The sequence below is a fragment of the Lampris incognitus genome, chromosome 16 (genome assembly GCF_029633865.1).
Source record: "Lampris incognitus isolate fLamInc1 chromosome 16, fLamInc1.hap2, whole genome shotgun sequence".
NCBI classification, from domain to species: domain Eukaryota; kingdom Metazoa; phylum Chordata; class Actinopteri; order Lampriformes; family Lampridae; genus Lampris; species Lampris incognitus.
This window is the reverse complement of record NC_079226.1, coordinates 32,943-105,031: the sequence shown is the minus strand read 5'-3', so window position 1 is coordinate 105,031 and position 72,089 is coordinate 32,943. Positions and strand designations below refer to the sequence as shown.

At 44.2% G+C, this 72,089-nt stretch overlaps 1 protein-coding gene, 4 non-coding genes and 2 pseudogenes across 5 annotated transcripts in view; all 7 read left to right on the top strand.

Annotated features, from left to right (window-relative positions):
- Positions 1-17,877, top strand: part of LOC130126670 (zinc finger protein 2-like) — a 20,609-nt gene extending 2,732 nt beyond the window's left edge. The window contains exon 2 of the mRNA XM_056296281.1: positions 15,223-17,877. Coding sequence (XP_056152256.1) covers positions 15,223-16,088 — 866 coding nt within the window. The 3' untranslated portion in view covers positions 16,089-17,877. The remainder of the gene's footprint in view (positions 1-15,222) is intronic.
- Positions 17,878-40,331: 22,454 nt separating this feature from the next.
- On the top strand, positions 40,332-40,541 carry LOC130126902 (small nucleolar RNA U3). The gene has a single exon (XR_008811754.1). It is a non-coding gene; the product is annotated as a small nucleolar RNA U3 (small nucleolar RNA).
- A 2,854-nt stretch (positions 40,542-43,395) lies between these two features.
- Positions 43,396-43,617, top strand: LOC130126900 (small nucleolar RNA U3). Its single transcript, XR_008811752.1, has one exon. It is a non-coding gene; the product is annotated as a small nucleolar RNA U3 (small nucleolar RNA).
- Positions 43,618-44,638: 1,021 nt separating this feature from the next.
- LOC130126903 (small nucleolar RNA U3) lies at positions 44,639-44,816 on the top strand (annotated as a pseudogene).
- A 4,816-nt stretch (positions 44,817-49,632) lies between these two features.
- On the top strand, positions 49,633-49,847 carry LOC130126901 (small nucleolar RNA U3). Its single transcript, XR_008811753.1, has one exon. It is a non-coding gene; the product is annotated as a small nucleolar RNA U3 (small nucleolar RNA).
- Positions 49,848-51,211: 1,364 nt separating this feature from the next.
- Positions 51,212-51,386, top strand: LOC130126904 (small nucleolar RNA U3; annotated as a pseudogene).
- Positions 51,387-54,125: 2,739 nt separating this feature from the next.
- On the top strand, positions 54,126-54,336 carry LOC130126898 (small nucleolar RNA U3). Its single transcript, XR_008811751.1, has one exon. It is a non-coding gene; the product is annotated as a small nucleolar RNA U3 (small nucleolar RNA).
- Positions 54,337-72,089: the final 17,753 nt, after the last annotated feature.

Below are 72,089 nucleotides of genomic sequence, written 5' to 3'. Positions count from 1 at the left end.
CAGTCCAGAAGATCGCCCTACTCAGAACAGCCCACATATTATGACGAGTACTGTCAATCAAGTGACATCTGCTCTATAGTTCCTCAGGTCCATAGTTTGGACCTGGCTCTACAGGATGTAAAACAGGAAACATGAAAGAAAGAATAATAATGATAATAATAGTAATAATAATTTAATGAATGTGGGGAATGAAAACCACAACAGTACCAGTAGTGATAGGAGCTCTGGGACTTCTAAACAAAGAGATGGAGAAATACACCCAACTGATCTTGCCGGGTAACATCAAAATACAAGAACTACAGAAAATCGCACTACTTGGAACATCTCATATCCTAAGAAAGGCACTATCCATCCAATAGACTTCTACCTCATTCTAACCCTAGGCCCAAGGAATGGGCCCGCCCGCTTATTATTTTGTAATATGGCATGAAGTTAAAGGACATTTGTATAACAGTAATAATAATAATAATGGTAATATAACAATAATGATGGTCTGGCGGCCTGTCCAGGGTGTCTCCCCGCCGGATGCCCACTGACTGCTGGGATAGGCTCCAGCATCCCGCGACCCTGAGAGCAGGATAAGCAGTTTGGGTAATGGATGGATGGCTGGATAATGATAATAATAATAACAATTATAATAATAATAATAATAACAATGATAATAATAATATCCATCCATCAATTATCCGAACAGCTTAGCCTGCTCTCAGGATCGCAGGGATGCTGGAGCCTATCTCAGCAGTCATTGGGCAGCAGGCGGGGAGACACCCTGGGCAGGCCGCCAGGCCATCACAGGGCATTAATGATAATAGTTATAATGATAATACTAATAATGATAATAATAGTAATAATAATAATAATAATGATAATAATAGTAATAATAAAGAAAGCCTAAATAAAGAGAGCATGCTAGAGAGCATGAAAAACAAAACAAAAAGTACCCCGTAGCTAACCAAGCTGCAATGTTCAGAAGAGAGCTCCACCTCCGTGAAACACCGCAACTTCCGTGGTGTTTTTCCAAATGCGTAGTTAAGTTTGTAGTGTTAAACCGACCAATGGCGCTGCCACCCCTCCAAACATTTGCATTGCAAATTTTGCATTTGGCTGTTGGATGTTTTTCCTCTTTAAGGTTGAAATACTTCCACACCACTAACATGACTATTCCACAGGTAGTTAACGCTCACACACATGTGACTAATTCTACTGCTGTTGTTATCACGTGACACGCTGCGCCGCTGCAGGTGTCCCCACCCTTATAAACAATACAGTGGCATAACCGCCCACACCAACGACCAGTTTCATGTGCACATATGTGTGTGACATTAACTAGAGTTACGGTGGCCATGTGTAATGTTTGCAATCACAGCATTGGAAGATGGTGGCACATATACGGATTGCTGTGACTTACAGTGCCTTGCAAAAGTATTCAACCCCCTTGACAGTCATCACTAACTTCCGGATTATAAAAGATACTCACACAGCTGTTCCTGAACAATATTATTTTTGTGAACCAATAACCTCTAACGGCATGTTCCCAAAACCAAAATAAGTTATGTTTCACTGACTTTTTTTTTCTTGACCCCCCCCCCCTCTTTTCTCTCAAATTGTACATGGCCAATTACCCCACTCTTCCAGCCATCCCGGTTGCTGCTCCACCCCTTCTGCTGATCCGGGGAGCGCTGCAGACTACCACATGCCTCCTCCGATACATGTGGAGTCACCAGCTGCTTCTTTTCACATGACAATGAGGAGTTTCACCAGGGGGACATAGCACGTGGGAGGATCACACTGTTCCCCCCCCAGTTCCCCCTTCCCCCTGAACAGGCGCCCCGACCGACCAGAGGAGGCGCTAGTGCAGTAACCAGGACACATACCCGCATCTGGCTACCCACCTGCAGACACGACCAACTGTGTCTGTAGGGACGCCCAACCAAGCCTGAGGTAACACGGGGATTTGAACCGGAGTTATCAGTGTTGGTAGGCAACAGAATAGACTGCTACTTTACCCGGTCACCCTCTTCTGGAGTAAGTTTTGCCCGTTCTTCTTGGCAGAATTTGTGCAGGTCTTGCAGGTTGGTGGGATGGCGCCTCTGGACTGTGATTTTCAGTCTGTGCCACAGATTTTCAATGGGGTTGAGATCTGGAGTTTGACTTGGCCACTTCAAAATGTTCACCTCTTTGTTGCTGAGCCATGCCATTGCTGCTTTAGCCTTGTGCTTAGGATCATTGTCCTGCTGGAAGGTGAACCTTCTCCCAAGCTTCAGTTTTATGGCAGACTGCGACAGGTTTTCTTCCAGTATTTCCTGTATTTAGCTCCATCCATTCTTCCCTCAATTTGAACAAGGTTCCCAGTGCCTGCAGAGGAAAAGCAACCCCATAGCAGTATGCTGCCACCACCGTGCTTCACTGTAGGGAGGGTGTTTTTTAGGACATGAGCAGAGTTAGGTTTACACCACACATAACGCTTTGAGTTTGGTCCAAAAAGCTCAACTTTCATCTCATCTGACTGCAAAACCTTTACCCACATCCTAGCTGGGTCTCTCTCATACTTGGTAGCAAACTCCAACCATGCTTGTATGTGCATAGTTTTGAGCAACGGCTTCTTTCTTGCCACCCTCCCATACAGGCCAGATTTATGGAGAGCCATGATATGGTTGACTCATGCACATTTACTCCAGTTTCAGCCACTGACTTCTGGAGCTCCTTCAGAGTGACTGCAGGATCATCTGTGGCTTTCCTCAGCAGCCCACGTCTTGCTCGGACACTTAGCTTTGAGGGACGGCCTGTCCTACAAAGTGTCTGGGTGGTGTGATGCAGCTTCCACTTTCTGACAATGGATTCAACAGTGTTCCGTGGGACATCCAAACACTTTGTTGGATATTGTTTTATGTCCCTTTCTCTCCTTCTGCATTTTAATCACTTTGTCTATTTCTTCAGTATTCTGCTCCTCTGTCTTCATTTTCTGATGGAGTTCACACCTGGCTAATGAACTTTACACAGAGTGCTTTTATACCCATAAACCAGACTGTTACTTTAATGTCTTACAGGTGCACACTAGTTATATCCAACTGTGTACCTGAGTTTGTTGTAGGAATAATTTTTCATTTGTGTAAACTTGGAGTTTTCAGTGCACAAGGGGTTGAATACTTATGCAAACACTATATTCATCATTCATCCATTATCCAAACTGTTTATCCTTACTCAGGGTCACTGGGATGCTGGGCCTATCCCAGCAGTCATTGGGAGCAGGTGGGAAGACACCCTGGACAGGCCTACAGAGCATCACAGGGCCCACACACACACACACATTCACACCTAGGGACAATTTATTAAGGCCGATTCACCTGACCTGCATGTCTGTGCGCTGTGGGAGGAAACCGGAGCTGCAAGCACTATATTTTAGTTTTTATTTTATTAATAACAAGTCAGCGAAACATAACTTATTTTATCTTTGGGAAAATGCTGTTAGAGCTTATGAGTTCACAAAAATAATATTGTTCAGGAACAGATGTGTGAGCATCTTTTATAATCCAGACATTACTGATGACTGTTAAGGGGGTTGAATATTTTTGCAATGCATTGTAACCATTGGGGAAACTAAACAGACGCTGGCCAAGCGGATGGCACAACACAGGAGAGCTAACATGTCAGGCCAGGACTCCACAGTCTACACCATCTACAGGCCAGTGGCCAAGCTTACAGGGATGAGGATGTGCTGTGCACATCCTCATCCCTGTAGGGAGGAACACTGGTTTGAACGAGGAGTCAAAAGTCTAAATCACACTGGCCAAAAAACCCTGCTAACATCCGCCTTTTACATTGACCAAAGGCGGACATTAGCGTGTTTTTTGGCCAGTGTGAAAGGGGTGAAAGAGGCCATCTGTGTGAAAAATGAACAGCCATCCCTGAACAGAGGGGGGGGGGTGTACATCTGTCACCATCTTACAATGCTGTGATTGCAACATTCCCAAACCCTCTGTGAATAGTACACATGGCCATTGTAACTCTAGTTAATGGTCACACCCATATGTGCACCTGAAACTGGTTGTTGGGTGTGGGTAGTTATGCCACTGTAATGTTTGTAAGGGTGGGGACACCTGCAGTCACTGTATTGTTTATAAGGGTGGGGACACCTGCAGTCACTGTATTGTTATAAGGGTGGGGATACCCACAGTCACTGTATTGTTTATAAGGGTGGGACACCTGCAGTCACTGTATTGTTTATAAGGGTGGGGACACCTGCAGTCACTGTATTGTTTATAAGGGTGGGGATACCTGCAGTCACTCTATTGTTTATAGGGGTGGGGGGTACCTGCAGTCACTCTATTGTTTATAAGGGTGGGGGTACCTGCAGTCAGTTTAGACTGAAGAGGTCACTTACAGTTAAGGTCAACATTATTAGGCCCCTTTATGAAATCAAACAAAACCCTTAACTTTTCCATGGAAATTACCATAACCAAAAGTGTTTATAGTTTAACTGCTTCCAAAAGAACAAAGACAAAATCTCCACTAAGCTTGATTAAGATATTTTACTGATGTGTTGAACTGAAACAAGAAAAAACAAAAATGACAAGGCCAAAATTATTAGCCCTCTGACAGTTAATAGTCAATAGTGTAACCTTTCTGACTCACAACTGACAACAACCTCATATGGTAGTTCCTGACTAGGTTGGCACATGTCTCTTGAGGGATCTTAGCCCATTCTTCCATGGCAGATTGTTCGAGCTCATCCAAATGGCGTGGTTTTCCAGCATGGCCATTAACCTTGAGCTCCTGCCACAGATTCTCAATAGGATTGAGATCTGGGCTCTGAGAGGGCCACTCCAGAACCTTGATTTTGGTGTCCTTCAAAAAGTTTTGGACCAACTTGAATGTATGCTTTGGGTCATTGTCTTGCTGGAAGACCCAGCAGCAACCTAAAGCTAAACTGGCAGCAGATTTCTTTACATCAGGGGTCTCAAGCTCAACTTACCTGGGGGCCGTTGGAGGTAGAGTTTGGGTGAGGCTGGGCCGCAAGTATTCCAAAAAAAAAGAAAAAGAAAGTACAACCGATCCAATGTTCTCAATCTTTTTTTTCTTATATATATATATATATATATATATATATATATATATATACACACAGGTGATCAAAACAAGACAGGTAACAGTACAAGTGCAGGAACAAAAACGAACAGTGTGAGACAAAAAGGGGACACCAGGTTCTGTTATGACAAGATGGAATACTAATAAGCTAATAAGCTAAAAAAAACAAAAAAAAAACAACAAAAACAAACAATCTATCACATAAGCTCATTGACCTGCACTGCAGGTCATTGAGCTCCATTTGAAGCACAGGAGGGGCATCTTGCACATCAAAGGAGAAGGGGTCAGCAAAAATTTGAAAAGTGGCTCTGTGTGTCTTGAACTCTGCAAACCTGTGATCAAATTGCTCCGGTAGCTTCACAATGGCATCAGCATACTTCTCACCACTGAATGGTGTGCCTGCATCCATGAGTGCCTTGCATGCTGGGAAATGGCAGAGGTTTGTCTGAGAGAGCTGGGCTTTCCATAACACAAGTTTTGTGGAGAATGATCTCACGTTGTCATAGGCAGCACTGACAAGCTGCCCCTGGTTTTGTAATTTCTTGTTCAGTACATTCAGCTCATGTGTGATGTCAACAAGGAAAGCTAAGTCCATGAGCCATTTGGGATCACTTAGCACAGGAACAGCCATCCCAGCCTTCTCCATGAAGGCTTTCACTTCTGCTCTCAACTCAAAAAACCTCTTCAAGACATTTCCCCTGCTGAGCCAACGTACCTCAGTGAAGTAGAGCACATCCTCATATGCTGACTCTATTTCCTCCAAAAAGGCGCGGAACTCCCGGTGCTTTAAACCCCTGGATCTAATATGGTTGATGCATTTCACAACGACAGACATCACATTGTCAGACTTCAGGCATTTGCTGCAAAGGGCCTGCTGATGGATAATGCAGTGCAGAGCAATGGGCTCCTCCACACCCTCCTCTTCCAGTATTTTTTTAACAAGTGCCACCACTCCATTTCTCCTCCCTGTCATTGATGGCGCTCCGTCAGTTGTTATTCCAGCAAACCTCTTCCATGGCAAACCCGCATCCACAATGGCATCACACAGCTGGCGGAATATCTCCTGAGAGGTGGTCTGGCCATGCATTGGAATCACTGTAAGCAACTCCTCCATCACTTCAAAACTGTCGTCAACACCACGGACATAGATTGCGAGCTGCGCAGTGTCAATGATGTCTGTGCCCTCATCAAGAGCGACTGAGTATGCACAGAAACGTTTGGCTTTCTCACACAGTTGATCATATATGTTAGCTGACAGGTGAGAAATGCGCTCTGCCACTGTATTGGCTGAAAGGCTGATGTTGCTAAACTGACCCTTCTTTTCCGGACAGACTATACTTGCAGCCTGTAACATGCACTTTTTAACAAACTCCCCTTCTTTGAATGGCTTTCCCCGACTTAGCAATCATCTCACTCACCACGTAGCTAGCTTCGACTGCTGCATCATTATCTTTGCTAGCTTTCTTGAAGAAATATTGTCACTTCAGTAAACATGTTTTAAGATTGGCGACCCGTTTCTCTCTCTCATCTCCCTGGTATTTTGTATACTCCTCAGCATGTCTAGTCGAGTAATGACGTCTGATGTTGTATTTCTTGTGCACCGTAACTTTCTCGGTGCATATAAGACACGTCGGGCTGCCTCTGTGCGCAACAAAAAAACATGCCGTCTCCCACTTTTCCTGAAATTGTCTGTGCTCGTCACCAACTTTTCTCTTCACGGCAGGTTTTGAGAAAGACATAACTGGGGCTTGCTGACAGGATATATTTTCTTTCCACTTGGTGTCGCTTCGGAATCAAGTTTCAACCAAGTTTCAACAGTTGCTAATTCACGCTGCCCATTATGGTGCGTTCAAGTTGTGCTCGGAAGTCGGACTTTCTGAGCTCCGAGTTGGACATTTCAACTGGAATTCTGAAATCCGAGTCGTTCCAATTTACAACTTCCAACGTAACGGGAACGCACCATGACTTGACAACAAATGCGACACCGGAGGCTGTCATGAGCCTACGCTATGGTAGCTCATAAGTGAAAAATAAAAGCCCAGGGCAAGCGCGGGCCGCACTAACACTAAACTTTGATGTCAAGTAGGGGGCCACAAAATAACGTCCCGCGAGTTTGAGACCCATGCTTTACATTATACTTCAAAATGTCAACATAATGATCCCATAATGTCAACATAATGATCCCATAATGATCCCATGCACCCAAACAAGGTTCCCTGTGCCTGAAGCAGCAAAACAGACCTACAGCATTATGCTCCCAGCTCCATGTTTAACTGTGACAACTGTGTTTTTAGGGTTGAAGGCCTCTCCCTTCCTTCGCCAAACAAAAGCAACATCCATGTGCCCAAACAGCTCAAGTTTAGTCTCATCGGACAAAAGAACAGACTTCCAAAACTCATGTCCATGTTACAAATGTTCATGGGGAAACTTCAGTCAGGCTTTGATGTGCCGCTGTCTGGGCAATGGAGTTTTTCTTGGACGAGGACTTTGAAGCCCACCACGATGAAGAGCCCTCACAACAGTCTTCCTTGAAACATCAAGCCCAGAAGAGGCCAGTTCAGCAACAGTCTTCTGGGCAGAGAGCCGGGGATTGTTGTTGACACCTCTGACTATTTTCCTCTCCAAAGTTTTTGAAATCTTGCACTTTCAACCAGGCCCGGGTTTGTCTTTAACAGAATTTGTCTCCTTGTGCTTTTCAATGATGCAACGCACAGCTGTTCTAGACACTGTGAAATGCTTGGAAATGGTAGCATAGCCTTCCCCCTTAAGATTAGCATCCACTATCTTCTTTCTGAGTTCCAGACTGGTTTCTTTACTTTTTGGCATGATGAAATTACTTCTTCCTAGAATTGAAGAGTAGTCCCTCTCAATCAAGTGTTCAAGTGCCACTAGCCCTGTTCATTGGAGTCCCTTAAGTAAAGTTCAATGCTGATTGATCGCTCAGGTGTGGTTTGAAAGCAAAAACATCACATGGGGGCTAATAATTTTGACCACCTCAATTTTCACTACATTTGGTATAAAGCAAACCTGAAGATTTATTTTACATTCCAAACTGTACTAAATAGGGGCCTTAACATTGATGAATGTTTTACTATGTAAAGTTTTATGAATGATGCAAACATTGGGCAGAATTTTAGGGAAATGTTCCATAATTCCTTGGGGGGGGGTTAATAATTTTGACCTTAATTGTAGATGAGTGATGAAACGTACCTGTCGATAAACGTTGTGTCCAGATGAACTGATTCAACTTTTTGTGGTCTTTGCTAGAAGTTCTGCCTTTTCTACATTGCTGGTTGCAGTTATGTTACTGCTGTGCAGTGCTGGTATTTCAAAGTTGTTTGTTTCTTGCCATTAATTTTCCTAATCATTCCCCGTACATCTGAAAGCTCTTTCTCTCCCAGTTTTATTAGTATTGTCTCCAGTATGTACTTTTTGCTGATTTAAAAGTTTTTCGAACTGCTTTTTTTTGTGCTCTTTTGTAGTGGGCCGATGTATCAACACTTGGGTGAGCTTTTAACTGTCTAAATGCTGTATTTCTCCTTTTAATCGCTTTACTACAATTATCACTCCACCATGGCACACTCTTTGTACATTTGCCTCCTGCACTCTGAGTTTCTTCTGCTGTATGTATAATGGCTGGAACCAAGTTTTTATTACATTTCCTGCATATTTCTTATATTATTAGCTTTACATACCTAATTTCACTTAACACTTGCAATGCACCCAGTCAGCTTTATCCAGCTTCCATCTTGGTGTTCTCATCACCCTATCTTGTTGCATATCTATTCCAATTGTGATTACTATTGGATAGTGATTACTGCCTACTGTTGACAGCTTGGTCTGGCCCTTAACATAAAAAAGACCCAGATCCTCTACCAGCCACCACCCAACACAAATAACCGTGATCCACCCTTCAACTATCTATGTTGACAAAACTACATTGGAAAATGTGGACCACTTTACATACCTCGGAAGCCTCCTATCCTCCAAAGCTAATATTGATGAGGAAATACACCACCGCCTCAGCTGTGCCAGTGAGGTTTTCTCAAGACTGTGGAAAAGAGTCTTTGAAAACCGCAACCTCCAGGCCAGAACGAAAATTCTTGTCTACAAAGCGGTAGTGTTGCCCACTCTACTGTATGGATCAGAATCCTGGACCCCATACAGCAGGCACCTAGAGGCACATCATCAAAGGTGCCGCCGAAAAATCCTCAAGATCACCTGGAAAGATAGATGCACCGACACCAGCGTCCTGGAGGAGGCTAATATTCCCGCTATCACTGCCACCATCGCCCAACACCAGCTCAGATGGACTGGCCATGTCATCCATATGTCTGACTCTCGCCTTCCAAAACAAGTCCTATACTCTCAGCTTCTCACAGGACAACGTGCCCCGGGTGGTCAAAAGAAAAGGTATAAGGACAACATCCAAACGAACATCAAAAAATGCCACATAGACCCTAAGACCTGGGAGGACACAGCAACCAACAGGGCGACCTGGAGAAAACTTGTACGGGAAGGAGCTGCACTTTATAATAATGATCTCCGACGTGCTGCAGAAGACGAGCGCAGACTCAGAAAGGAGGGAGTTTCCACCAAAAAGGCCCAAACCAATCCCACGACTACCAGCGCCCAACCCTGCCCACACTGCACCAACATATGCTGCTCCAGGATCGGCCTCTTCGCCCACCTGAAGACCCACAAGGACCAAGAAGGGGGACAGTCATACTCAACCCCGAGTGACCGCTGATGATGATGACTGTTGACCAATTCAAAACTTCCCAAGTACCAATCCCTGCAAGTACACTGGATGCGAGTGTTAGATCAACTGCACTTACTGTGTTCTGTGTACTGTTATATCAGACATGTTGACACAATCACATCAAGTTTACACTATTTGTTTGCATTGGAGAATGCTGGTGTGTTTCTTAAGACACAGCAATGAACTTCACCAAGGGAATTATGCCACCAACACACGTCATACATACTGATATGATGCACACCATCACACGCAAATTACGAGACAGTCATGTTGACCGCTCCTGGTCTTTTAAGGTAGATCCATCCATCCATCCATCCATTATCCAAACCGCCCATTCTGGTCTCAGGGTCGCGGGAATGCTGATCTTATAACTTTTTTTGTGCAATTGATGTAAAACTCGCTTTAAATGCAAATATATGCAATTTGAGGAGCATTCAGGGAGTGGCATGTCTGTACCCCCCCCCCAAAAAAGTTATTAAACTTTGAAAATCCAAAACGGTCATAATGACCGGCTTGGAATGCGGTCTGCATTCTGAGATAGGCCTGTTTTTATTGAATATAGACTATTTATTTTAGATAATTTTTTCATGTACATGTTGATATATTGTGCAGCTGTATATTTTAAAACAGGGAAGGAAACCCTGTCTTTGCATTTCATTTTAATGTGTTGTAATAAAAGTGCTTGTGACATCTCACATGTGGCTTTGGCTTACAACTGACCAGTTAGCCCACGTCACAGAAAATACCCACATATACATCGTGTATCGCCATTACAGCAACACAACATCTCGACCTTAGACCTTCGGACCGGGTAAGGAACACCTCCCTAAAAAACCATTTAACAGGGAGAAAAATTGGTAGAAGCATCAGGGAGAGCAACAGAGGAGGATCTCTCTCCCAAGACGGACAGATGTGCAATGGATGTTGTGTACAGAATAAAACACAGTTTACACAACACAACGAAAGAGGACAACAGAATTATAATGAAATTATTAAATATATGAAGAATATGATGCACAGGATGCCAAGCAGTGTCCAGGCGCCACCGGAACAGCCCAGGACCTGAGCCACACGACCAGCACCACCACCGTGTAAAAATAATAATAATAATAATTACACATCTTAGTGAGAGAAGGATATAGCATTAAAACAGGATAACAAAACTATATGGATTTATAAGATTAAAAAGAAAATGTGATGCGGGGGATGCCAGTCAGTGTCTAGGTGGCGACCACTGTCACTGCCGAGACCTGGGAGGAGGACCGACTGCACATGCACACAAGGGAGATTCACATGACACCATTCACACACACAAGAAGAGAAAGGAGAAGACATCGTTCAGAGAGAGAGAAAAGACGTGAGAGAAGAGAACAGTTTGCAATAGTCATTAGTCATAATTACATCATCAATTGGTCATAATCTATACTCTATAATCTCGTTGGCAGAACAGTGCTTGGTAAAGTAATTGAGACAGAAACTGACCCGCCATGCAGTACTGACTCTGTGCAGTACCTTTTTTCCTAAATCTAAAAAAAGTCCACACAACCGACGTACTGTACCTCTTTGACACATAAAATCACCTTTTTAGTGTTTGGTTCTTCTGAGGCCATTTTCACAAGATAGTACAAACCCCAATTTCGATGAAGTTGGGACGTTGTGTAAAACGTAAATAAAAACAGAATACAATGATTTGCAAATCCTTTTCGACCTATATTCAATTGAATACACTACAAAGACGAAATATTTAATGTTCAAACTGATAAACTTTATTGTTTTTTTTCTAAATATTCACTCATTTTGAGTTTGATGCCTGCAACACATTCCAAAGAAGCTGGGACAGGGGCATGTTCACCACATCGGAGCACAGGAGAGCCACGCATATCAATAGCTCCGATAACGACGGGCGCGGCCAAACATCGGTACACAAAAGAGCCACTCATATCTATGGCTCTGTTAGCGACGGGCGTTGGTAAACATCGGGACACAAAGAGCCATGGACATCTATAGCTCTGACAACGACTCCTAGAGGATAAATTCTGAGTGTCATCACCAGCCAGTCAGACTAGCTTGGTCTAGTCAGAAATGCACGAACTGAGGAAGCCTCTTGGATGAGAGGCGAAACGTCTTCACGGATATATACCAAGTCCAGTTGCACTTGATTCAACTCTGGATAACCATGACCTGGATGAATGAGAACCTTCACAGACATGTTCACCACTGTGTTACTCCACCTTTCCTTTTAACAACACTCAATAAGTGTTTGGGAACTGAGGACACTACTTGTTGAAGCTTTGTAGGTGGAATTCTTTCCCATTCTTGCTTGATGTACGACTTCAGTTGCTCAACAGTCCAGGGTCTCCGTTGTCGTATTTTGCGCTTCATAATGCGCCACACATGTTCAATGGGAGACAGGTCTGGACTGCAGGCAGGCCAGTCTAGTACCCGCACTCTTTTACTACAAAGCCCCGCTGGTGTAACACGTGCAGAATGTGACTTGGCATTGTCTTGCTGAAATAAGCAGGGACGTCCCTGAAAAAGACGTCGCTTGGATGGCAGCATATGTTGCTCCAAAACCTGTATGGACCTTTCAGCATTAATGGTGCCTTCACAGATGTGCAAGTTACCCATGATGCCATGGGCACTAACACCCCCCCATACCATCACAGATGCTGGCTTTTGGACTTTGCTCTGATAACAATCTGGATGGTCCTTTTCCTCTAGCCCAGAGGACACGACGTCCATGATTTCCAAAAACAATGTGAAATGTGGACTCGTCAGACCACAGCACACTTGTCCACTTTGCGTCAGTCCATCTCAGATGAGCTCGGCCCAGAGAAGCCGGCGGTGTTTCTGGGTGGTGTTGATATCTGGCTTTGGCTTTGCATGGTAGAGTTTTAACTTGCACTTGTAGATGTAGCGACCAACTGTGTTAACTGATGATGGTTTTCCCAAGTGTTCCTGAGCCCACGTGGTCATATCCTTTACACAATGATGTCGGTTTTTAATTCAGTGCCGCCTGAGGGGTCGAAGGTCACGGGCATTCAATGTTGGTTTTGGGCCTTGCCGCTTACGTGCAGAGATTTCTCCGGATTCTCTGAAACTTGTGATGATATTATGGACTGGAGATGATGAAATCCCTAAATTCCTTGCAGTTGTACGTTGAGAAACGTTGTTGTTAAACTGTTGGACTATTTGCTCACGCAGTTGTTCACAAAGTGGTGAGCCTCGCCCAATCCTTGCTTGTGAACGGCTGAGCCTTTCGGGGATGCTGCTTTTATACCCAATCAGGACACTCACCTGTTTCCAGTTAACCTGTTCACCTGTGGAATGTTCCAAACAGGTGTTTTTTGAGCATTCCTCAACTTTCCCAGTCTTTTGTTGCCCCTGTCCCAGCTTCTTTGGAACGTGTTGCAGGCATCGCATTCAAAATGAGTGAATATTTGCAAAAAACAATGAAGTTTATCCGTTTGAATATTAAATATCTTGTCTTTGTAGTGTATTCAATTAAATAAAGGATGAAAAGGATTTACAAATAATTGTGTTCTGTTTTTATTTACGTTTTACACAATGTCCCAACTTCACTGGAATTGGGGTTTGTAACATAACTGCTAGAGTCAAAGCGTAGTGTGGCAAGTTGTTTTCTTCATTTACTTCTCTCACTCGCATGTCACGTGAGCGGAGGGTTGTGTGTGTGTGTATGTGACCCCCACATGGCCAGGTGTTCCCGATCCTCTGATTGGTTAGATTATGTAACATTAAAAAAAAGAAAACCGCAGCCTTTGCGATTTGAAAATTGCATTCTATTACATTGCAACTTCAGTTTGAATTCAATAAATTGTTCAGCCGTACCCAGTTAAGCACTGTTGCCTCACAGCAGGAGGGTCCTGGGTTCAAACCCCAGGCCGTCCCAGGTCCTTTCTGTGTGGAGTTTATATGTTCTCCCCATGTCTGTGTTGGTTTCCTCCGGGTGCTCCAGTTTCCTCCCACCATCAAAAAGACATGAATGTTAGGGTTAATACGCCAGTCTGCCCCTGAGCAAAGCAGTGGAAAGAAGAACTGGAGTTGGTCCCTGGGCGCTGCAGCTGCCCACTGCTCCTATACAATAGGATGGTTACATGCAGAGAACAAAGTCGTTGTAAGAATACAATGTCAAATAGTGACTTTCTTCTTCTTCTAAGATGTTTCACGAATACAGCCCCTGATCTGGGAAGCTGATCCTAAGGAATATTGACTGAGGAAAGTTTTATTGTATGGAGTTGTTGACTGTAGGATAGCTCATTGTTAACAGTCTGATAGCATCCAGCAGAGCAGAAAGTAAATTCTGTTTGAACGTTCCCACTTACAGTTCGAAAATAAAAATTGTAAATATAGTGCTATTACCTGTACAAGTAGAACTAATATGGGCGTTTGTCAAAGCCAGGAAGCCGCCCAAACAGTGCACCAGCCAATCGAAGAGAGAAGGACAACAGCTGCCTAAGCGTAATCCAGCGGGGATTCTGTATGTGGCGGGAGTGTCGGAAAAGCTGAGATGCGCATTTTCAAAACACTGCATCTCAGTTGCTTTCAAACCCCAAAACAGGCTGCGCCAGAAGTTGGTCCACCCCAAGGATCAGGTCCCCCGGCACAAATAGAGTGTACACTGTTAAGTGCCAGGAGGATTGCCATGAATTGTATGTTGGGGAAACCAAACAGATGCTGGCCAAGAGGATGGCACAACACAGGAGAGCTAACACATCAGGCCAGGACTCCACAGTCTACACCATCTACAGGCCAGGACTCCACAGTCTACACCATCTACAGGCCAGTGGCCACTCTTTCAAGGATGAGGATGTGCACATCCTTGATAGGGAGGAATGCTGGTTTGAACGGCGAGTCAAAGAGGCCATCTATGTGATGAGGGAACGACCACCCCTGAAGTGGGGTGGGGGGGTCTAAGAGTACGTCTGTCACCATCTTACAATGCTGTGATTGCAACTATTCCCTAATCCTCTGAAAGTACATATGGCCATCGAAACGCTAGTTAATGGGCACACCCATATTTGATCATGAAACTGGTCATTGGTTTTGGTCGTTATACATCTGTCGCCATCTTACAATGCTGTGATTGCAACAATCCCTAATCCTCTGTCAATAGTACACATGATCAATGGTCACACCCATATTTACATATGAAACTGGTCTTTCATTTTGGTCGGTAGGCACTGTATTGTACTGTGTTGTTTATAAGGGGTGGGGATACCTACAGTCAGTTTAGACTGAAGATGTCACTTAGTTGAGTGATGAAATGTATCTGTCAGTAAATGTGTCCAGATGAACTGATTCAACCTTGTTTGATAGAACTAATATTTTTCTTTGTTGTTTCCCCCTCTGGTTAGACCCTCAACAACTATTTGGCTATAAAGAGCAGGTTCCCTCTGAGCAACAGGAGTGGAGCCCCATTCTGGTCCAGGAGGAGCCAGAGCCCCCACACATTAAAGAGGAAGAGGAGGGCCTCTGGAACAGTCAGGAAGAAGAACGGCTTCTGGAGTTGGAGGAGGACGCTGATATCACCAAATTTTCATTCACTCCTGTTCCTGTGAAGAGTGAAAACAATGAAGAGGAAGCACAGTCCTCACAGCTTCACCAAAGCCAAACCGAGGAAAGCAGCAGCTCACCTGAAAAGATGAAAACAGAAGCTGATGGAGAGGACTGTAGCCTGCCGGAGCCAGCCAGGAACTTAGATCAAGATGGAGAATTACAATCACCCAGTGATGATGGTTGGAGTCAGATAAGGGAGGAACCACGGTCAAGTTTGGACACAAAAGAGAACAGTGAAATAAGTAATCACAGATCTGTTGTGAAGAAACTGTACAGTTGCTGTTTTTGTGGTAGAGAGTATTTTCAAAGAGGAGATATGCAGATACACATGAGAATACACACAGAAGAGAAACCTTTCATATGTTCAGTCTGTGGTAAAGGGTTTTCTCAAAGAGCACCTTTACGGAGACACATGAGAATACATACAGGAGAGAAACCTTTCATTTGTTCAGTCTGTGGTAAAGGGTTTGCTGAAAAAGGGGATATGCAGACACACATGAGAATACATACAGGAGGAAAACCATTTAGTTGCTCAGTCTGTAGTAAAGGGTTTTCTCAGAGAGGAAATATGCGGAGACACATGAAAATACATACAGGAGAAAAACCTTTAATTGCTCAGTCTGTGGTAAAGGGTTTACTCAATGAGGAAATACGAAACACATGAAAATATATGCAGGAGAGGGGCGTCTGGGTAGCGTAGCGGTCTATTCCATTGCCTACCAACATGGGGATCGCCAGTTCGAATCCCAGTGTTACCTCCGGCTTGGTCGGGCGTCCCTACAGACCCAATTGGCCGTGTCTGCGGGTGGGAAGCCGGATGTGGGTATGTGTCCTGGTCGCTGCACTAGCGCCTCCTTTGGTCGGTCAGGACGCCTGTTCGGGGGGGGGGGGGTAGCGTGATCCTCCCACATGCTACATTCCCCTGGTGAAACTCCTCACTGTCAGATGAAAAGAAGCGGCTGATGACTCCACATGTATCGGGGGAGGCAGTAGTCTACAGCCCTCCCCAGATCACCAGAGGGGGTGGAGCAACGACCAGGAAGGCTTGGAAGAGTGGTGTAATTGGCCAAGTACGATTGACAATTGGGGAGAAATAGAGGGGGGGAAAAGTGTGTGTGTGTGTGTGTGTGTGTGTGTGTGTGTGTATATATATACACACACAAACACACACCCACACACACATACACAGAGGAGAAAAGCCCTTTAGGCTACATTCACATTACAGGTGGAAGTGGCCCAAATCCATATTTTCTACTTACATGTGACACAGATCTGGGAAGGGTTCGTTCACATGCCATGATTAAATCAGACTGGGTCTGATGCACGGTGGCCCAGTGGTAAGCACTGTTGCCTCACAGTAAGAAGGGCCTGGGTTCGAACCCCAGGCCATCCCGGGTCCTTTCTGTGTGGAGTTTGCATGTTTTCCCCATGTCTGTGTTTCCTCCGGGTGCTCCATTTTCCTCCCACCATCAAAAAGACATGCATGTTAGGGTTAATACTCCTGCCCATGGCCCTGACCAAGGCAAAAGAAAGAAGAACTGGAGTTGGTCCCGGGCGCTGCAGCTGCCCACAGCTCCTATACAGTAGGATGGGTTAAATGCAGAGAACAAATTTCATTGTAACCTGTACAATGACGAAATAAAGTCACTTTCTTTCTTCTAGTTCTTTTAAACATGCTATTGTTCAGCCTCTGCTTAAAAAAAACAAAAACAAACCTTGATCCATCACTGCTGGAAAATTATTGGCCATTTTCCACGATGCCTTCCATATCAAACATCTTAGTAAAGGTGATGGTTAAGCACTTAAATAACATCCTTGATGCCCCCAACATACTTGAAAATTTTCAGTCTGGTTTCCGCAAAAAGCATTCCACTGAAACTGCCCTGCTTAGAGTTTGTAATAATATCATTTTATCTGATGATCCAGGTGAATGCTCTCTGTTACTGCTCAATCCCAGTGCAGCTTTCGATACTTGACCACCACATTATGATTGATAGGCTCAGGCAGTGGGTAGGCATCTCTGGGAGTGCCCTAGAGTGGTTCTCTTCTTCCCTGTCAGATGGGAGTTTTTCTGTGTCTGTAGGTCAGTTTGTGTCTGCTTCTTTTGCTGTTTGCTGTGGTGTTCCCAAAGTTCAGTCCTGGGTCCCATTTTATTTGCCCTATACATGCTTACCCTTGGGCATATTATTAGTAGTTTTGATGGCATCTCCTATCATTGCTAAGGTAAGATGTAGGTTATTGAGCCCCGTGGGAAAATAAATCCTCTGCATTTAACCCATCCCAACACACACTGTTGCAAGGACCAGTGGGTTGCCACTGTACAGTGCCCAGGGACCAACTCCAGTTCTTCTTGCAGTCAGGGGCACAGACAGAAGTATTAACCTATCCATGTTTTTTTATGGAAGGAGGAAACCGGAGCACCTGGAGAAACCCATGCAGACATGGAGATAACATGTAAACTCCACACAGAAAAGGCCTGGGATGGCCTAGGGTTAGAAACCAGGACCTTCTTGCTGTTATTTTGCCTGTATATAGTAAATTCTATCCTGAAGATTGTTGTGTTGCTATTATATGTTAAGTACACTGAGAGGGTCAAATTCCATATATATATAAGCCTACATGGCCAATAAACTGGACTCTGATTCTGATTCTTTGAGGCAATAGTGCTAACTACTGGGCCACTGTGCTGCCCTCTATGCAGATAATGTGCAACTGTATTTCTCATTCAACTCTCACAAGTGTGATAGACTGCTGATTCTTCATGATTGTTTGATGGCTATTAAGGACATGATGGCAAACAATTTTTACAGCTAAATACTGTCGAGACCAGTAATTTTTATCGCCCCAGATAGTGTGATTTCTAATGTCAGGCTTTGCTTGCATTCTCTTTCCTCTTCCATCCAGTCCAGTCTTAGTAACCTTGCTGTTGTGTTTGATCTCAGCATGTGCTTTACTTCGGATTTCAAGGTACTAACCCGTTCCTGCTTTCATCATTTGAGAAACATTGCTGGGCTTAGGCCTCTTGTATTGCGGGCTGAGATGGAAATCATTATTCATGCATTCATCTTTATACACCTAGACTATTGTGATTCAAATTTTACTTGCCTTAGCAAATCCTCTGGATCAGCTTCGAATGATTCAGAATGCTTCTGCAAGATTTCTAACTAAGACTCGCAATTCGCTCAAATTACTCCAATTCTGGCATCGTTACACTGGCTTACAGTTGAATATAGATTTAAATTTAATGTTTTAGTGATTATGAATAGAGCCTTGCATGGTCAGGCACCATCCTACATGGCCAATATATTTTGTCCCTACACAACATCCAGATCACTGAGGTCCTCTGATAAATGTGTATTGTCTGTACCTCGTACCATGCTCCATACAAAGAGGGACCAAGCTTTCACTGTAGTTGCCCCTGGTCTCTCCATGGTTTTGTGGTCTGTTGACAGTTTTCAAAAGCAGCTAAAAACTCATCTATTTATTCTGTTTTTTGTTAAGTCTGTTTAATTTGTGCATTTCTTGTTATTGTTTTGCTTTTTCAATCTGTTTATCTTTTATTTTATTTCATTGTGAAGAGCTTTGTGACTGTGAAAGGTACGATATAAATAAATTTAACTTTCTTACATGGTCATAATGTAAATCTTGGAAAATAAACATTTTATAAGTAATTAAGAGACGCCTTCTTCAAATTCATTGTGTGGTAGGAATGTTTGTACTTGACAGCAGACTTTTATGAGATGCCAATTTTAAAATTGAAGATCTACCGAATTTGTGTTTAAAAAAAACATTGTTTTTTTTTAAGTAAATGAAAGGTACTATATTCTCATAAAACCAATCTCACTTGTTAAAAGTCAAATCCAATACAAATGAATTGCATAGCTCCAGTGAGATTTTACCGTCCCCACGAATCTCTATCCATATGCATATTGTGAACATGATTTTCTTTTAGTTTTGTTTCCAGAAATTCATTATTGTGGATAAAATCTATAGCCACCTTGTATGATGTTGTCTATGAAATGGAGAAGCAACACTTAAACTATGTCCGTAAAACTGAATTTGTGACTTGCGATTAGAGCCCATTTTAATTGACTAGACAGTGTCTAGTCAATTAAAATGGGCGTTTCTAGCCCATTTTTGGGGGTGCTGCAGCACCCCTAAATTGAATCCCAGCACCCCTAAAATTTAAGAGATTTTTTTTATTTTTTACTGTATGTCCATGTTTAATAAGCTTAAGAAATGTCAAAACCATATCCAGTATATGGTTTAAACGTAATATTTTAACAACAAAAATAGAGCACCCCCCCATGCTTCGAAAATGGTTTGATCCACCCCACCCCTCCCACCTTTCCTTTTTTGCCGGCTCCGTCTAAGCGCTTCATCTGCAGAGAGCGATGCGCATGCACATGCGAGTATGAGGTGTAACACAGTAGAGAAATCTGCAGCAGATTCCCAGACGCAGCACAGATACCATTCAGACTAATTAAGCCAAAACAGCTCCGTGCTGTCATACATCCAATTTAAGAAACATCAAACATGTGCCTTTATTTAGCATGTCAAACTGGCTCGCCTTAGCGATGTATTTCTGGATATTAACTGCAAAATATGAATAGCTTAACTTAATGTTAGCGAAGTAACATTAAACAAAGTGGCTAGAAAGGTAGCTAACGCTAGGTGCCAGTGGGGATGTAACTTTGAGAGCATTTCCACAGAGAATCGTAACGGAACCGCTTTACTGACACGACTTCACATTCCCACAACCCTTGCCTTACCTGCTTCTGCGGAGCCTTGCCTTACCTGCTTCTGCGGAGCCTTACCTTACCTGCTGCTGCGAAGCCTTGCCTTACCTGCTTCTACGGAGCCTTGCCTTACCTGCTTCTACGGAGCCTTACCTTACCTGTGTAACCAGGTTAAAATTAATGTTTTTATTTTATTTTGTTTGAGTATGAAATATCACCAAATCCTGTCTGTGTGCTGTTATTTGTGTTTACTACATTTTATTTTATGTCATTATTTACTTTTATGTATGTTTTCCAACGACCGTCATATACATGTACTGTCGCTTTAAGAGAGAGGTCTTGTGGGTACTCGGAAGAGGGAACGCGGGAGAGGCCATTTTTGTTTTGTGGGAGGGGTCTCAAGCAGCGATCGAGCCGAGCGACGCGTGTTTCTGACCGGTAGGACAGTTTTGCTGGTTGAGGAGAACGTAACCTTGAGTATCCCTGTAAGAAGATACTGCAAGCTGTGGGATAAAATACTTGTTTATCCTTTCTTACATCGGAGTCCCGTGGACGGTTTCTCCTTCTAACGCACACGACTGAAGTCCGGGCAGTGGTTGAACTTCGACCCCCACGTCCGTAAGAAACACCGCTCCCGCTGGAGGACTGGACGTTTGTCGAAGGGTTTGAAACCAAAATAAATGGCAAGGTGAGCCAAATAGAGTCCTGTGTGTCCCCGCTCCTTCCTTGATCATGATGATGATGATGATGATGATGATGAGAGACTGAGGGCCCCCCACAACACCTGGGACCCCACCGAAAATAGAACACAACGCAGAGCTAATGATGGAAGTGACGGGCGTGCAGCAGGCTGACCAGCAAAGAACAACATAGAACTGCCGCCGTTACACCTGCTTCTGCGGAGCCTTGCCTTACCTGCTTCTGCGGAGCCTTACCTTACCTGCTTCTGCGGAGCCTTGCCTTACCTGCTTCTGCAGAGCCTTGCCTTACCTGCTTCTACGAAGCCTTGCCTTACCTGCTTCTACGAAGCCTTGCCTTACCTGCTTCTGCGGAGCCTTGCCTTACCTGTTTCTGCGGAGCCTTGCCTTACCTGCTTCTACGACGGCGCCTTGCCTTACCTGCTTCTACGGAGCCTTGCCTTACCTACTTCTGCGGAGCCTTGCCTTACCTGCTTCTGCGGAGCCTTGCCTTACCTGCTTCTGCGGAGCCTTGCCTTATCTGCTTCTACGACGGAGCCTTGCCTTACCTGCTTCTACGGAGCCTTACCTTACCTGCTTCTGCGGAGCCTTGCCTTACCTGCTTCTACAAAGCCTTGCCTTACCTGCTTCTGCGGAGCCTTGCTTTACCTGCTTCTACGGAGCCTTACCTTACCTGCTTCTGCGGAGCCTTGCCTTACCTGCTTCTACGAAGCCTTGCCTTACCTGCTTCTGCGGAGCCTTGCCTTACCTGCTTCTGCGGAGCCTTGCCTTACCTGCTTCTGCGGAGCCTTGCCTTACCTGCTTCTGCGGAGCCTTGCCTTACCTGCTTCTGCGACGGAGCCTTGCCTTACCTGCTTCTACGGAGCCTTACCTTACCTGCTTCTGCGGAGCCTTGCCTTACCTGCTTCTGCGGAGCCTTGCCTTACCTGCTTCTGCGGAGCCTTGCCTTACCTGCTTCTGCGGAGCCTTGCCTTACCTGCTTCTACGACGGAGCCTTGCCTTACCTGCTTCTACGGAGCCTTGCCTTACCTACTTCTGCGGAGCCTTGCCTTACCTGCTTCTATGGAGCCTTGCCTTACCTGCTTCTGCGGAGCCTTGCCTTACCTGCTTCTACGACGGAGCCTTGCCTTACCTGCTTCTACGGAGCCTTGCCTTACCTACTTCTGCGGAACCTTGCCTTACCTGCTTCTGCGGAGCCTTGCCTTACCTGCTTCTACGGAGCCTTGCCTTACCTGCTTATGCGGAGCCTTGCCTTACCTGCTTCTACGACGGAGCCTTGCCTTACCTGCTTCTACGGAGCCAATCCTGAAATGTATTCCGGCGGAAAGTGTCCGTGTTTACTGACATTCCACAAAGTATAATCCGCTGTGTGACATATTTACTAGAGTCCACATGTTGGAGGGAAAAGGTGGTAAAAAATGAACAGTGGTGAGGTTATTCCTTATGCATCTTATTTTAAGTGCTTGGTCTGATCCGGCCGTGTCCAACAGGCGTGTTCATACCACAGGCGTAGCTTTGAGCTTCACACGGCAAAGGTAGGTAGGGTGCATCTCTGAGGAACATAAGGGCTAACGTACAAAACACGATAAACTCACTTGTAATTGGCAGCCTCCATAAGTACCTGGCCTACACCAGGATATGTGACATATTTCTTTACTTCTACCACTCAATACCAACACATTATTATCATCAGCAGTCCTCATTTCTGCTACATTGAATCGTAGATCACTGTTTATGTTGTTAGCTAGGAGTTAGCTGACGTTCTCTTCTTGCTAGCAAACGTTACAGGTGATCAGTCAACCACTGTCCTCTGTTTGTATGATTAGCTAAGCTAACTGATGCCCAATTGTCCATTAACGTTATATAACTCCTACTGTGTGTGTGTGTGTGTGTGTGTGTGTGTGTGTGTGTGTATGTGCAGACAGACAGACAGCCTCATCATGGACATTACGTAACACATAAACAACGCAGCGCAGGAGTTAGCGGAAGTTAACACATCAACATAACGCGGCACAGGAGTTAGCGGAAGTTAACGTAACACATTAACAACGCGGCGCAGGAGTTAGCGGAAGTTAATACATTAACGTAACGCGGCACAGGAGTTAGCGGAAGATAACGTATTAACAACGCGGCGCAGGAGTTAGCGGAAGTTAACATATTAACAACGCGGCGCAGGAGTTAGCGGAAGATAACATTAACAACGCGGCGCAGGAGCTAGCGGAAGATAACGTAACACATTAACATAACGCGGCGCAGGTGTAAATGACCCATATAATTTTGTCATAATATTTTTTATTATTATTGAATTGTATTTGGTGCCTAAAGTACATTCCTGATTGATATTAACAGCGAATTACACTTCCTTTTGTTATGCGACCTTTATTTTGAAAAACTATGGTCTCCCATGATGCTGTGCGCCGCTGCGAGAAAACGGCAGAACAAAACCGAAAGTTGAACACGATGGTCATGTTCGCTATGCACAGAACGAATTCACAACTTATAATTCATTGATCGTCATCATTTATTTAGCACCTAGCTGGATGGCGAACAGCTCTTACGGTGGTTCTATGGTGTGTCTACGGTGTGACTAGTAAATGCTGCAATAAATGGTCTGATACCGCACCATGGACCCATCAGTTGTTATTGGAGTGCATCGTCTGAATAAAGTCCGGCTGGAATGCTACTGTAAGAGCTAGCCTCTTCATCAACCCCGCCACCACGCTGCCAGAGGAGGTCTATGAGGACGAGCTACGGAGCTAAGTTGCTACTAGTCTACAAGGGACAATTCATCGGGCGTCTTGGCGCCATTTCATCGGGCAACTCGGCGCCATTTTACGGGTCTTCTAGACAAAGGAACTCTATTCTCATCAGGCAGCTGGCTTGAAGGTTTGGTGTGACGGGCAGACTCTAAAGGTATGGAACATTTCATTGATTGATAAGGAACAATTCCTCTTCACTGAGAACATTGATAAACATATGGTTTGAGAAGAAAAGGTTTAAGAAGAAAAAGACATCAACAACAATGGACATTTATTGAATTTGATGTTTCTCAATGTGAAGCTGATGGGACTTTATACACTGCTCAAAAAAATAAAGGGAACACCTAAAAACACAATATAGACCTCGATGAATGAAATATTTCAGCTGAAAATCTTTATTTATTAGACAGAGGAATGTGTTTAGAGCAAAATAACCTAAGAATGATCAATGGAAATCAAAATCATTAGCCCATTAAGGTCTGGATTCAGAATCATACTCAAAATCAAAGTGGAAAATGAGAACATAGGCTGATCCAACTTCTGTGGAAATTCTTCAAGACGATTCAAAATGAGGCTCAGTAGTGTGTGTGGCCTCCACGTGCCTGTATGCACTCCCTACAACGTCTGGGCATGCTCCTGATGAGACGACGGATGGTCTCCTGAGGGATCTCCTCCCAGACCTGGATCAGGGCATCGGTCAACTCCTGGACAGTCTGTGGTGCGACATCGCGTTGGCGGATGGTACGAGACATGATGTCCCAGAGGTGCTCGATTGGATTCAGGTCTGGGGAACGTGCAGGCCAGTCCATAGCATCAATGCCCTCGACATACAGGAACCGCTGACACACTCTGGCCACATGAGGACGAGCATTGTCATGCATGAGCAGGAACCCAGGGCCCACTGCACCAGCATATGGTCTGACAATGGGTCTGAGGATCTCATCCCGGTACCTAATGGCAGTCATGGTACCTCTGGCTAGCACGTAGAGGTCTGTGCGGCCCTCCAAGGATATGCCTCCCCAGACCATCACTGACCCACCGCCAAACCGGTCATGCTGGAGGATGTTGCAGGCAGCAGAACATTCTCCACAGCGTCTCCAGACTCTCTCACGTCTGTCACATGTGTTCAGTGTGAACCTGCTCTCATCTATGAAGAGCACAGGGCGCCAATGGCGAATCTGCCAACCAAGATGTTCTCTGGCAAAGGTCAATTGGGCTGCACGGTGTTGGGCTGTGAGCACAGGCCCCAATTGTGGACGTCGGGCCCTCATACCATCCTCATGCATTCTGTTTCTCACTGTTTGAGCAGAAACCTGCACATTAGTGGCCTGTTGAAGGTCGTTTTGTAGGGCTCCGGCAGTGCTCCTCCTGTTCCTCCTTGCACAAAGGACCAGATAGCGGTCCTGCTGCGGGGTTGTTGTCCTCCTGCGGCCCCCTCCACGTCTCCTGGTGTACTGGCCTGTCTCCTGGTACCTCCTCCATGCTCTGGACACTGTGCTGGGAGACACATCAAATCTTCTTGCCACAGCACGCATTGATGTGCCATCCTGGATGAGCTGCACTACCTGAGCAACTTCTGTAGGTTGCAGATACCGCCTCATGCCACCTCTAGTGGTGAGGGCACTAGCAAAATGAAAAACTCACCAAAGATCGGCCAGAAAAGATGAGGACAGGCAAATGGTCTGTGGCCACCACCTGCAAATCCATTCCTTTTATAGGGGTTGTCTTGCAAATGGAAATTAGACAATTTACCAACAGGTGAAATTGATTCACAAATCAGTGTTGCTTCCTAACTGGACAGGTTGATATCTCAAAAGTGTGATTGACTTGGAGCTACATTGCATTGCTTATGTGTTCCCTTTATTTTTTTGAGCAGTGTAGTTTAATTAATGTTAGTCAGGGAATTTCTCATAGTGTAGATTATCAGCCTGATAGCTTGTTCTATAACATTGAGACTGTCTCCCTGCCCTGCTGTATTGCTCTTAAGCTCTCCTCTCCTAAATGTGTGAATCACAATAATCTAGTAATTATTCCTACCACTTGTAGTGGTGAGATGTGTGACAAAGTACCTAATAATCTACAAAAACAAACAGCTAACGTTATCAAGAATGTGACCACATATCGTCCAAAGCGTTGGTGGCCAAAACTCTCAACAAGGTGTCTAATTCCAATTAATCTTTCACCTATTGGTAGCTCTAAAGCTCTGCCTACTACTGATCACTTCCACAAGACGCTTAAATTTTTGTAAATATCAGATCACTGTCTACCAAAGCCTTACTAATAAATGATCTGATTCTTGAACATAGTTTTGATATGATTAGGTTATGTGAAACATGGCTGAAACCAAATGTTTTCCTTCCCTTAAATGAAGCTTCCCCACCTGACTATACTTATGCCCATGTAGCTCGGGCAAATAAACAAGGTGGGGGTGTTGCCTTAATATATAAATCTATTTTCAATCTGACTTCTAGACTTGAATCTAAATTCCAGTGTTATGAGTCTCTTGTTCTTGGTCCATCTCCCTCAGCCATGAATAGACTCGGCTCAGTCCAAATTGTGATACTCTACCGGCCTCCTGGCTGTTACTCGTTATTTCTTGAAGAATTTGGAGAATTTGTCTCAGGCCTTGTTACGCACTGTGATGAGATTCTAATTCTAGGTGATTTCAATATTCATCTGAATAAGGCTGCTGATCCTCTAAGTATAGCCTTTCTGGCACTAGTAGATACTTTTGGGTTCACTCAGTTTGTTCAAGTGTCGACTCAGTGCAGTGGTAACACCCTTGATTTGGTTTTATCTAAAGGAATAGCTGTTTCTGATCTGAATGTCTTACCAACCACATCTGCTGTCAGATCATTTTGTTGTGGTTACACCGCCCCGACCTGCCTCCCCGGCACGTTCAAGCCACTCCCCCAGCTCGGACGTGCCGGAAACATCCGAGCGCTCGGCTCGCGCTCTGAGGAGACGAGCGCTGCACTGCACCAGGTGTTTGCCATCATCCATCAGGCACACCTGTGGCAATCAGGCAGCCCTCTACAAGAAGTCTTCCAGAACACCACTCCGTGCTTCGACGTACTGAACCCTGCGGTAAAGTTCTGACAAGCCCTCCAGCGTTCCTTGCATTCTGTTTATTCCCCAGTGTTTTATCTTCGTGTCTCTGTTTCCTCCCAAGACTCTCCCTCCGCGACTTCCACGGCTCCCCGCGTCTCCCTCGTCCCCAGCGACCTTCGCGTTTCTCCCCGGACCTCTCCTGCGACCTCCCCCCTTGTCCCTCTATCTGGACCCCTCCTTTCGGACTCGACTTCCCGGATCTCGGACCTGGACTTTCTCGGACAACCCCTCTTGGATTACGGACTGGACTTTCTTGCCAGGTGCACGCACATTATTTCAACACCTCCTGGTCATTTACATACCGCACCACACATAGGCTAAAAACACTCACACATAGTTATACACGCAAACCACGGGACACCACACAGTTTATTCACACATCCCACTAACAGAACGTTTTTTTCACCATACATTCCCCTCCCACAATAAAACCCCCCTTTGTAGATTTTGAAGTCATCCGGTGTCTGTCTGTCTTGGGTTTCGCCACACGGGTCGGGTTCTGGTGCGCGAGCATAACAGAACGTCGAAGCCATTATGGACCCAGGCAAACCCAAGGAGCAGACGGTCCCCGTGACGCCCCTGAGCCCCGTCCCCCTAGCGGCAGTAGTAAGAAGTCACAGCTGCCAACTTGCCTCTCTCAACTCAGAGCTTACTACTGCCTTCACCCGTGTCACCGGAGAGATCAGCGATCTTCAGTCCGGCTCCCAGGCCGCGACGAGCGCGTTAGACGCCCTCACCGCGCAGATCGCTGCGCTCTCAACAGCGGTCTCCAGGATGAGCGACCACTCTGCCCTGGCCTCAGTCTCTGCCCCCAACTCGGCCTCCGGTTTCCCCGTTCCTGGTCCCGACGTTCCCGGTCCCGACGTTCCCCCCTCCTCTGAGTCAACCCCCACTGGACCCCCGGTGCGAGCCTAACCTCCCCTGCCCCAAGGCCTTCGGTGGGGAGTTCGAGCTGTGCAGGGGTTTCCTTGGTCAGTGTGAGCTCCTGTTCAAACACCAGCCAGGTATAGGACAGGAGAGACCAAGGTAGCCCTTGTCGTGTCCCTCCTTACCGGCAAAGCCCTCAGCTGGGCCATAGCGGCGGTTGGCCATACCGAGCGGCTCGCCTCGGACTATGGTGCCTTCCGCCGCGAGTTCAATCTGGTGTTCGACCACCCAGCTGACGGGCAGGACGCTGCCGGCCGCCTCCATTCCATCCAGCAGGGAGCCAGGCCGGTGGCAGATTATTCCTTGGAGGTAAGGATACTTGCATAAACAGCATGTTTATGTAGGCCTAAGTATTCCGATTTTAACAGCACAAAGTTTTCAAACAAATTACAGACTATACCTTCCAAAAAAAAATAAAATATATATATTGTAACGTGCATGGATAAGAAGACATCACTAACCGCTAGACTAAAGGGTCAGCGGTTAGTGATGTCTTCTTATCCATGCACGTTACAATATACACTCACTGGCCACTTTATTAGGTACACCTTGCTAGTACCGGGTTGGACCCCCTTTTACCTTCAGAACTGCTTTAATCCTTCGTGGCATAGATTCAACAAGGTACTGGAAACATTCCTCAGAGAGTTTGGTCCATATTGACATGATAGCATCACGCAGTTGCTGCAGATTTGTCGGCTGCACATCCATGATGCGAATCTCCCGGTCCACCACGTCCCAAAGGTGCTCTATTGGATTGAGATCTGGTAACTGTGGAGGCCATTTGAGTACAGTGAACTCATTGTCATGTTTAAGAAACCAGTCTGAGATGATTCGAGCTTTATGACATGGCGCGTTATCCTGCTGGAAGTAGCCATCAGAAGATGGGAACACTGTGGTCATAAAGAGATGGACATGGTCAGCAACAATACTCAGGTAGGCTGTGGCGTTGACACGATGCTCAATTGGTACTAAGGGGCCCAAAGTGTGCCAAGAAAATATCCCCCACACCCTTACACCACCACCACCAGCCTGAACCGTTGATGCAAGGCAGGATGGATCCATGCTTTCATGTTGTTGACGCCAAATTCTGACCCTACCATCCGAATGTCGCAGCAGAAATCGAGACTCATCAGACCAGGCAACGTTTTTCGAATCTTCTGTTGTCCAATTTTGGTGAGCCTGTGCGAATTGTAGCCTCAGTTTCCTGTTCTTAGCTGACAGGAGTGGCACCCGGTGTGGTCTTCTGCTGCTGTAGCCCATCTGCCTCAAGGTTCGACGTGTTGTGCGTTCAGAGATGCTCTTCTGCATACCTCGGTTGTAATGAGTGGTTATTTGAGTTACCGTTGCCTTTCTATCAGCTCGAACCAGTCTGGCCATTCTGCTCTGACCTCTGGCATCAACAAGGCATTTTCGCCCACAGAACTGTCGGTCACTGGATATTTTCTCTTTTTCGGACCATTCTCTGTAAACCCTAGAGATGGTTGCGCGTGAAAATCCCAGTAGATCAGCAGTTTCTGAAATACTCAGACCAGCCCGTCTGGCACCAACAACCATGCCACGTTCAAAGTCAGTTAAATCACCTTTCTTCCCCATTCTGATGCTCAGTTTGAACTGCAGCAGATCGTCTTGACCATGTCTCCATGCCTAAATACATTGAGTTGCTGCCATGTGATTGACTGATTAGAAATTTGCGTTAACGAGCAGTTGGACAGGTGTGCCTAATAAAGCGGCCGGTGAGTGTATATTGTAGCGAATTCGGTACAATATATATATATATATATATATATATATATATTAGTTATAAAAAAATGAATTGACAGGTCCTGTAAATATTGATTAAAACGACAAAACGCACACACAGGTTTCCCGGTTAAATAAATTATTACGTAAATTACGTGTTAGCATGTTTGTTTATTTTAAACTTGCAGCAACTTTGCTAGAAGTTTGACACAAGTGTTTGCCTGAAGGCACTTTTTGTAAGGGAATGCATTGTAATGTTTGTGTTACACATATTTCACAATTATTGTAGGGCAGAGGAAGAGTCAGAAGACGGGAAGAAATGGAAACGGATGATGCGCTGTGGTGACCCCTAATGGGAGCAGCCGTAAGTAGTCATAGTAGTAGTAGGTAGAACCCCCTTAAGGGTCAGATCCTCAACAAGCTGCTACTTCCATTCTCTCCCCCCAGAATAACGTTACTGAAGCTGATGATGCATCATCTTTCTAACCATTACTAGTCTGCTGTACATTATTGCGCCTATGAAAATAATGGCGGAAATAATAAAAATATGTTTTCAGTATATCTGTGGTGGTGATAGGATTACACTAATATATAGAGATAGGACAAGTAGTTGTTTTGATATATATGTATAATAGTGTAACGTACAGGATCGGACCCTTTAGTCGACTGGTTAACGTTGTCGCCCGCGATGCGGGAGATACGGGTTTACGTCCCGGCTGTAAACGATCCCACTTCTGACACCAATGCCGCGGGGTTCCGCTACAGCCGGGACGCGAACCCGCATCTCCCGCACCGCGGGAGACAACGTTAAGCAGTCGACTAAAGGGTCCGACCCGTTATCCAAGGGCTAACGTGTCTACTTACTCGTGTACGTTACAATATATTGACGTAATGGCGAAGATCGGTTATAACTTATGCTAGCTAACGTAGCTCACTAGCCAAGCATTGTCAGAGCAAGGAAGGAATCACGTGCTTTGAGGGGAGCAACGCGAACGTCAGATCGTTGACTTTTCAGCGGCCAATCAGGTAGCGCTTTATGAATATTAATTAGCCTTCCCCTTCCACCCTGCACTTCGGAAATTCGCACGCGGCGCAGCAGTTAGCGGAAGATAACGTTAACATAACGCGGCGCAGCAGTTAGCGGAAGATAACATTAACATAACGCGGCGCAGCAGTTAGCGGAAGTGGAGACGTAACAAGCGCATTTGATTTACACCACTGGTACATTACCTGTTTTAAAGCACCGCATTATAAATCCAAAGTTATCAAGCAGTACATGATCATTGTGGTCTACAACTGTCACAACACATCCAAAGCAACATTTCAGACCGCCATGACCCGCTCCACATCCTAGCTCATGTTTTATGAGTTTTTCATATTTCCCAGTGTTTCCTGTTTTATTGTGGTATTCACGTGTGTCTCGTTTTCAGATACCACTTCCTGTCAAGTTACCCTCCTGTGTGATGACCGGCCCCGCCCTAATGTGTTGCACCTGTGTGTCATCATCTCCCCCATGTGTGTATTTAAGCCACGTCTTTCTCCCTCATGTTGCCAGTTCGTCTTTACCCCGGAGAAGAGCCTGACGCCTCTGACTGGTGGCCGCGTACCGACCTTTTTGCTCGGTTAAACCTTTTTGGAGCTTTTGCTATCTGTGTCAGTCTGCTTTGTGGGTCCTTCGTCATTGTGAGCCTGCGAACTGGCCACAATATGGGTTCCGCAAACCACATCCCGGTTCGTACTGCTCTGCGAGCTAGGAGCGACCGCAATGCTAGAAGCGATGCATAAATCGGACGCTACATCGCCGTGTGACCCTGGTAAGTTTTCTTTTCCTGTCAAACCACGTTATTGATTGTCTTACACGTTTGGTAGTTAATGCTGTACAACAGAAACAATTTCACTTGCTGTTTTATTGCTTGTGCAGTACGAGTGTGAGTAGACTCGCTAGCTGGTGGTCGTATATATATATATATATATATATATATATATATATATATATATATATATATATATATATATATATATAAAAAATACAAAAACCTCCCACTAACACCTGCACATATTGCATTCTACCACACAGCAAACAACCACCACTCCCAAGAGACGCACCCGGGTCTTCTTAGTCCATGGGCCAGAGCCCAAAATTTCCTATTTCGGTACACTCAAGGTGGCAAAACTTACTTATAATTTTTGAAAGGATCCATGTCTGTAGATATTTTGGTATGATAACCATTCCTGAGTAGCAGCTGTATCACAGTTATCAGCTCATGAAGTTAACCACCCCCTAAAGTAAATTGCATTTTAGACACTGGTGCATATCCTGGTTTAGCCTCATGGTCAGGACATTTTTCAATGTTCTATAATATTGTCTTTGGTATCATTTTAAAGGGGACCTTCTTAGCTTTCATTCAAGCCCTGTTGTGGATATTTCTCACAAATATAGAGGTCACTTGAGCTCTTCAACCCGTCAATAACACACATCTTTCTGCAATGTTCGCCTAAACTATATACTTTCTTTTAGCCCTGTGGCATCTAGGAATATCAGGGACACAAAACACAAAAACTGGAATACTCACAGGACTGTAAAGATTCAGGAAATGTATAATATACCTATACTATTTCATTGTGTGAGGTGATTGTGAACCTTAAATTAGAAGGGCATTATTACTAAGAAACTAACTAGACCAAAGCCAGTTAGTCCATGGGTCAGACCAGATATCGATATCATCCAAGGTGACACAACGTCACTGGTGCCATTTTATTTGGTACACTAACAGAAGTAAAATAATACATGATAACCTTTCCAAATGAGCAGCTATTTCATTTTTCTTTCAGGAAACCTGTTTCTGTGCCTCTCACGATTGTGTATTTGCCCAGATTTTTACAAATATAGCATTTCAACACCCCTGGTACTGATTAGCCTAGCTTAAACTCTGGGACAGTTCTTAGTTGGCCAACAACCAAGGATAACCAGTACTGTGTACTTCCATTCATTGTGCTAAGCTAGGCTAACGTGCAGCCAGATAGCTTTATACTAAACGCATATAGAGGAAACTGGTATCTTATCTTCTTGTCTCACTCTGGAGACGATTGTAAGCTAATTTCCCATAATGTTAGCATGTTCTTTTAATGTATATGTTAATATGATTAGTTAAAGTGGCTACGAGGAACTTTCATCTTGTGTTGATTTTAGCGGCCTCATGTGGACAAAATACAGCTGTTGCATAGCAACTAGGTAATGTATCTATTTGTGGCTATGTAAGATAAATAATGGTAATATGACGCTGGTGAAGCAAAGTAAACTTTGTTTTAGTAGTGTTCATACACTTAAGTTACATGTATTTGTTTGTATGTGGCAGGTGAAAACTGACTGAATATGGCCACTGGTGAACAAGCAAGTTTTTACCCAATAACAAAGCGCCCACGGGTGGAGTGCATTATCCACTGTTCTGATGATACAGATAAGCTGGTTTCACTACAAAGTGTCGACTCATGGAGAACTCTGCTCAGGGCAGCTCAGATACGAAATCATGCACCAGTTTTGAAACTGGCAAAAGACATTCCTGAGGGACAGATTCCAGCAATCTACTACCACAGAAAGTGTCGCAGTATCTTCACTATGAAGCAAATTCTTGATGGCCTCCTTGCAAAAGAAAAGTTGTGTCTCTGCTGAGGAGAAACAATCTAAGAGAATAGCTCGACATGCTCCAAGTACATCTAGGACTTATGATGCAGAGTGCATATTTTGTCAGAAAAACAGCAAATATTCCAAGAGACAGAATACGAGAGAAGTACTGGTGCAGTGTCGAGAACTGCAAGCTGATGCAAAGATCAGGAGTGCAGCCACAAAGAAAAGGGACAGCAGAATCCTTGCCATTGTGAGTAGAGACCTTGTAGCAGCTGAAGGGCACTACCACAGGTCATGCTATAGACTTTACACCAAAGAAGAGGTTTCCAAAGGAGAGGTTGCCAGCAATGAAGATGATGATGCTGCAGCCCAGTATGAAGCTGCTGTGAATAAGGCATACAATGAGCTGTTCCTCTTCATCAGGATGGAGCTTTTTGGCAATCCTCAAGTGATGACAGTGACTGATCTCTCTTCTAGACTGGTAGCTTCAATGAACTCCCAAGGCATTGCCCAAGTCAAGGAATCAACCAAGAAGCACATAAGGCGAAACCTGGAGAGTGAGTTTGCTGGAGCCTTGCAGATATTCCCTGATGAGAAAGGAAAATTCCTCCTCTATCCCGATAACTTGTCCATGAGGGAACTTGCCAAAGAAAATCAGTCTCTCAAAAGGGAGCTGCAGACCCTGAAAAGTGTCAGTGCACAAGATGTTATAGCCAAAGCAGCCATCAAATTGAGAGCAGACATTAAAAGTCAAGATGTTCCTCAAACCTGGCCGCCTGAAGTCAAACCAGCAGCAGAATGTCCTACCATTCCAGAGTCGCTCATTATCTTCCTGTACTCTCTACTCACAGGCTCAAATGATCCTGATCATGCATCCCAGAGAGTGCAGTGCCTTCTGCAGTCATTTGGCCATGACATAGTATATGCAGTGACATGTGGAAATACCAAGCCTTCCAAGCACATTGTTCTGCCATTCAGTGTCAAATCGTTGACAGGAAATGTAGAGTTGATAAACATCCTCAACCGACTTGGTCACTGTGTCCTATTCACAGATGGAAGAGATCAACACTGCCCTGTGTCTCCGGAAACTCTCATCATCAGGGAGTGGCATTGCCCTTCCAGCTAACATCCATCCTGGCATATTCACAACTTTAGCCTGGGACAATATCGACCGTCTTGAAGAAACTGTCAGTGGTGAGGGAACATCTCAGAGTCAATGGGATTGCTGTGCAAGCAAAGCCAGTGAACCCACTTCCTGTCCAACCCATGCCCACTGTTCCCAAAACAAAGAAGAGAAGCATTGATGGACCCCCACCAATGTTGCCAACTTACAATGCTGGACAACGGGTAGGGCCACCACAAAGCAAAAAGTCAGATGCCGATACTGCAGCCAATACTAAGCTTGCCAGAGAGAAAAACCTTCTTTGGGTCCTAGCACGCATGTCACAACAAGAACAGTCAGTCAGCAGCTGGACAGGCTTCAACATCCTGACTCGAGGAGAGATGACGGTCATCCCCGACAATATAGGCTATCTGCCTACCATCAATGCTCCAGCGACACAAATGTCTACTGTCAACGAGGTGCTTAACCAGTCACTGAGCATCATGCAGTGCTTAGGCCTGAGGAAGATTGTGTCTTTGACCAAGCCCTGTATGCGAAGGCTGTCGAGATCACATGGAAACACCATGACAAGTTCCATGATATCATCGTTAGGCTTGGGGTATTCCACACCATCTGCACACTGCTGGCAATAATAGGAAAGCGTTTCCAAGATGCTGGACTCAAAGACCTCTGCATTGAGTCTGGAATGATTGCAGAAGGCTCAATTGCTGGTGTTATGGATGGCCGCAAGTACAACAGGGCAGTGCGACTACACAAGCTCCTGTATGAGGCTCTCATGCGACTGACCTTGAATGGTTTCCTGTCCTGGTTGGAAGAAACTCACAGGAATGACATGGTTCACCTGAATGAGACACTGAAGACCATTGACAGCCTTGGGAAAGAAGTCTCACAACATGCTTTGAAGGAGGTCCTCGAGAACAGCTCTTGTACACGCATCATGGATCTATTTGAAGTCTACCGTGAGTTCCTTAGAGGTGGAAACGGCAGCCTCTCGAACTTCTGGATGTCCTATTTGGACATGGTTGAAATCTTGTTGGGGCTCATCCGAGCATCCAGAGAGGGAGACTGGATGCTACACTTGGCTAGCATTCGAGCAACGATCCCATGGTGCTTTGCTTATGACGGGATGAATTATGCACGCTACCTCCCCTACTACTACGCCCAGATGTCTGAGCTGCCCATCACACACCCAGATGTGTACACAGAATTCATGGAAGGAGGCTTCTCAGTCCAACTGGGCTCCACCAATCCCTTTGGCCGAATCCCTGTTGACCAAGCTATAGAAGAAACTGTGAACAAAGACACCCAAACAGCTGGAGGGACAAAGGGATTCAGCTTGAAGCCAGGAGCTGTGACCAAATATTATCTCACAGCTGAGTATAGAAGCATGTACCTCAGACAGCTGAGAGACCTGACAGGTCAAGGCAGGTGCAAATGGTCTCATCCAGATCTACAGAGTCCAAGGATCAAGAGAGATGAAGCAGATGTCCAGTCTCTCATGGACCTTATGGAGAATAACTGGCTCAATCCTATGTCCCCTGATGAGATTGATTTGGTTAGCCTCTCCACTGGCAACATGGCTCCACCTGATGTGACCATAGATCTCTTGAGAAAGGAGAAGAGGCCTACCAAGCATTCCAGCAAACGAGGTTAGATGCAGACCCACCACCTGTGAAATTCCACGACAAGATGACCAAGCAAAGTCTGAAACCATTCTCCAATGTCCGCACAAAACAAGCTCATGGAAAGAAAGCACAGGATGTGGTTCTGAAGGCAGATAGAAACCTTTTCAGTCACATGATCCTGGTGGCTGAAAGCAGGAAGGTGAATCTGAAGGATGTCCTTGCCTACCCATTGGGCCCACTACCATGGGCACTGGCAAATGCTGATGGGTCCTTACGAAAAACAAACAAGGCTGTACTTGCCAGAGAGCTTGAAAAGAATGTATCTCCTGCAGCAGACATCCCAATCCCATCTACTTCCATCATTGATGGGATGAGCCTGGTCCAAAAAATGAATGGCAACAACAAAACCTTTGCACAGGTGGCAGAGTCAGCCTTGACCCAGGTCCTCCATGAGGGAGCACAGAGTGGGAGGATTGATGTTGTTTTTGATGTCTATCACCAGACTTCGATCAAAGATGCTGAACGACTGAACCGGGGTGGAGACATCACTCTCCAGTACAAGAATCTTGCAGGGGGACACCACGTCCAGCAGTGGAGAAAATTTCTGTGCAGTTCCTCCAAGTCCAGTCTCATCAAGTTTCTGGTGAAAGAGTGGAAACTCCCACGATACAGAGCTATGCTGCATGGCAAGGTGTTGTACATGACCTGTGAGGAAACCTGCTACAAGTTGACAGAAGATGGGTGTGAGGAAGCAGCAGAACTGCACTCCACACATGAAGAAGCTGACACCCGTCTGCTCCTGCATGCATTGCATGCAGCAAATGCGGGCTCAAAGTCAGTTATCATCACAGCTGAGGACACTGATGTCATGGTGCTTTGTCTTGGCTTCCAGAAGGACATCACCTGTCCCATCTACCAGAAGTGTGGGACTCAGAACCGCACACGGTTTGTCGACATCACCAAACTGGCCAGTTCACTTGGAGACAGCATCTGTGACAGCCCAATTGGCTTATATGCCTTCACAGGCTGCGACACTGTCGGTGCATTCGCTGGTCGAGGGAAGCTGAATGCCCTGAAGATAGTGAGAAAGCACACTTCCTGCCAAGAGACTTTTAGTCAACTGGGACAGACATGGAATGTGAGTGATGAGCTGTTCCAGAAAATTGAGCAGTTCACCTGTCGGATGTATGTTGCTAATAGCAGCACTGCTGAGGTGAACAAACTGCGTTACCAGCTCTTCTGCACCAAAAGGGGAGAGGTTGAGTCCAGCCAGCTGCCACCATGTAGAGACTGTCTCTTTATGCATGTTCAACGAGCCAACTATCAGGCAGCAATATGGAAGTGCTGTCTGCAGGCTAACCCTGTGGTGCCAAGCCCTACTGAGTATGGATGGACAGACGATGAAGGCAAGCTGGCCATTTACTGGATGCGCTCCCCACCTGCACCAGATGTGGTCTTGGAAATGCTAACATGCAAGTGTGTGCATTCATGCAAAATGCCAAGCTGCATGTGCCTGTCAAATGGACTTCCATGCACAGACATGTGCAGGTTACAGACCTGCAGTAACCAAAAACAGCAGGATGGTCCAGAACTGGACTTTGAACTTGGGGAGTCAGATGATGAGAGAAACGAGCAGTTTGATGAATGACAGTGTGATGATTCTGATGGTATTACTGTGGTAGTAGTCTATTGATGCACAGGATGTTGATTCTGGACTTGGTTACCCAGAGCTTGATAACAATAATGTAACCATATTCACATATACCCACTAATGATATGAGATTACATGTATCATTGACTAAGTATATGTCAATGTTTAAAATAGTTCATTACCTCACTATGGTATTCCTTTTTATCATGTATTTTGATTGTGTATTTAAACAAATGTATAGAGACCAGTTTGTGACCTAACTGGCTTTGGTCTAGTTCTCATTTAAGGCTCACAATCACCTCACACAATGAAATAGTATGGGTATATTATACATTTTCTGAATCTTTACAGTCCTGTGAGTATTCCAGGTTTTGTGTCCCTGATATTCCTAGATGCCACAGGGCTAAAATAAAGTATATAGTTTAGGCGAAAATTGCAGAAAGATGTGTGTTATTGACGGGTTGAAGAGCTCATGTGACTTCTATATTTGTGAGAAATATCCACAACAGGGCTTGAATGAAAGCCAAGAAGGTCCCCTTTAAAATGATACCAAAGACAATATTATAGAACATTGAAAAATGTCCTGACCATGAGGCTAAACCAGGATATGCACCAGCGTCTAAAATGCAATTTAGTTTAGCGGGTGGTTAACTTCATGAGCTGATAACTGTGATACAGCTGCCACTCAGGAATGGTTATCATACCAAAATATCATCTACAGACATGGATCCTTTCAAAAATTATAAGTAAGTTTTGCCACCTTGAGTGTACCGAAATATCGTCTGGCCCATGGACTAACTCAGGGGCTTGGTACTTTCCATCAGAAATGTCATTGCCGTGGTTAGCTTGGCTACGACGAAGAGTCTGTTGCTGTTGTATTTCTGCGGGATTGTCCGACTGAACAGGTAAAACCCTTACCATAAGTGAAACATGTAGAAAGAGCCGTCCATTAATGTTATCTAAAACTTTCACTCCGAGAAGCTTGGTACTTTCCATCAGGAATGCCATTGCCGTAGTTAGCTTGGCTACTACAGTTTTTTTCTGTTGCTGCGGTATTTTCTGTGCGATTGACTGCTTGAGCTGATAAAACCCTTACAATTAAGCGAAACATGTAGACAGAGCCGTCCATTAATTTTATCCAAAACTATTACTCCAAGAAGCTTGGTACTTTCCATCAGAAATGCCATTGCCGTGGTTAGCTTGGCTACTGCGAAGAGTTAGTCTCTGTTGCTGAGGTATTCTGTGTGGGATTGTCTGCCTGAGCAGGTAAAAACCTTGCCCTATCCCAACCGAAACATGTAGAAAGAGCGATCCGTTAGTTTTATCTGAAACTATCTGTTCAGAAATGCTACTGCGAAGAGGTAGTCACTGTTGCTGTGGTATTGTCAGTATGACTTGTTTGCCTGAGCAGATAAAACTCTTAGCCAAACTCATCCCTAACCGAAAGATGTAGAAAGAGCAATCTGTTAATTTTATCCAAACCTTTCAGTTGGAAAAGCTCAGTACTTTCCATCAGAAATGACTTTGACATGGATAGCCTGGCTACTGCTAAGAGTTATTCTCTGTTGTGGTATTTTTTTGTGCGGTTGTCTGCCTGAGCTGATAAAACCCTTACCCTAAGCGAAAAGTGTAGAAAGAGCCGTCCAGTAATGTTATCCAAAACTTTCACTCCGAGAAGCTTGGTATTTTCCATCAGAAATGCCATTGCCGTGGTTAGCTTGGCTGCTGCGAAGAGTTGGATTCTGTTGCTGTGGTGTTGTCTGTGCGATTGTCTGCCTGAGCTGATAAAACCCTTACAACTAAGCGAAGCATGTAGAAAGAGCCGTCCATTAATTTTAAGCAAAACTTTTACTCCAAGAAGTTTGATACTTTCCATCAGAAATGCCATTGCCGTGGTTAGCTTGGCTACCACGAAGAGTTGGTCTCTGTTGCTATTGTATTTCTGCGGAGTGTGTGTGTGTGTGTGTGTGTGTGTACATACAGTGTTGTGATGCATCTAGTGCAGCAGTGTGTAGTTGGAGGGAAGGTGCACGTGTTCTTCCAACCCGCTTGTGTCCTTCCTGCCCTTAGCTTGCTGCCGCTGGCTAGCCTTTGTGGCGAATAGGGAAGCATCCTAGCGTGTAACCCTTTCCTTGCCAGTACATAGCCTCTCCTTCACCAAGACTCCTGCCAGGCCTCCCCGTGGCCACACATGGTAACTGGGGTCTTGCGGCCCCAGGCTAACTTGGCAGGGGATCTCAGAGCAGCAGTGGGCCCCAGAGATATGGTGTGCAGGCCCACCCTGGTGGACACATCCTGGCACCTATCAACCGCTGCCTTGTGGGTGAGTCTGGAAGACATAAGGCCAAGGAAGCTTACCCCAACAGAAAAGCAAGCTGTGGCGGCACGCTTCGAGGCGGTTTCCAAAAAACTGGATTTCCGGCAGTCCCCTGCAGTTGTCTGGAGGTGCCGGTCGTCTGGGGATCTCCCTTGCCATCGGAACCATCTTCTCTACAATCATGTGGCGTTGGGAGAAGCGCACCCCCATGCCACTTTAAAAACCATCTCTGCGCAGGTATCTTCTGCTGTCTGAGTCCTCAAAGGACCCACAAATAGAAGATGGTCATCATCGGGCACGATGGACAACCAGCAAGCAAGCAATTTCTGCGGGATTGTCCGACTGAACAGATAAAACCTTTACCATAAGTGAAACATGTAGAAAGTGCCGTCCATTAATGTTATCTAAAACTTTCACTCCGAGAAGCTTGGTACTTTCGATCAGGAATGCCATTGCCGTGGTTAGCTTGGCTACTGCGACGAGTTGGTGTCTTGCTGTGGTATTCTCTGTAGGATTGTGTGCCAGCGCAGATGAAACCCTTGCCCCAACCCTAACCGAAAGATATAGAGCCATCCGTTACGTTTAGCCAAACCTAATCCTACTTTCGGGGATAAGTTCTTTAGTTTTTATCGTGAGAAATGTTTTTCTAAAGTGAGTCCCGCCACCCATGATGAGCTGGGGTGCTTCTTCCTGAGCGCTAAGCGGGTACAGAGAAGTTGTTTAATCACAAGCTCTGTGCTTTAGATGACGTTTAACTTTCCTTTTATGGGAGCATCAAGAGAAGGGGCATGTTCTGAGTGGTAAAAAGGAAAAAAGTGCAGAAATGGATCAATTTGATCTAACCCTAAACCTTACTCTTAACTCTTAAAACATTAAATTGCAATTGCAGAAAAGTTCAATTTGAAAAAAACAAAACGAACTAACACTTGTATTGTTCCAAACCCCACCAACAACTTTTCAAGTTTAAAACGGGACAAAGTAATCAAGATATAAGACTGGGAGACCAGTTGTAATGAATAAACACCCAAATTGCCCCTAGACTTAACCAATCAAACTCTATCCATATCCCTAATCCTGGGGGAATTTCTAATCCAGCACTTGGGCATTGGCGGAGGTGCTCAGTTGACATGTGTTGGCTCTGGCATTCAACCCTAACCATAAAGTTAACCTAGTATGTTCAGTGTGAAATGCCGGAGCCGTGGTTAGCTTGGCTACCGCGAAGAGTTGGTCTCTTGCTGTGGGGTTTTCTGTGGGATTTGCTGCCTGAGCAGGTAAAACCTCTACCCCAACCCAAACGTGTTGAAAGAGCCGTCTGTTAATTTTATCCAAATTTTGCATACCGAGAAGCTCTGTACTTCCCATCAGAAATGCCACTGCAGTGGTTAGCTTGGCAACCGCCAAGACAGTCTCTGTTGCTATGGTATTATTTGTGGGATTAATTCTTGGCAGGAGCCAAGCTAACCACGGCAATGGTATTTGTGGTGGAAGATGGGGAGTGTTTCGGAGCTTGTGGTTCGGATATAATTAGCGGCTGGCTCTTTCTACACGTTTTTGTAAGGTTTGGGATAGGTTTAGTATAAGGGTTTTATCTGCTTAGGCAGACAGTCTCTGTTGCTGTTGTATTTCTGCGGGATTGTCCGCCTGAACAGATAAAACCCTTGCCATAAGTGAAACATGTAGAAAGAGGCGTCCATTAATGTTAACCAAAACTTTCACTCCGAGAAGCTTGGTACTTTCCATCAGAAATGCCATTGCGGTGGTTAGCTTGGCTACTGCGAAGAGTTAGTCTCTGTTGCTGTGGTATTCTCTGTGCGATTGTCTGACTGAACAAGTAAAACCCTTACATCTAAGCGAAACATTAATGTTTTCCAAAACTTTCACTCCGAGAAGCTCGGTACTTTCCATCAGGAATGCCATTGCCGTAGTTAGCTTGGCTACTACAAAGAGTTTTTCTCTGTTGCTGTGGTATTTTCTGTGCGATTGACTGCCTGAGCTGATAAAACCCTTACAATTAAGCGAAATATGTAGACGGAGCCGTCCATTAATTTCATCCAAAACTGTTACTCCGAGAGGTTTGGTACGTTCCATCAGAAATGCCATTGCCGTGGTTAGCTTGGCTACGACAAAGAGTCTGTTGCTGTTGTATTTCTGCGGGATTGTCCGACTGAACAGGTAAAACCCTTACCATAAGTGAAACATGTAGAAAGAGCCGTCCATTAATGTTATCTAAAATTTTGACTCCGACAAGTTTGGTCCTTTCCATCAGAAATGCCATTGCCGTGGTTAGCTTGGCTACCACGAAGAGTTGGTCTCTGTTGCTATTGTAATATCATCTGCGGGATTGTCCGCCTGAACAGATAAAATCCTTACGATAAATGAAACATTTAGAAAGAGCCGTCCATTAATGTTATCCAAAACTTTCACTCCGAGAAGCTTGGTAATTTCCATCAGTAATGCCATTGCCGTAGTTAGCTTGGCTACTACGAAGAGTTAGTCTCTGTTGCTGTGGTATTCTCTGTGCGATTGTCTGCCTGAGCTGATAAAACCCTTACTCTAATTGAAACATGTAGAAACAGCCTCCGTGAAATTTTTTTCCGAAATTGTCGCTCCGAAAGTCGGTACTTGAGAAGAGCAGTGCCATTGCTGTGTTTAGCTTGGCTACGACGAAGTTAGTCTGTTGCTGTGGGATTGTCTGCCTGAGCAGGTAAAACACTTACGCTAACCAAAACGAAACGTTGTAGAAAGAGCATACATCAATAAGATCCAAAACTGTAACTCCGAGAAGCTGGGTACTTTCCATCCGAAATGCCATTGCCGTGGTGAGCTTTGCTACTGTGAAGGCTTAGTCTCTGTTCCTGTGAGATAGTTTTCCTGAGCCGATAAAACCCTTAACCAAACCCTACCTCAACCAAAACATGAAGAAAGTCAGTTAGTTTGATCCAAAATTTCGAATACGAGAAAGTCGGTACTTTATTTCTGAATTTTCTTTGCTGTGTTTAGCTTGGCTACCGTGAAGTGTTGGTCTCTGTTGCTGTGTTATTTTGTGTGGGATTGTCTGCCTGAGCAGGTAAAACACTTACACTAAACCAACTGAAACATGTAGAAAGAGCCATCCGTTTATTTTAGCCAAAACTATCGCTGCGAGAAGCTTGCTACTCCATCAGAAATGTCATTGGCTACCACCAAGACTGTCTGTTGCTGTGGTATTTCTTTGGGATTATCTGGCTGAGCAGATAAAACTCTTATGTGAAACATGTAGAAAGAGTCGTCTGTTAATTTAATCCGGAACTATCACTCCGAGAAGCTCGGTACTTTCCATCAGAAATGACTTTGCTGTGGTTAGTTTGGCTACTATGAAGAGTTGGTCTCTGTTACTGTGGTGTTTTCTTTGGGATTGTGTGGCTGAGCAGATAAAACCCTTACCCTAACCCAAATTCTACCTCAAGCGAAACATGTAGAAAGCGCTGTCCGTTAATTTTATGCAAAGCTTTTACTCTGAGAAGCTCTCTACTTTCCATCAGAAATACCATTGCCGTGGTTAGCTTGGCTACTGCGACGAGTTGGTCTCTATTGCTGTGGTATTGTCTGCCAGAGCAGATAAAACTCTTAGCCCAACCATAACCAAAAGATATAGAGCCATCCATTGAGTTTATCAAAACCTAATACTTATTTCAGAGATAATTTCTTTAGTTTTTTATCTTGAGAAATGTTTTTCTAAAGTGCGAGTCCCGCCACCCACCATGATGAGCCTGGGGTGCTTCTCCCTGACCGCGAAGCAGGTACAGAGAAGTGGTTTAATCACTCACTCTGTGCTTTTGGTGACCGTTCAGTGTTGCTTTTATGGAGTTATCAAGAGGAAGGAGCATGTTCTGTGTGGTAAAAAGGAGGGGCAAAAAATGTAGAAATTCATCAATTTTATTTAAACCTACCCCTAAAACTTAGTCCAAACCCTAAAAACATGACGATTGTAGAAGTGCAATTCAATAAAAGAAACCCACTTGTATTGCTGCAAACCCCACCAACAACTTTTCAAGTTTAAAACGGGATAGACTAATCGAGAGGGAAGACAATGGGGGATCAAGTGTAAAGAATAAACAACCTCCAAATAGATCCTATACCCAATCCATCAAACTCTCTCCAAATTTGTAACCCTAAACCTGGGGGTATCTGTAAGCCAGTATTTGGGCATTGTTGAGGCGCCTGGTTGACATTTGTTGGCTCTGGCATTCAATTCTAACCCTTACCTTTCACTCGGAGAAGCCTAGTATCTCCCATCAAAAATGCCATTGCCATGGTTGGCGTGGCTAACATGAAGAGTTAATCTCTGTTGCTGTGGGATTTTCTGCCTGAGCAGGTAAAACCTTTACCTTAACACAAACCCTACCCTTACGTGTTGAAAGAGCCGTATGTTGATTTTTATCCAAACCTTTCACACCGAGAAGCTCTGTACTTTCCATCAGAAATGCCATTGCAATGGTTAGCTTGGCAACCGCCAAGACAGTCTCTGTTGCTATGGTATTCTTTGTGGGATTAATTCTTAGCAGAAGTCAAGCTAACCACGGCAATGGTATTTGACGGAAAATACTGTCACGGAGCTTAAGGTTTGGATATAATTAACGGATGGCTCTTTCTACATCTTTCTGTAAGGGTTGGGATAGGTTTAGTATAAGAGTTTTATCTGCTCAGGCAGACTGTCTGTTGCTGTGGTATTGTTTGTGGAACTACTTTTGAGTAGGAAAAACCCTCACTGTAACCCTACGCCAACCCTGGCCAAAAGATGTAGAAAGAGACATCCATTAATTTTATCCAAAACTTTCATTTCGAGAAGCTCGGGTACTTTCCATCAGAAATGCCATTTCCATCAAATTATGCAAACCTAATCCTAACCAAAAGATTCAGAAGACTACACTTTCAGCGGTCATATCTGTCGTTCTTGGTTTGAAAAATGTTTCCAAGTGTGAGTCCGCCACCCACGATGATGAGCTGCGGTGCTTCTTCCTGAGCATGAAGCAGGTACAGAGAAGTGATTTGATTACAAGCTCTGTGCTTTTGAGGCAAAGAGCGTGCTCTGAGTGGTAAAAGAAAAAAATTGAGAAAGCCATCAATTACTTTTATTTTAAACCTAACCCTAAAAACATTAAACTGCAATAGCAGTGAACTTCAATTAAAAAAAATCACTTATAATGCTCCAAACCCCACCAACAACTTTTCAAGTTTAAAACAGAATAAACGGTGGATAATCTCAAACTGTGTGCTTTTTCGTCAAGATGCATCCTCTGATTGGTAAAATGGAGAAATCTATCAATTTTATTGAAACATAACTCTAAAAACCGCCATAGCAAAGAACTTCAATTTTAAAAAAAAATGTATAATGCTCCAAACCTCACCAGCAACTTTTCAAGTTTAACACGGGATAAACTAATCAAGATACAGGACAGTGGCAGATCAGTTGTAAAGAAGAAAAAACATCCAAATTGAACCCATCAATCTCTCCATAACTCTCATATTGGGGTATCGCTAAGCCAGCGCTTGGGCACTGTCCGCCTGAGCAGAAAAACTTGACCCTAAACTCAAACACTACGTCAACCAAAACATGTAGCAAGGACCATCCGTTGATTTTTATCCAAAACGTTTACTACGAGAAGCTTGGTTCTTTCCTTCAGGAATGCAATTGGCGTGGTTAGCTTGGCTACTGCGAAGAGTTTGTCTCTATTGCTGTGATATTCTTTGTGCGATTGTCTGCCTGAGCTGATAAAACTCTTACCATAAGTGAAACATGTAGAAAGAGCCGTCCATTAATTTTATCCAAACTTTCACACCAAGAATCTTGGTACTTTCCATCAGAAATGCCATTGCCGTGGTTAGCTTGGCTACTGCGAAGAGTTAGTCTACGTTGCTCTGGTATTCTCTGTGCGATTGACTGCCTGAGCTGATAAAACCCTTATACTAAGTGAAATATGTTGAAAGAGCCGTTCGGTAAATTTATTCAAAATTTTTTACTACGAGTACCTCTACTTTCCATCATAAATGCCATTGCCGTGGTTAGCTTGGTTACAATGAAGAGTTAGTCTCTGTTGCTATGGTATTCTCTGTGCGATTATCTGCTTAAACACGTAACACACTTACCTTAACCCAACCAAAACATATAAGAAGAGCCATCCGTTAATGTTGTCCAAAACTTTCACTCCAAGGTGCTCGGTTTTTCCTTCAAAAATGCCATTGCCGTGGTTACCTTGGCTACCCCGAAGAGTTGGTCTCTGTCGCTGTTGTATTTCTGAGGGATTGTCCGCCTAAACACATAAAACCCTTACTGTAAGTGAAACATTTAGAAAGCACTCCGTTAATTTCGTCCAAAATTTTCAGTCCGAGAAGCTCGGTTTTTCCTTCAAAAATGCCATTGCCGTGGTTACCTTGGCTACCACGAAGAGTTGGTCTCTGTCGCTATTGTATTTCTGAGGGATTGTCCGCCTAAACACATAAAACCCTTACTGTAAGTGAAACATTTAGAAAGCACTCCGTTAATTTCATCCAAAATTTTCAGTCCGAGAAGCTCGGTTCTTTCCTTCAGAACTGCCGTTGTTAGCTTAGCTACTGCGAAGAGTTAGTCTCTGTTGCTGTGGTATTCTCTGTGCAATTGTCGGCCTGAGCAGATAATGCCCTTACAACTAAGCGAACTATATAGAAAAAGCCGTCCAGCGATTTTATCCAAAACTTTTACGAGTAGCTTGGTACTTTCCATCAGACATTCCATTTTCGTAGTTAGCTTGGCTACAATGAAGAGTTAGTCTCTGTTGCTGTTGTATTTCTGCGATTGTCTGCTTAAAAAGGTAACACACTTACCCTAACCCAACCAAAACATGTAGGAAGAGCCGTCTGTTAATTTTATCCAAAACTTTCACTCCAAGAAGCTCGGTTCTTTGCTTCAGAAATTCCATTGCCGTGGTTAGCTTGGCTACCTCGAAGAGTTGGTCTCTGTTGCTGTTGTATTTCTGAGGGATTGTCCGCCTAAACGGATAAAACCCTTACACTAAGCGAAATATGTAAAAAAGCCGGGCATTAATTTTATATCTTTTCCCCCAAAAAGCTTGGTACTTTCCATCAGAAATGCCATTGCCGTGGTTAGCTTGGCTACCACGAATAGTTAGTCTCTGTTGTTGTTGTATTTCTGTGGGTTTGTCCGCCTGGACAGATAAAACCCTTACCGTAAGTGAAACATGTAGAAAGAGCCGTCCATTAATGTTGTACAAAACTTTCACTTCGAGAAGCTTGGTACTTTCCATCAGGAATGCCATTGCTGCAGTTAGCTTGGCTACTACGAAGAGTCATTCTCTGTTGCTGTGGTGTTCTCTGTGCGATTGTTTGTCTGAGCTGATAAAACCCTTTCGCTTAGCGAAATATGTAGAAAGAGCTGTCCAGTAATTTTATCCAAAACTTTCACTCCGAGAAGCTTGGTACTTTCTTTCGGAAATGACTTTGCCATAGATAGCCTGGCTACTGGTAAGAATTATTCTCTGTTGTGGTATTTTTTTTGTGGGATTGTCTGACTGAGCTGATAAAACCCTTACAACTAAGCGAAATATGTAGAAAGAGCTGTTCAGCAATGTTATCCAAAACGTGCACTCCGAGAAGCTTGGTACTTTTCATCAGAAATGCCATTGCCGTAATGAGCTTGGCTACTGCAAAGAGTTAGTCTCTGTTGCTGTAGTAGTCTCTGTGCGATTGTCTGCCTGAGCTGATAAAACCCTTACCCTAAGTGAAACATGTAGAAATGGTCTCTGTCAATTTTTTGCCCCGAAAGTATCACTCAGAAGCTCGGTACTTGAGAAGAGCAGTGCCATTGCTGTGGTTAGCTTGTCTACGACGAAGTAATTCTCTGTTGCTGTGGGATTGTCTGCCTGAGCAGGTAAATCCCTTGCGCCAACCAAACCGAAACATTGTGCATATGTTAATAAGATCGAAAAACTGTCACTCCGAGAAGCTTGGTACTTTCCGTCAGAAATGTCATTGCCAGTGTGAGCTTTGCTACTGCGAAGAGTTAGCCTCTGTAGCTGTGAGATTGTCTGGCTGAGCAGGTAAAACCCTTACCCTATCCCAACCGAAACATGTAGAAAGAGCAATCCATTAGTTTTATCTGAAACTATCGTTCCGTGTTCAGAAATGCTACTGCGAAGAATTATTCTCTGTTGCTGTGGTATTGTGTGTTGGATTGTTTGCCCGAGCAGATAAAAATCTTAGCCTAACTCATCCCTAACCGAAAGATGTAGAAAGAGTCCTCCATTAATTTTATCCAAAACTTTCACTCTAAGAAGCTTGGTTCTTTCTTTCAGAAATGACTTTGCCATAGATAGCCTGGCTACTGCTAAGAGTTGTTCTCTGTTGTTGTGAGATGGTGTGACTGAGTAGATAAGCCCAAACCCTACCTCAAGCGAAACATGTAGAAAGCGCTGTCCGTTAATTTTATGCAAACCTTTTACTTTGAAAAGCTGGGTTCTTTCCTTCAGAAATGCCATTGCCGTAGTTGGCTTGGCTACCATGAAGAGTTAGACTCTGTTGCTGTGATGTTCTGTGTGATTGTCTGCCTGAGCTGATAAAACCCTTACACTAAGCGAAATATGTAGAAAGAGCTGTCCAGTAATTTTATCCAAAACTTGCACTCCGAGAAGCTTGGTACTTTCCATCAGAAATGCCATTGCCGTAGTTGGCTTGGCTACTGCGAAGAGTTAGTCTCTGTTGCTGTGGTATTCTGTGTGCGATTGTCTGTCTGAGCCGATAAAACCCTTAGATCTAAGCGAAACATGTAGAAAGAGCCGTCCATTAATTTTATCCAAAACTTTCACTCCGAGAATCTTGGTACTTTCCCTCAGTAATGACATTGCCCTGGTTTGCTTGGCTACCACGAAGAGTTAGTCTCTGTTGCTATTGTATTTCTGCGGGATTGTCCGACTGAACAGATAAACCCCTTACTATAAGTGAAATATGTAGAATAGCCGTCCATTAATTTTATCCAAAACTTTCACTGCAAGAAACTTGATACTTCCCATCAGGAATGCCATTGCCGTAGTTAGCTTGACTACTACGAATAGTTGGTCGCTGTTGCTGTGGTATTTTTTGTGCGATTGTCTGCCTGATAAAACCTTCACACTAAGCGAAATATGTAGAAAGAGCTGTCCAGTAATTTTTTCCAAAACTTTAACTCCGAGAAGCTTGGTACATTCCATCAGGAATGCCATTGCCATAGTTAGCTTGGCTACCACGAAGAGTCTGTTTCTGTTGTATTTTTGCGGGATTGTCTGACTGAACAGATGAAACCCTTACCATAAGTGAAACATGTAGACAGTGCCGTCCATTAATGTTATCCAAAACTTTTACTCCGAGAAGCTTGGTACTTTCCATCTGAAATGCCATTGCCGTGGTTAGCTTGGCTATTGCGAAGAGTTAGACTCTGTTGCTGTGGTATTATCTGTGCGATTGTCTGCCTGAGCTGATAAAACCCTTACAACTAAGACAAACATGTAGAAAGAGCCGTCCATTCATTTTAGCTAAAATTTGGTCCGGGAGGTTTGGTACTTTACATCAGAAATGCCATTGGCGTGGTTAGGCTTGGCTACTGCTAAGAGTTATTCTCTTTTGTTGTGGGATTGTCTGGCTGAGTAGATAAAACCCTTACCCTACCTCAAGCGAAACATGTAGATAGCGATGTCCGTTAATTTTACGCAAAAATTTTACTCTGAGAAGCTGTGTACTTTCCATCAGAAATACCATTACCGTGGTTAGCGTGGCTACCGCGACGAGTTAGTCTCTATTGCTGTAGGATTGTCTGCCAGAGCAGATAAAACCCTTAGCCCAACCGTAACTGAAAGATATTAAGCCATCAGTTGAGTTTATCCAAACCTAATCCTAATTTCGGGGATAATTTCTTTAGTTCTTATATTGAGAAATGTTTTTCTAAAGTGTGAGTCCCTTCACCCACGATGATGAGCCTGGGGTGCTTCTCCCTGAGCGCGAAGCAGGTACAGAGAAGTGGTTTAATCACTCACTATGTGCTTTTGGTGACCGTTCAGTGTTGCTTTTATGGGGTTATCAAGTGAAGGACCATGTTCTGTGTGGTAAAAAGGAGGGGAAAAAATGTAGAAATTCATCAATTTTATCCAAACCTATCCCTAAACCTTAGTCCTAACCCTAAAAACATTAAATTGCAGAAGTGCAATTCTATAAAAAAAACAAACACTTTGTATTGCTCAAAACACCACCAAGTTTTCAAGTTTAAAACGGGATAAACTAATCAAGAGAGAAGACCATGGGAGATCAATTGTAAAGAATAAACAACCTCCAAATTGACCCTATACCTAACCCTAAACCTGGGGGTATCTGTTATCCAGTGTTTGGGCATTTGGCTCTGGCATTCAACCATAATCCTTACCTTTCACTAGGAGAAGCCTAGTATTCCCCATCAAAAATGCCATGGTTGGCGTGGCTAACATGAAGACTTAGTCTCTGTTGCTGTGGTGTTTTCTGTGGGATTTTCTGCCTGAGCAGGTAAAACCTTTTACCCTAACACAAACCCTATCTTCACACCGAGAAACTCTGTATTTTCCATCAGAAATGCCATTGCAATGGTTAGCTTGGCAACCGCCAAGACGGTCTCTGTTGCTATGGCGTTCTTTGTGGGATTAATTCTTAGCAGGAGTCAAGCTAACCACCGCAATGATATTTCTGGTGGAAAATACTGACTGTCTCGGAGCCTTAGGTTTGGATATAATTAACGGATGGCTCTTTCTACATCTTTATGTACGGGTTGTGATAGGTTTAGTATGAGTTTTATCTGCTCAGGCAGACAGTCTCTGTTGCTGTGGTAATCTCAGTGGGACTACATTTGAGTAGGAAAAACCCTCACCGTAACCCTAATCCTACACTAACCCTTGCCGAAAGATGTAGAAAGAGACCTCCGTTAATTTCATCCAAAACTTTCATTTCAAGAAGCTCGGTACTTTCCAGCAGAAATGCCATTTCCATCGAAATCTTGCCTATCGCTATATTAGTCTCCTCTTGCTGTGGTATTGTTTGTGGGATTAAGCCTTGGCGGTAGCCAAGCTAACCACGGCAATGGCATTTCTGATATAAAGTACCGAGCTCCTTCGAGTGAAAGTTTTGGATAAACTTAACGGATGGCTCTTTCTACATCTTTCGGTTAAGGTTTTATCTGGTAAGGAAGACAATCCCAAAGAGAATACCTCAGCAACAGAGACTGTCTGCCTGTGCAGATAAAATCCTTATACTAAACCTATCCCAGGCCTTACTTTCCATCTGAAATGCCATTACTGTGGTTAGGTTGGCAACCGCCAAGACGGTCTCTGTTGCTATGGTATTCTCTGTGGGATTGTCTGCCTCAGCAGATAAAAACCGAATCCCAGCCTTAACTGAAAGACCCGTCTGTCAAGTTTATGCAAACTTAACCCTAACCAAAAGATTCAGAAGACGATACTTTGAGCGATAATTTCTGTCGTTCTTGTAAAATGTTTCAAAAGTGTCAGTTCTGCCACCCACGATGATGAGCTGCGGTGCTTCTTCCTGAGCATGAAGCAGGTACAGAGAAGTGGTTTAATCACAAGCGGTGTGCTTTTGAGGCAAGAAGCGTGCTTTGATCGGTAAACTGGAGAAAACTATCAATTTTATTTAAACCTAACCCTAAAAACAAACTGCCATAACAATTAACTTCAATTAAAGAAAATTGGTAACACTTTAGTATGGGGAACATATTCTAAGTAACAAAAACTTAATTTATAGTAATTTAACACTATTAATACTTGTACTTTAGTTATGTAAGAACAGACCATATTAAGTGTTAGTAAGGGAGAATAACTCTTCTTGTGGTACTACCACCTTATGAAGTCCATACTAAGCAGAGCATATGGAGGTGGTACTACTAATAAGCAGTAATTCTGAGGTTATAGAGGGAAAACTCATAGTTAATGGCTTACTGGTTGTATAATAAGGCCATGCAGAATAAGGCATTGAGTATGGAATAATGAGCAATTAAGAGCCAATATGTTGCTAATGTGCATGCAAATAAGCACCTAATTAATGGTGACTACGTTCCCCATACTAGTGTTACCAAATTTTTTTTTATAATGCTCCAAACCTCACCAACAATTTTTCAAGTTTAACATGGGATAAATTAATCAAGATGCAAGACAGTGGGAGATGAGTTGTAAAGAAGAAAAAACATTCAAATTGAACCCATCCTTAACCCATCAATCTCTCCATAACCCTAATATTGGGGGTATCTCCAAGCCAGCACTCGGGCACTGTCCGCTCGAGCAGATAAAACTTTACCCAAACTCTACCTCAACCGAAACATGTAGAAAGAACCATCCGTTGATTTGATCCAAAACTTTTACTACGAGACGCTCAGTACTCTTAATCAGAAATGAGAAGGCTGTGGTTAGTTTGGTGACCGTGCAGTCATTCTCTCTGCGATTGTTTGCCTGAGCAGATTAAACCCTTTCACTAACCCTAACCCTAACCGAAATACGTAGAAAGACACACCTGTTAATTTTATCAAAACTTTTCACTCGGAGAAACTCAGTTCTTTCCTTCAGAAATGCTATTGCTGTGGTTAGCTTGGCTACCAAAAAGTCAGTCTCTGTTGTTGTGGTACTGCTGCGGGGTTGTCTGCCTGAGCAGATAAAACCCATTACTCTTAAGTGATACATGTAGAAAGAGCCGTCCGTTAATTTTATCCGAAACTGTTCCTCCGAGAAGCTCGGTACTTTCCATCTGAAATGCCATTTACGTGGTTAGCTTGTCTAGCGAAGTTATTCTCTGTTGCAGTGGTATTCTCTGTAGGATTTTTGGCCTGAGCAGATAAAACCCATTACTCTTAAGTGAAACCTGTAGAAAGAGTTGTCCGTTAATTTTAACTGAAACTATCACTCCGAGAAGCTTGGTACTTTTCATCAGAAATGCCATTGCCGTGGTTAGCTTGGCTACCACGAAGAGTTGGTGTCTGTTGCTGTGGGATCGATTTGTCTGAGCTGATAAAACCCTTACCGTAACCCCAACCAAAAGATGTAGAAAGAGCCAACCCTTAATTTTATCCAAAAGTTTTACTCCGAGAAGCGCTGTACTTTTCCTCTGAAATGCCACTGCCATGGTTGGCTTATGTATGCGAAGGTATTCTCTCTTGCAGTGGTATTCTCTGTAGGATTTTCTGCCGGAACAGGTAAAACCCGTACCCTACCCCAACCCAAACATGTACCAAGAGCATATGTTAATTTTATCCGAAACTATCACTCTGAGAAGCTCGGTACCTTCCATCAGAAATGCCATTGCCGTGGTTAGCTTTGCTACCATGAAGAGTTAGTCTCTTTTGCTGTGGGATTTCCTGCCTGAGTAAGTAAAACCCTAACCAAACTGAAATGCGTAGAGAGCATACGTTAATGTTATCAGAAACTATCACTCCTAGAAGCTTGGCAGTTTTCTTCAGAAATGACATTGCTGTGCATAGCCTGGCTACTGCGAAGTTGGTCTCTGTGGTGTTCTGTGCGATTGTCTGCCTGAGCTGATAAAACACTTGCCCTAACCCAACCGAAACGTGTAGAAAGAGCCATCTGTTAATTTTATCCAAAACTATCACTCCATGAAGCTCTGTACTTTCCATCAGAAATGCCTTTGCCATGGTTACTTTGGCAACTGTGAAGAGGTAGTCGCTGTTGCTGAGGTATTGTCTGCCTGAGCAGATAAAACTCTTAGCCTAACTCATCCCTAACCGAAAGATGTAGAAAGAGCCATCTTTTTTTCTTTTTTATGATTAATAGTTTTTTTTCACAATAATAAAACATATAAACAAGTATTTCAGTTTGAAATAACATGGACATTAAATCAGAATGCGATCGAAACGAAACAAGCACAACCAGACCGAAAATAAATAAAAATGAAAAAAGAAAAAAGAGGAAAAAACAAACAAAAGAAGAAAAAACATGACTGTGAGCCATCTTTTAATTTTATCCAAACGTTTCACTCAGAAAAGGTCAGTACTTTCCCTCAGAAATGACTTTGTCATGGATAGCTTGGCTACTGTCAAGAGTTATTCTCTGTTGTGGTATTTTTTTGTGGGATTGTCTGACTGAGCAGATAATCCCTAACCCAAACCCTACCTCAAGTGAAACATGTAGAAAGCGCTGTCTGTTAATTTTATGCAAAACGTTTACTCTGAAAAGCTCGGTTCTTTGCTTTAGAAATGCCATTGCCATGGATAGCTTGGCTATTGCGACAAGTTAGTCTGTATTGCTGTGGCTCTGTAGGATTGTCTGCCAGAGCAGATAGAACCCTTATCCCAACGCTAACTGAAAGATATAGAGCCACCCATTACGTTTATCCACACCTCATCCTAATTTCGGGGATAATTTCTTTAGTTCTCATATTGAGAAATGTTTTTGTAAAGTGAGTCCCGCCACCCACAATGATGAGCTGGGGTGCTTCTTCCTGAGTGCGAAGCAGGTACAGAGAAGTGGTTTAATCACAAGCTCTGTGCTTTTGGTGACCGTTCAGCGTTCCTTTTATGGGAGCGTCAAGGGAAGGAGCATGTTCTGAGTGGTAAAAAGGGAAAAAAATGCAGGAATTCATCAATTGATCTTATCCAAATTTAAACCTTAGTCCTAACCCTAAACATTAAATTGCAGAAAAGTACAATTAAAAAAAACAAACACACCCACTCATTAATTTGGTGTATAAAATTTGTTGCTATATAAAAATCCCAAAATCCAACCCAACAGGCTTGAAAACATAGGAATTTGACACCAAGATCAATCAAGCCAAAAAACGACACAAAATATATAAAAAAGCCATTTTCGGAGGCTAATTTGACAGCCATCTTGAAAAATGGCCTCCATCTTGGATTTTCAAGTGGCCAATCGGACAGATTTGATCGGAAGCCTGTGGAGAAGAAATGCACCAATTTCATTCTTGTATCATAATTTGCACAATTCCACTCGAGTTTGGCTTTTATCCGCTCCACTATAACCCAAAACATACCTCAACCGCAACATATAGAAAGAGCCATCTGTAAACTTTATCCAAAACTGTCACTCCGACAAGCTTGGTACTTCCCATCAGAAATGTCATTGCCATTGTTAGCTTAAGAGTTCGTCTTTGTTGCTGTGATATTTTACAGTATACCCACCAGCAACAAGCTCCCATCACTACACATACCCAAATAGTGCCCAAACAAATTTTAACAAAACCAGCGTCCCCCAAAAATACTTTGGGGGACATTTGTCCCTGATTTAGTTTGTCTCGTCATAAAGACTGGTTTATTGTTTGGTCCTGGTTTAGTTTCTCAAGTCATAAAGACTGGATTATTGTTTGTACCTGGTTTAGTTTGTCAGGTCATAAAGACTGAATTATTGTTTGTTCCAGATTTAGTATGTCAAGTCATAAAGACTGGATTATTTTCAGTTTTATTGTCATTAAAAACAATGTGCAAGCACATGTTCCTGAGTTAGGGTCTCAAGTCATGAAGACTGGGTTATTTGTTCCTGATTTAGTTTGTCAAGTCATACGGGCTGGGTTATTTTTTTCCCCCTGATGTAGTTTGTCAAGTCATAAATACTGGTTTATTGTTTGTTCCTGGTGAGTTTGTCAAGTGAAAGACTGGATTATTGTTTGAAGCCTGGTTTCTGTCTGATTTATTTTTTTTCTGTACTTGGGTCCATACCAAACCAAGGTCGTAACAAAGATGTGCCCCCCTTCTTTATTTAATATATGTCCCCCAGCTGTGAGAGGAACGTGTGTGTGTGTGTGTGTGTGTGTGTGTGTGTGTGCGCGCATGCGCGCGCAACATGGTATTTGATAGATATAATAAATACAGTATAGAGCAGAGAACAGAGTATAGATAGATGTAATATAATCGTTAGATAGTATAGAGCAGAGAACATAGAGTATAGGACATAGTATAGTTAGATATAATCGATGGATATAATAGTATAGAGCAGAGAAGTTGATTTGAAGATATGCTTTTTGGTAAATAATTTTATTAGCCACACGAGCAAAACCGGTAGAATTAGTTTTTGCTACATTTTGATTCTGCAGCACAATATATACATGTACAACAACAGACACTCCACAAATCACGAACAATACAGTTACACAATAGCAGAAATAAACATATCGGGTATAACAGGTGAATGGTGGTATTTATGCCAATGGTGTGTGAGGATGGGACTATAGGGAGGAATTCAGAGTCTTGATGGATAGGGAGAAAAAACTGTTTGCAAAGCGTGTAGTCTTAGTTGACAGTGACCTGTAGCGCTCCCCTGAGAGAAGGAGCTGGAAGAGGTGATGAGCAGGATGTGAGGGGTCGCAGGTGATCTTTGCTCGCTTTACAGTCCAGTTAGTATGTAGAGATTCAACTGAGGGGAATGGGTTGCCTATGATTTTGGATGCCTAGTTGACAATCCGCTGCAGTTTTTTCGTGTTTGACTGTCTGCTGCTGTACCATACGGTAATACTGTAATAGAAGATGTTATGATGGACTCGGGTAATGGCTAAGTAAAACGACGAGCAGTAGATGTTTGATCCGGTACTTTTTTCTTTTTTCACAAATTTTATTTATTGAAATTTTACAATCAAAATGTTATACAGACATATATGAAGTCAATGTTTATTGGTCCACTTCATTCAAACATGAAACCTACCGCTAAAAATTTGGTGTCATCTTTGACCAGTGTCTTTTGATCATCATGTTACTAAGGTTGTCCAATCCTGTTTCAGCTACAAAATATTGCAAAAATCAATTTTAAAGACATCGAAAAATTAATTCACACTTTCTCCCTTCTAGATTAATGTAACTTTCTCTACTCTGGCCTCAACTATGCTACTTTAAATCATCTACAGTTGGTTCAAAATGCAGTTGCTAAACTAACTAGAACTAGTTGTAGGTCCCATATTACCCCTATTCTTGCATCTCTTCATTGGCCTCCTGTAAAGTTCAGAATAATGAGTTTATTGATTACATTTAAAGCACTGCATGATCTTGCCCCCAGTTATATTTGCGATCTTCTCATTTCACTTTCAGACCACTCTGGTCCTCAAACCTCAGTTATATTTCCCTCAAAGCACAGACACAAGTGGCTTTCTCGCTACTGGTTTATTTGAAAGTTGTCTTCGCCTCCAAATCCACCATGAAAACTGACAGTATTAATGACCCATGAAGACCATAATAGCTTCACGTGGAAAAAATGGTATGCGCTCCATGTTGCATAACATATATTGAAGTAACATACAAAGAAAATGCCTATGACTCAGAAAATGGGTTATAAAGCAAACTGGGCTAAATAATCTAAAATAGGTTTGGCTAAGGAGGCATTGGAAAAGAATATTATTCAGACAACAGTATTATAAAAGAGAAACGGCCGGCATTTATTAAACGTATTAATAACACAAGTGCACTTTGAATGGTCAATAATAAAGAATAAGGGTCAAACCCCTTTTGGTCTGTCTGTAATGTCTTTTCAGTGTGTAGACTCAGAGCTCTGGTCAAAAAGAGAAAATATGAAAAGATAAAAGTCTGAAACTACCTGGGTAGTGTGTGTAGTGTTCATTCACAAAAATGGAGATCTCCAAAACGGTCTTGTCTGTCTGTCCTGGTCGTCCTCAATGGAAAAGCAAGACGCCACTCTTCCACGTGCTGTCTACGCCTCGTGGGTCACAGGGCTTGCTGCTCCCTTCTCTTGGGGAAGGAATCCAGTACACAAAAAAACCAACCTGCATACCGCAGGGTAGAAAATAAGTCTCTACTCTCTAAAGCACCAGATCTAGAATATTTGAGTCAATCTTTCACATTCCCAAATAATGGAATTAGGAAACAAAACGAAGCTAGTGAAGGTCCTTGCAGCTAACAAGTACAAATCACAGCAGAATCGTATAACATTTCATATTAAGATATAGGCTATCTGAAAATCCTCCGATTGGTTTTTGTAATGAAATGTTCTAGGTTCTCTTCAGTTGTAGGCCTAACAGGCCTACACATTAGAAGACAACTACTATGCTACTACAGCGCATGGATAGAAAAAAGACAAGCATGGCTAAACTAGCACATGGTTAGCCACTGTAGAAACACACTGAAGAATCCGGGCTAAGAAAGAAAACAGGTTTCCAAGCAAGCAATCCTCTGCAATCCAAACGGGATTAATTAATTTAAACTGGTAAACTTAAATGAGTAAGGGTAACAAAGGCATAAATTTTGTATCTCTGTTCCAGCTTCTACGAGTTGGACTTTGGTTGATTCGTCTGCAGCTCAAGAAAGGTCTGCAGTCAATCTTACTCTCGTTCTGATCTGACGAGGCCTGGTAATTTTCCATTTGGACAGGCTGCGAGCGCCCTCTACAGGGGACTGCATGGACATGCATTAACTCTTTCTAGGGCAGCTAAAATCAGGGGGGTTACACCTCGTTGGCTGCATGCTACGACAGGGAAGTCGTCAAATCTTGTTTGTAAATATTAACTTCTCAAAGTTCGCTATATACGACAAACTTTCATTACACATGAAGTCTTGTTAGTTGCTTGCTTGCGGAGATCTTCCCTTCATCTAACTTATGTGAAAGAAACCCAACAGGATTTGCCCCTCAACATTAAAATCGGCTGTCAATATAAGTCTCAATACAAATCATAGTTGCATGTAAATACAATAATTGCTTGCCGGTACTGCTTAAGAGTCTTCCTGATGTATACGTATGTGTACGTAACCTTAAGCTGAGACTTCAAAAGGATAGTACTATTACTTGTAATAAATGAAATGATGTATACATAACAAATGCAGTTAGAATGAACTCTCAATCATAACATTGGTCTTGGAAAAGGTATACGAATATTACAAATTATGTAAACATGATGGCATCAGTCTTTTATCTATTGCTTATTCCAACTGCAAAACAAAATGTGACTTCGCTTTTGCAGTTTCAGCCCCAAGCCTCTGGAATAATCTCCCCCAATCTATTAGATTTGCTAAATCTTCGATTGTTTTAAGCGGCTTCTAAAAACGCATCTTTTAATGGATTCCCACGTTTGACTTCTGTTTTTTTTTTTATAGCTTGGTCTGTTACTACCGGTTCTATTTGTGTGTGTGTGTGTGTGTATGTGTGTGTGTATGTATATATATATAAAAAAATTTCAGTCACTTCATGTATTTGTTTGCATTTTGTGTATGTAATGTAAAGCACTTTGTAACGGTGTTTAACAGTGATATAAATAAAATGATGTAAATAAAATTTTGCTTGCTTCAAACTAATGGGACTGTGTCCAGATAGATGGGGTTTCCTCAGTTTTAGGTAGTAATTGTCGTCTTTATGCTTTCCACAGATACTGTTCTCTGGCCATGACAATTGCACTCCTTGTCGGCCGGTTTAATGATCTGTCTGTTATCGAGGAGTTCTGATAAGGCTCTGTCTTTTGTACTATTAGGTTTTACTACATGCTGTATGCGGAAGAATTTGTCGAAATAATTCAAATTGGCCACAATGAGGGTCGCGATTTCCGTTAGATGTTAGGAGTCTATTCCGACTTGGGAGTGAATGGCAGGGGCTCCGCATCTGTGCTGTCCTTGTAATACACTGCTAGTTTCAGTCTTCTGTGGCATTGTTGAATGTCCCTTCTGATCTGTTCCATTATGCTTTTTATTACTTAGTTGGAATGAATTTTATTCCTCTGTTCAGTAGGGTTAATTGTGGGGAAGTTCGGAGAAAGTTTTTCGCTAGTACTACATTTTCATTCCTGTCCTGTATCGGCAGGCTTGTGGGGACTTTTAATTTAAATACTCCAACCAGTTTTGTCAGTAATTATATTGCTGTCTGTGGAGTCCAGTGCACCTTGTCCTATAAGTCTCGAAGAGAGTCCTATTTAGTGATGGCATGGTTGGAGTTGCCTTTGATGTATTCATTCAGTTTTTGTAGGTTTGTTTGTTCCCCCAGCAGGAGGCTTGTGGAGTAGTTAATCATGGGTATCTGCACATTGGCCCGTGGGAGTTTGCTTTATGCTGCTCTGATGCCCCCTGAAGCTGCTTGATGGTGGTCCTTTTCAGTTTTTGTGATCTATTACTTCGCCTAAAGGACACAATCACCTCTTCCATTGTGTTGGAGTGGGTGGCTTTGTTGGTTGTGCTCTGCGCATGTCTGAATGTGGCTCCCGGATAACTGTCAATTTGTAGGTTAGCCAAGTCGAAAGGTGGGAATTTGGCAGCATTTGAGTCTCCCATTATCAGTATAGTTTTGCTTGTGCTTATGTTAAACCTCTAGTCTTGGCATTTGTTTGTTTGTTTGCCAGACAGTCTGGGGTATAGTGGTCAGGTTTATTTTTCGTCCGGCGTCCACTTCCAGACAGCTCTGTTTAGCTGTTGTGTGATTTGGCGTGAGGGTCAGACCAGTCAGGCTTGGTGAGTTGTTGTTGTTGGGACGGTCCCGCCTCGTCCTGTAGGAGTGTTTATTTGGTCTGGATTCCCATATGGATCAGTCTGTTGGGTGGGTATTCCAGTGTGGTTCCTTCCCTGTCTCTGTTCTTTTGGGGATGGTGCCTGCGGTGGTGTTGTGGGGAGTATAGTCCTGCTTTTCAGCTGACCAGTCTCCCCTGATCTCCGCGGCCTCGCTGGTCCTCAGTTGCAGCTGTGGGGCCGTAGACGGCTGTGGGCGATCACTCATTGTTTGCGTGGGGGAGGTTGTTTGCTGTTTTCTGCCCCCGTGATGCGATTCGGCGGCACATGGACTTGGGTGACCACAAGCTTCGTTGTACCAGATGGCCCCGCCATTGGTGATTGACTTGGGCGTTTGGTGGCTTCGATTGGCTGTCCTCAGCCTCGAAGTCGGTCAATTTGGAGATGAATATTGTCAATCGTCTCCTCCTGCAAGTGGCAGCCCAGGCCTTTCCTTGCCAAGGATGAGGCTACCTGGAACGGGCCATCCTAGTCCCGTGTGGATAGGTTGGTGAATTTATCCATTTCTCCTTTTTATCAAGTTTTTGTAGTGTTTCTGTACTATTCTCATGGTTGTGGCAGCCCTTTTTTTTTTTTTGCAATGTCCTCAATCTTTCTCCGTGTCTTCGTTCAGGACTGCTGGTTTAATGGTGGTAGTCAAATTGTTGGCCAGACTGACTGGTTGGTTGGGGGCTGCTGTGAGGCCGATGCAGTTTTCGAGTGATGGTTTGCTGTGAGCAGTTTATGAAAATTCGCCGTCTTTAAGCCGAAGTCTGTCATCAGACCGTTGTCTTTAATTTCATTTAGCTCTATTTGTTGTTGTAGAGGGCCTTAAAGGAGCAGCAGCCCCTGGTGAATCTACCCTCAAATGTGTATCACCACAGTGGCATAGAAAGGGACTTGGTCTGTAAGCAGCTACTCCGTGAAAAGAATCTCACCCTGGAATTGGCGATAAGCACCTGTGTGCTTCATGAACAGTCAGAAAAGAGCTCCAAGGAGTTAAAGAAAGAAGCGGATGTGTACGCTATTCAGAAAACTCGCTGTGGCAACTGCAATGGACAACACATGCTCCTGACCGTAGTAAATGTTATGCATTCAATAAACAATGCAATAATTGTGACAAACTCAATCATTCTGTTAAATGCTGCAGATCCACACCAGCATTGCCCATAGTTAGCGCCAAAGCCCCCCAGTCATTACTAAAAAAGACAGCCAGATAGTGAGAACGAACTGAACACACAACCAGACAGTGCTTTGGATGATACGTTTTTTTGCGACCCAGTTGATTCAGCCACTCGGGAGAAATCTTCACAACGCTGAAACTGAAAAGTGGAAAGGGCAACTGAAGGTAAAATTGGTTTACACTTTGATTTTTGTATTGTCTTTTAACATTTCTCTGTTCAGCACACGTATTCTTATCTCGTTTGTAGCCGGGCTCTGCTTAGGTTTGGCGGTGGAGAATGCGTGGTTGCCAGATACAGCTGATAGTTTCCAGCCCAAAAGCTGTCCAAAAACCGCCAGGATGCACATAAAACTGCCCAAAATGTAAAATCAATATATAGTTCAGTAATGTTATTTAATTGCCATACTATCCAGCATAAAAACAATGTACACTGACAGCCGAAGCACGCACAAAATAGCCTAACTCTTATAATGAGAAATTACAGCACCGCAAACCACAGCATATCGATCTTAGGTGCTACTGCCACCCTCTGGACAACACATAAATACTGTATGAGAGTCATCAAATGGGTTCGCCATGGTGCTGCGCATCTCTCTACTCCTCGGGAAGCGGCAAGTCAGACAGAGCTGAACCAAACAATTATCGTTTTCATGTCAATGTAGCAACAATATGTTGCGATCAAATCTATGTCTCTCTTTGCAAAAGCACAAAGAGGCACAGAGCGCGGTCAGTGTGCTCAAGCACACGCAGGCATTGCACTTTTACAGGGTAGATTTAAATAGTTTATCTGTGAACATACACAGTAATCAATATTAGCTTTTACTCCAGACTGTGTGTGTGTGTGTGTGTGTGTGTGTGTGTGTGAGAGAGTGAGTGATATCTTGCCTTTAGATGCAGAACAGGCTGTCGGTTGCAACTTGAACACACCGGTGAAAAACACACGTGAACTTTGTAGAACTATGTACAGTTTGACACAGCTGTGTAGTACATGGATGAGTCAAACCTCCCCAACAGCTGTGGGGGAGGTTGGAACATGGCTGAGGTACATCTGTGTTAGACCTGTGCGCACATCTATCAGAGCAGAAAGGAGCAGTAATTCCATGCAATTTCTGGTATCGTCCTTGTTACTTGGGAAATGTTCTTTCCACATGCGCAGTTGAGATGGGCAGGGTCAGAAATCTTATTGCACCTAGTGCTAAATCCTGGAAGCACTGGTTTCCTCCGACATCTTTAAAGGCTTCCACCTCCAGCCAAAAGGCATCGATGGGCTGATCATGGGAGAAATTTGTTGATGCCATATGTCTCCACTGGGTCTCAAGTGAGCATGGAAAAAAAGCCGGGCACAGTAGCTCCAGTTTCCACAGCATTTCCAAAGAGGCAGGTAAGCACACCTGATGCTGCACCAGGACTTCTTTCAGAAACTCCATGCAGCATGTTGTAATGAGCTGCGTCTTCTCAAGGGGCGGAGTACTGGTCTCTAATTTCTGACTAAAAGAGGTCACCAGAGCTGCCTCAAGAGGTGAAATGAATGTTTGGGTGTTGTAGGTCCAGTTACCTGATCTGTTGATCCGTGTTCATGCGACGTATGATCTGCTTGATTATTCGTCTGTGTTGACATGAACAGCCTGTTAAGGTCCCTGAAAACGCCTAAGCTGTCTCCTGTTTCCATCTGAAAGTACTTGATCACAACTTTGATCTCCTGAAGAATTGGATGTAGAAAATGCATGAAAAGACTTTGTCGAGTCATTATACATCTCACTCAGGATTTGCACAGCATAGCAGTGCTCATCATTTGTTGCCTGAGTGAAGTGTAACTTGAGCTTATTTTCTTGCTCAAGTATTCTATCGATGCAGTCAGCTGTCACTAACCAACGGGTAGCACTTGGTGAAAACATTTTCAGTGGACATTCCCCATTGTTAATGGTCTTGTAGATAGCTCGACTGGCGCTTGGCTGAATGAGCGAACCAGTTGTAGGACTCGTATGTAATCCAGATTGTTGGGGAGATGCTGCATCGCCTTGAGCAACGATGTCAAGGGAATGGCGCACACACAGCTAATTAGCTGTAAACCGGGTTCTTGTTTTATGAGTAGTGTAAACTGTTGTTTATCAACTATGACCCTGGCTCCGTCAGGAGCAATTCCCACCATGTTGTTAATTTTTAGACTGCTATCTTCCAAAAACCTAATGATAGCTTCCACAATCCCTTTTGGCATCTGAACGTGAAAGTTCAGCCAGGCCGAGGTAATTGCTGACAAAGTTGTTGTTTCTTGGAGCGACATTTCACGTAAATGCAAAGCAGTTTGTTTACAGAAATGTTGGTGGTTTCATTCAGATGAAGTGAGTGAGGGGACTCACCGATGTCCTCTCTAAACTCTTGTCTGAAATGCGGTGCCAGTACTGATTTGATTACAGTCGTACACTTCGTTCTGTGCGTTTTAAATTCTCCGGTCTCATCTTGCAGTATATCTGAGAAGTCGTTCACAGCGTTAATAGAAGTGTGGCGAGCGATAGACGTTGCTATGCTGAGCTCGTGGCGTTTCTGGTCGTCTTTGGTGTTCTGGTTGCTCATCATGGGCGCAGTAAAGGGTTTCACACTAGACAGGCAACGAACCTTGTGTTTGCTGGTTGCACCGTGATCTTAAGTCTTTTAAATGAGCCCTAATGCCGCTTTTGCAAAATTTGCAATGTGCCTTTGTCTCGTAGGTAGTACCATATAGCACCATAACTAATTTGTGAAGAAAAACTCGGGAAGTGAAGCTAAGTTTACTAGTTAAATTGGCAGTTAATTCCTCTTGGATTACATGTTTGCGTGGATCAAATGAGTGAATACTTTGGTGTTAAGAGTATGTCATTGAATGCAGGTAATGTGAAGTTAGTACTGTTATTTGGGTGACATTTCATGCTTCCAACATGTAACCTGATTCTCCATGGCGCTTGCATGTGTTTGTTTCCTGTAGACCACCCACTCTGATACCTGCCAATAAACGGGTAAAGGGAAGTTCTGTCTCCTCTGTTTGATCAACACACATTGGTGACGGCTGTCGCACCTGGACCACATACTCTCACCTACACCTTCTTTATGCTAGCTCTATCCCGTCTGCCCCTGGGTCCTGCGTTGGTACGTCGACGAAGAAAACGTGTTCCGTCGTTGGCGTAAGTGGCTCCGTTGGCGGGAGCGGTGTCGGTAGCTTTGTGGTTGGTCTTGCTTTCCAACGCGTCCGTCTCTGGTCCCCGAAGCACAAGTCCGTCGGAGTCTCGGTCTGGTGAGCCATAGCCGTTGCGCTGGTGTGGGCGCCCGTACCGGTAGTTGACTGTCGTCCACTCGGTGGCTTCCGTGTAGGTTTGCCGGTGGTGGAAAAGACGTGGTCTGTCATCCGTGTAGGTGGCTCCTTCATTTCGGTTAGTCGCATCTCGTCTGTAAGGGGGTCCCGTGTTGGTTTGTCGTTGAGGAAAACGTGTTCCGTCTCTGATTTAAGTAGCTCTATTGGTGAAGGCGGTGTTGGTAGTTGCGTGGTTGGTACTCCCTTCCAACGCGGCCGTCGAAGTCTTGGTCTGGCGAGCCGTAGTCGTTGCTGCTGTCGACGCCCGTGTCGATAGTTGATGTTTATCCACTTAGTGTTTTTTTCTAATGTCCTGTCGCCATAATGCTGTGGATTGACTCGTCCGGATAAAAGGTAAAAAATAAATAAATAAAAAATTCGGGGTTTTTAAGTATTTTGTCCAGAAACCAAAGCGTTGTCAATTGGCTTGGTTTCTGTTTAGACAGAGCAACATCTCAATGGCCTGTCTTAAAAAAAAAAAAAAACCAAAACTTTTTTTTAACTTTTTCTAAATAAGAGAGGGGGGGGGGTATTTTGCCCAGAAACCAGAGCGCCGTCTATCGGCTTGGTTTCTGCTTAGACAGGCTGAATGTTGCAACGTTTCGGTTTTTAAGAGACATTCAGGCGGGCCTATATTACGTTTTATGGTAAAAACAAATTGAAGTAGCTACGTGGGGAAAAAAATCCGTCATTGATGTAGCGTTCCTCTCCTATCTTCTGTTAATCTATTTTTATAGTCCCTCAAGGCTTTGAAAAGCAGGTTGGCATGTCGGGATTGAAAGATTTTTCATTTTGTCCAAGAAATCTTATGTATCTTGGATGTAGCTAGGATGTTTGTTAGAAATGGGATTAAGATAACATTCAGTAAATTCTGCTGTTAAGTATCACTGTTGCAGTCAAACAATTGTGTAACCGGGAGGAATTTCATAGGGTGTACTCCAGGATTTTGGATCTTGGTAATAAATAAAATCTTTTAGGGGGGGGGGGATTGTCACTACTCTTCAAATATATACGTATGTATGTATGTATATATATATATATATATATATATATATATATATGTGTGTGTGTGTATATATAGATATGTGTATATATGTTCTTTTTAGTATTAATCAAACCTCAAATATTTTGTGTACTACTGGTATGGTGTATGGGAAAATGGGGCTACTAAGTTTGGTGTAATGTCTGGTGTTACTGAATTCTGTCTGCAACGCATTATTCCCTATCCAAAATAACCTCCCCACTACCTTTATCTGCGGTTTTAATGACAATGTGTGTGTTGTTTTGAACTTGCTTAAGAGCTTCAATTTCTTCCTGGGATAAATTAGTGTTGTCTTTTCGATCCCAGTGAAGATTCCTCAGAACGAATATGCGCTATGTACAAAAGTATTGGGACACACCACCTAATCATTGAATTCAGGTGTTTCATTCAGATTCATTGCCATAGGTGTATGAAATTAAGCAGCTAGCCATGCAGCCTGCATTTACAAACATTTGTGAAAGAATGGGTCTGACTAACCATTAAGTGGCAAGGTCTGCATCAGTCAGATTCAATGTCAATATATTATTGGCGAATTATCTCCCTCGCAAGCTCTGACGAATGAAGGCGTAACCTTACATTCACTGTCGGTGAGTAAGAGGAGACGAGAGCTGTGCCTAATGTTAATAAGATTGGCTTGTCTTTAATTTTCTGAGTGTTGGGAGATGACCGACAACAAAAACGGCAGAAGCCAAAAGATCAAAAACATCAGTCACAATGAATGGGAGGAAGATTTTTATTTTTTATTCCAACGCAAAATCCATATGTCTGATCTGCAATACTAGTGCCGACGAAGAGTAATTTGGAGTGGCATTTTAAGATGGTGCACAAAAGTAATGATACAGATTTCCCAGTGAAAACGGCTCTAAGAACCAGAAAATAGCAGGAATTGAAGTCTCAATTAGCGCAAGTAATTTTTATGAGACAACTCCAAGGGTGAGGCTGCAATGATGATATCGTATCGCAATCAGTCACGTTCTTGTTAAGCATACAATCGTTCAAGACGGTGAAATTGTAAAAGACGTTTGTTGTGGCTGCGGATGCACTCTAAGGTGATTTCAAGAATAAAACGGACACTGGCTGCCATGAAAGACCTTCAACTATCCCGGAATGCTGTTACACGGCGCTGTGAGGAAATGGCCGAGAATGTTAACGAGCAACTGAATGACATGGACGCATGCGAGTGTTTTTCCTAATAGTTTGACGAGTTAACCGATATGGTAGTTGTGGCACAGTTATGCATTTTCACTAGAATGTTCTTTGAAGACATGGGCGCAAAAGATCTACTCCCCATTTTGCCGCTTAAAGGGCAGACTAGACGCGAATATATTTTTCAAGCATTCATGGAATTCGTTAACCAGACTATACTTCCCCTTTTTTAAACTCCTCTCCCTTGCAACTGATGGCGCACCTGCTATGGTAGGCTGTACTAATGGGTTCGTGGAATTGTGCAAGCAAAGTGATTCTTTATCATTGCATAATTCACCAACAAGCGCTGTGTGGGAAGATCTTAAATATGAAAAGTAATGGATGTAGCTATGAAGATTGTGTGCTCAGGGCGAGGTGGCTATTTTGTGCACACATGGTGGAGATGGTAGCAGAACACAGACTGTTACTGCACACGGGTGTAAGGTGGCTGAGCCGAGGCAAATTTTAGGGGAGATTCAATGAGTTGTTACCTGAAATCAAAGATTTTCTCAGGTTTGCTAAACGTGCCGATAATACACAACTGGAGGACAAGTGGCTTTTGGATTTGGCATTCCTCATCGATCTCACTAGCACGCTAAATGAGCTGAATTTAGAACAATAGGGAAAGGATAAACATGATCAGCTCAGTGCAGGCGTTTAATAGCAAGCTCCAACTGCTGTCAAGTAGGCTGTAACGCAGTGACCTGTGACACTTTGCTGACATGCTGGACTTAAACGTCAGGGCAACGACACAGCACAGTTTGATAGTACAGATCCACAATGACAGATGTCAACCTAGTGGCCTGTGTAAGGCTTGCAACCAGCTGCTACAACCCTATTCATGGGTTTCAATCACGTGGTTTTTGTTGCTATGACCGCCATCTTGAGGACCGCGGTCCCCGGGAAGTTTAGAAAGACTGTCCAGAATCGTTCACTTAACCACGGAGGAGATGCAGTGTTATCTGCAAAAAATCGAGTTTTGAGAATTGGATCCTTCTATCCAAAGACCAATTAACCCCACTTCAGTCTGCTATCGATCTTCCTAATTTTCCGTTTCACGACGTTTACGTGTACCTCGTCCACAAGACTGTTTTGTTACAAGGCTATGGAGTTAACGCGGTAGTCAGCTAGCTAAAGTTCATAGCCTGGAGTGTTCTGTGGGAATCCAGTGGTCCGTTTTGATTACTGCGATCAGTTTATTTAGACAATCATGGTTTTTAGGGATTCTGTAAAATTGTAATCCATTTGTTTGTAACCTCTTGTGGTCACAACCCACAGCAACACAGATCGAAGGCATCCTGGTATCCATTGGTCCTGAAGATGGTGGTGTGATGCACCACTCAAATGATGTGAAACCCATGAATAAGAAACTCCGCCTCCTCCCACTGCCAGCACTCCCACTAAGGTAGGGTGACATTTATTTTCTAAGTGAGGGATTGGGCAGGTTTAGGGGTCGGGGTTAGGGTTAGGGGGTTAGGGTTAGGGTTTAGGGTTTAGGGTTAGGGGGTTAGGGTTAGGGTTAGGGTTAAGGGTTAGGGTGGGTCAGGGGGGGGGGTTAGGGTTAGGGGTTAGGGTAGGGTTAGGGTTGGGGTTTGGGGTGTCGGTAATTGACTTCATTTGCACTGGCCTACGGTGTCTGAACTAGTCCCCCCAATGGATAAAGATGGTTGTTGGCGGATGCATGGACATGAGCAAACAGGGGCCGGCGTAATTAACCGTCATCATTGAGGCCTCCCGGTGCGGTCGTCCGGAGCTTGTGGATCCACTGTTTTTCCGCTCTCTTCCTCTGCCCCACGGTCCAGTGATCGTTGTTTTCAAGGCCAGAGATGATGAGGTTGGAGGAGGGGTGCGTTTGGAAGTGTGTGATTAGGGGGGTACGAAGTTTGCCTACCCTGATGTTGTGTATGTGTTGTGAGAGTCGTGTATGTATAGAGTGTCGGGTTTCCCCAATGTAGTGTTTGTCGCAGAGGGTGTATGTGATGATGTAAACGACGTTTGTGGTGTTGAGGGAGAATGAGCCCAAGGTGGGCATAGCTGTGTTGGTGTGTGGGTTGTGGATGTATTTTCTGTTTCTGTAGTGGTGTGCATATTGTAATTGGGGTGTGGGTCTGTGATCGGAGAATTGTGATTTGACCAGTATGTTGTGGAGGCTCTTGTTTTTTCTGTAAGCGGATATGATTTTATTGTTGTGGAAAGCCGGGTGCCGGGACTGTAAACTGGAGAAGCTGTTCTTTATGGCATGGTGGAGACCGGTTATTTTGTGTGAAAAGGTGGAGATGAGAGGTATGAAGTGCCGCGGCGGGGTAGGGTTGAGGTGTGAACTAATTGTGGCGGTGTGTTGTGGGCCCGAGCTGCCTCTCGCTACAGGGGGGTTGGGATGCAGGCCTTCATTGGGGAAGGGGGAAGAGTTAGGTTCAGGATAAGGACCGGGGGTAGGGTTGAGGTTAGGGTTAGGGTCATGGTTAGGGTTGGGGTTATGGTTAGGGTTAGGGTCATGGTTAGGGTTGGGGTTATGGTTAGGGTTATGGTTAGGATAAGGATGGGGTTGGAGGTGGTTAAGATCAGGATTAGTCTTAGGGTTAGGGATTAGGGTTAGGGGGTTAGGGTTAGGGTTAGGGGTTGGGTTATGGTTAGGGTTGGGGTTATGGTTAGGATAAGGATGGGGTTGGGGGTGGTTAAGATCAGGATAAGGGTGGGAGGGGGTGTCAGGGCTGGGGTTTAGAGGATCCCGGCCTTGGTTCAGGTAGGGGGAAGAGGGTGGAGGCAGGGTTAGGGTTAGGGGGGGGTTAGGGTTAGGGTTAGGGGGGGTTAGGGTTAGTGGTTAGGGTTGGGTTAGGGTTGGGGTTTGGGGTGTCGGTAATTGACTTAGGGTTAGGGTTAGGGTTGGGTTAGGGTTGGGGTTTGGGGTGTCGGTAATTGACTTTATTTGCACTGGCCTACGGTGTCTGAACTAGTCCCCCCAATGGATAAAGATGGTTGTTGGCGGGTGCATGGACATGAGCAAACAGGGGCCGGCGTAATTAAACGTCATCATTGAGGCCTCCCGGTGCGGTCGTCCGGAGCTTGTGGATCCACTGTTTTTCCGCTCTCTTCCTCTGCCCCACGGTCCAGTGATCGTTGTTTTCAAGGCCAGAGATGATGAGGTGGGAGGAGGGGTGCGTTTGGAAGTGTGTGATTAGGGGGGTACGAAGTTTGCCTACCATGATGTTGTGTATGTGTTGTGAGAGTCGTGTATGTATCGAGTGTCGGGTTTCCCCAATGTAGTGTTTGTCGCAGAGGGTGCATGTGATGATGTAAACGACGTTTGTGGTGTTGACGGAGAATGAGCCCAAGGTGGGCATAGCTGTGTTGGTGTGTGGGTTGTGGATGTATTTTCTGTTTCTGTAGTGGTGTGCATATTGTAATTGGGGTGTGGGTCTGTGATCGGAGAATTGTGATTTGACCAGTATGTTGTGGAGGCTCTTGTTTTTTCTGTAAGCGGATATGATTTTATTGTTGTGGAAAGCCGGGTGCTGGGACTGTAGACTGGAGAAACTGTTCTTTATGGCATGGTGGAGACCGGTTATTTTGTGTGAAAAGGTGGAGATGAGAGGTATGAAGTGCCGCGGCGGGGTAGGGTTGAGGTGTGAACTAATTGTGGCGGTGTGTTGTGGGCCCGAGCTGCCTCTCGCTACAGGGGGGTTGGGATGCAGGCCTTCATTGGGGAAGGGGGAAGAGTTAGGTTCAGGATAAGGACCGGGGGTAGGGTCATGGTTAAGTTTAGGGTTAGGGTCGTGGTTAGGGTTAGGGTTGGGGTTATGGTTGGGGTTGGGTTAGGGTTGGGGTTTGGGGTGTCGGTAATTGACTTTATTTGCACTGGCCTACGGTGTCTGAACTAGTCCCCCCAATGGATAAAGATGGTTGTTGGCGGGTGCATGGCCATGAGCAAACAGGGGCCGGCGTAATTAAACGTCATCATTGAGGCCTCCCGGTGCGGTCGTCCGGAGCTTGTGGATCCACTGTTTTTCCGCTCTCTTCCTCTGCCCCACGGTCCAGTGATCGTTGTTTTCAAGGCCAGAGATGATGAGGTGGGAGGAGGGGTGCGTTTGGAAGTGTGTGATTAGGGGGGTACGAAGTTTGCCTACCATGATGTTGTGTATGTGTTGTGAGAGTCGTGTATGTATCGAGTGTCGGGTTTCCCCAATGTAGTGTTTGTCGCAGAGGGTGCATGTGATGATGTAAACGACGTTTGTGGTGTTGACGGAGAATGAGCCCAAGGTGGGCATAGCTGTGTTGGTGTGTGGGTTGTGGATGTATTTTCTGTTTCTGTAGTGGTGTGCATATTGTAATTGGGGTGTGGGTCTGTGATCGGAGAATTGTGATTTGACCAGTATGTTGTGGAGGCTCTTGTTTTTTCTGTAAGCGGATATGATTTTATTGTTGTGGAAAGCCGGGTGCTGGGACTGTAGACTGGAGAAACTGTTCTTTATGGCATGGTGGAGACCGGTTATTTTGTGTGAAAAGGTGGAGATGAGAGGTATGAAGTGCCGCGGCGGGGTAGGGTTGAGGTGTGAACTAATTGTGGCGGTGTGTTGTGGGCCCGAGCTGCCTCTCGCTACAGGGGGGTTGGGATGCAGGCCTTCATTGGGGAAGGGGGAAGAGTTAGGTTCAGGATAAGGACCGGGGGTAGGGTCATGGTTAAGTTTAGGGTTAGGGTTGGGGTTATGGTTAGGGTTGGGGTTATGGTTAGGGTTATGGTTAGGGTTGGGGTTATGGTTAGGGTTATGGTTAGGATAAGGATGGGGTTGGGGGTGGTTAAGATCAGGATAAGGGTGGGAGGGGGTGTCAGGGCTGGGGTTTAGAGGATCCCGGCCTTGGTTCAGGTAGGGGGAAGAGGGTGGAGGCAGCTCGGATCTGGGAACCTGGGTTGGCGGGGGCTGGGGCCGATGGGGGGGTGATGAGCGAATGGGAACGGGAGGAGCCAAGGTGTTGCTTTTAATGGTGCGGAGGAAGCGTTTGGAGTAGCCTCGTTTGCGGAGGCTTTTGAACAGAATGTGGGTGGCTGAGTGGAAATCTGAGATGTCTGAGCAAATGCGATGGAAACGGATGAGTTGTGATTTGACTATGCCTTTGAACGTGTGTCTTGGATGGTAACTATATTTGTGTAATAGTGAGTGTGTG